General features: G+C 46.7%; 2 protein-coding genes across 10 annotated transcripts; one reads left to right on the forward strand and one right to left on the reverse strand.

Annotated features, from left to right (window-relative positions):
* Positions 1 to 9,132: 9,132 nt before the first annotated feature.
* LOC125545009 (calreticulin-like) lies at positions 9,133 to 12,681 on the reverse strand. Of its 2 annotated transcripts, none has more exons than XM_048708852.1 (4): positions 12,024 to 12,681; positions 11,846 to 11,939; positions 10,946 to 11,095; positions 9,133 to 9,420 (listed from the first exon to the last, which is right to left on the reverse strand). In XM_048708852.1, exons 2-4 carry the CDS (start codon positions 11,895 to 11,897, stop codon positions 9,308 to 9,310), a joined length of 315 nt encoding a protein of 104 aa, XP_048564809.1. In that variant the 5' UTR covers positions 11,898 to 11,939; positions 12,024 to 12,681; the 3' UTR covers positions 9,133 to 9,307. The 2 variants fall into 2 exon arrangements, with proteins under 2 accessions (XP_048564809.1, XP_048564801.1); XM_048708844.1 differs by having other exon boundaries at positions 11,846 to 11,936; positions 12,024 to 12,678.
* Positions 12,682 to 20,708: 8,027 nt separating this feature from the next.
* On the forward strand, positions 20,709 to 37,345 carry LOC125545023 (protein unc-13 homolog). 8 transcript variants are annotated; one of them, XM_048708864.1, is made up of 29 exons: positions 20,710 to 20,975; positions 21,231 to 21,743; positions 25,322 to 25,395; positions 25,488 to 25,663; positions 25,741 to 25,805; positions 26,130 to 26,463; positions 26,922 to 26,988; positions 27,089 to 27,242; positions 27,713 to 27,880; positions 27,965 to 28,075; positions 28,183 to 28,392; positions 28,482 to 28,583; positions 29,233 to 29,463; positions 29,642 to 29,695; positions 31,388 to 31,462; positions 31,933 to 32,004; positions 32,712 to 32,897; positions 32,974 to 33,132; positions 33,281 to 33,373; positions 33,586 to 33,657; positions 33,856 to 33,973; positions 34,260 to 34,438; positions 35,072 to 35,153; positions 35,278 to 35,388; positions 35,442 to 35,569; positions 35,787 to 35,864; positions 35,944 to 36,039; positions 36,317 to 36,412; positions 36,763 to 37,345. In XM_048708864.1, exons 2-29 carry the CDS (start codon positions 21,231 to 21,233, stop codon positions 36,931 to 36,933), a joined length of 3,975 nt encoding a protein of 1,324 aa, XP_048564821.1. In that variant the 5' UTR covers positions 20,710 to 20,975; the 3' UTR covers positions 36,934 to 37,345. The 8 variants fall into 8 exon arrangements, 7 of the variants coding, with proteins under 7 accessions (XP_048564845.1, XP_048564821.1, XP_048564830.1 ...); XM_048708873.1 differs by having other exon boundaries at positions 35,463 to 35,569; XM_048708902.1 differs by lacking the exon at positions 21,231 to 21,743 and adding an exon at positions 23,817 to 23,873 and having other exon boundaries at positions 20,711 to 20,975.
* The last annotated feature ends 34,434 nt before the right edge of the window (positions 37,346 to 71,779 follow it).

The raw sequence follows: 71,779 nt of genomic DNA on the forward strand, positions 1-71,779 counted from the left end.
TGTTGGGTTGGCGTATTTCGAGAATAGGATTTGTCACTCCGATTGTCGGAGAGGTATCTCTCGGCCCTCTCGGTAATGCACATCACATAAGCCTTGCAAGCATTGCAACTAATGAGTTAGTTGCGAGATGATGTATTACGGAACGAGTAAAGAGACTTTCCGGTAACGAGATTGAACTAGGTATTGGATACCGACGATCGAATCTCGGGCAAGTAACATACCGATGACAAAGGGAACAACGTATGTTGTTATGCGGTTTGACCGATAAAGATCTTCGTAGAATATGTAGGAGCCAATATGGGCATCCAGGTCCCGCTATTGGTTATTGACCGGAGATTTGTCTCAGTCATGTCTGCATTGTTCTCAAACCGTAGGGTCCGCACGCTTAACGTTACGATGACAGTTATTATGAGTTTATGCATTTTGATGTACCAAAGTTAGTTCGGAGTCCCGGATGTGATCATGGACATGACGAGGAGTCTCGAAATGGTCGAGACATAAAGATTGATATATTGGACGGCTATATTCCGACACCGGAAGTGTTCCGGGTGATTTCGGATAAAACCGGAGTGCCGGAGGGGTTACCGGAACCCCCCGGGGAAGTAATGGGCCTTATTGGGCCTGAGGGGAGAGAGAGGGAAGCAGCCCAAGAGGTGGCGCGCCCCCCCTCATGGGGAGTCTGAATTGGACTAGGAGGGGGGCGCGGCCCCCCTTTCCCTCTCCCTCTCCCTCTCTTTCCTTCCCCCTTAAGTTTCCTAATTGGACTAGGAAAGGGGAGTCCTACTCCCACTAGGAGGAGGACTCCCCCTCCCCTTGGCGCGCCCCATAGGGCCGGCCGGCCTCCCCCTTGCTCCTTTATATACGGGGGCAGGGGGCACCCTAGGACACACAAGTTGATCCACGTGATCGTTCCTTAGCCGTGTGCGGTGCCCCCTGCCACCATATTCCACCTCGATCATATCGTTGTAGTGCTTAGGCGAAGCCCTACGTCGGTAGAACATCATCATCGTCACCATGTCGTTGTGCTGACGGAACTCATCCCCGAAGCTTTGCTGGATCGGAGCCCAGGGAGCATCATCGAGCTGTACGTGTGCTAAGAACTCGGAGGTGCCGGAGTAACGGTGCTTGGATCGGTCGGATTGGGAAGACATACGACTACTTCCTCTACGTTGTGTCAACGCTTCCGTTGCGGTCTACGAGGGTACGTAGATAACACTCTCCCCTCTCGTTGCTATGCATCACCATGATCTTGCGTGTGCGTAGGAAAATTTTGAAATTACTACGTTCCCCAACATTAACCCCGTAGAAAAGAAGAGGGTGACTCAGAATCAGAGGGACACAAGGATAAGGAGTAAAATGAATCTTACATTCCCTTCCACAATCAATTCCCTTATATAACTAAAGCAGTTCTAGACTCAACATCGACCGGTTTGGCTTGGTAATCCTACAGGCAATCAGGCTCTGATACCAAAGCTATCGGGACCTCGATCCTATGTCACACCAATCTAGCATAAGACGCATCATATCACTTTGTGGCCTCACGCACGGTAACCCACGGATGCCGCCTTTACCTTGGCCGGGACTGTTTGCACCTTTTGGCTCACGTATATGATTATGATGCTAGCATCCATATGACAGAGAACCCGGGTTGACATGACTAGTCATAAACCAAGGTGGCACAAACTTACAGGGACAGGCATACGTGACCCAGCAATGCACGTGTCGGCCAGCACCGAGTGTAACCGAGTCGTAGCAAGGCTACAAAGGACTCCAGTAAACACCGTGTGACATTGCCCCATAGGGACAGACACAGGAGCAAAGAAGGACACATGTCGGTCAATCCATGTGTTCCGGATGGAAGCACTAGGAGGCATTTCCCCATAAGGAAGGCTACCAAGAATAAACAACTAGGTGTCGAATCCCACACATACCAAAGCATTTCAATAACATACACACAATATGGTCGATATGTGTAGACACAACATGACATCACAACATAACATAACTCTACGACTCAAAGTATTTCTTTAAGAAGCTCCGAGGAGCCATACATAGCATGATATTACAAACATGGGTCTCATGACCCTGCATGCAAAGTCATACAAGCAACGAGCAGAAGTATAAACATGTCTGAGTATAGACAGCTGAAAAGAAAGAAGGCTAGAAAGCATGTCTATCTACAAGACCCTCCATAGGAACCAGGCCTTTGTTTGGGACTCCCATGCTAATCGGTCAATGTCAAACTCATCGTAGAAACCACTAATGAGACTAATGTCTCCTCTGCAAAACATAAATTAAGCAAACGTGAGTACAAATGTACCCAACAAGACTTACATCAGAACTAACTACTTATGCATCAGTATCATCAAAGGGGGTGGTGGAGTATAACTATAGCAAGCCAGCTTTGACTCAATGGCTATCCTAGACTACGACTACCAGTACTTTCTTTGAGGTGGGAAAGCACACACGAGTCCACATAGTCACCATATCAATACAGTACAATGGATCCACTCCCGTCTCCCTACGAGAAGGTCATCCATAGCACTCACGCTTATCTTGTGCATTTTAGAGTATCCATTTCAACTTGTCTATGAACAATGTAAGCTTTGCAAGTAGTCCATATCCGAGGACGCGACTATCTAAATAGTTCATTACCCTGTAGGGGTGTACTTCTTCACACACGCTCTCACCACTTACCATCATGTACACGTCATGTATCTCGGCAACTTTCAAGCGGAGGCCTGGCGAGGGTGTCGACCACGACCTGACTAACCATACAAGACTCTAGTCCAGGTTTATCGCCTATTTGATACTGACCCGCAAGGAAGTCCGGCCGAGGTTTCCACTACGGCCTCAAACGATGTCTGCAGGGTTCCTAAACTGACTACGGTGGTTAGGAACTATTAAACGGCCATGTCAACACGACCGGCGGTTAAACACCAGTGACCAAACCCTCGGTGGAGGCATTGGGTTTCATCTACAGGGGACAATTTTGTGCGCGGAAGGGCTCTATGGAGAGCTGGGAGTGTGTCATGTCCAATGGTGCAAGCGGTGGCACGCGAGGGGGGAGAGTTGGCGACGGCGTTGAGCCAGGCGGCTGCCGGAGCTCGGGCATGATGGTGGCGAGGCTACGGTGAACCATTTACACCACTGGAGGATGATACGGACTCGTGCAATTGCAACTACCACGGATGCATGCTCATGCACAAGCTTGGCTAGCTCTGTCCACGGCGGCGACATGGCTGGCGGAGGCAAGCTCATGTGTGTGGCGGCGGCAAGCTCAGTGTGTGGCGGCAGCACGACTAGAGGAGGGTCTCGAGAGGGGAAACAAGGAGGAAATGATGGCAGGCTCACAGCGGGGTCGTTCGGCATCTCAGCGGGCTTGGGGTCATCCTGTAGGCGGTGAAGCGACAACAGCGCTCTCGGGTGCCCGGGGTTGAAGATGAAGGCGATGGCGATGGTGCGGGGTTCCCGAGGTAGCGTATGTTGGCGAGGAGAAGCACTGAGAGGAGGCGGATCTGGTGGACACTCTGGTGGAGTGAAAATGACGGCGGTGGCTGCGACTGCAACGAGCGGCGGTGACAACCATGCTCGGGTGTGCGTGAGTGAGAGAGCCAGGGGAGGATTAGGACGGGGCAGGGTGAGAGGGTGACTAGGGGTGTCATGGCGAAGTCTAGAGGGTCGGGGAGGCAGCCAGGCAAGCTGGAGGTGGCCGGCACGTGCCGGCGCGCGGCGACCACGCGTGTTTCGTCCTCCTGGCAAGGGGAGGAAGACGACCCTGCCCCTGGTGGGCTGGGCCAGGTAAGTACTCTCTCCCCTCTCTATCTTTTCTTATTTCTTTTTGTTTTTCAATTTTGTTCCTTGTTTTGGATTTAGTATAAATACGAGATGATTTCTAAAAATCCTGAAATAAATTGTGGGCACATTTTGAATTATTTCGAACAGCCCTCAACTATTTCCAGAATTATTAGAGCATCTAAAATATTCATAGCATTTAAATGCTTCAACTCAAATACATTATGATTTAATCTATAAATCCAAAAATGTCCCAAAAATGGGTGCATGGTTTTTGGCAGAGGGTTTCACCTTTAACAAAAATCATGGAATTTTCTGAAAGGCATTTTGGGTTCATCGAAAAAAATTCATTTGAACCTATTTGAATTTCATTTGGTGCTAGGATTTATCAGTCCCCATTTCAAATTAATTTGAATTTAAACATGATGCATGGATGATTATGCAATGACAAGCAAAGACTAATCTAGGGCTGTGATAGATTTTCTTTGCCAAAAAAAGCTCACATGACAACCTACATTTCGCATATCTTGCCTCTACTAATTTTGTCAAAATTCGGTGGCATGAATCCACTCCAACCATGAAAAAAACACATACAATCAGATAAAGATGTGAAAAGAAGAAGACAATGCTACCTTGCCACTGGATGAGAAAATCTCACCGGAGAAAGAGAGCGAAGAGGAGGGGAGGTGGGGCGCAGGAGTTACCTTTAATCACTTAGGATGTGTTTGGTTTGAGGGCTATCCTCCCAAGGACAGGGATAGTCCTATTTTCGGTGGCTGCCAGTGGGTGCAGAGCGGCGTCCCGCATAGGCCCGCCAAAGTGCTTAATTAGTACAACTTTGGCTAACAGCAACACAGCCTAATTAGAACTAGCTTTTTCTAATTTGTATACGGAGCGGGACGGGTTCGGGCGCCGTCTTGCATCTAAGGCGAGAAAAGATAAGGTCAGCCAGGTGCACCGAATATTCCTCAAAAATAGGAATGCGGTGACCCGTGAAAAACGAGCGGCATCCACCCACGCGCGTGAAACGTATTTTTGGCTATATTGGCTCCCACTAGAAGAATACTGAGTAGAGTGTTTGCTGTGTTGATTCAGTTACAGTTCAGATACATATACACAGATAGTCCCCTACATGTAGGGCACGATCAGCTAGAGATGCGAAGGACTAGGAACACGCCCTGAAGACTAGGACTGCTAAGTTGCAGACTGCCGTTACAATGTACAGAGACGTGACAGTACAATTCAACACCCCCCCCCCCCCGCGCAGTTGGAACGGCGGCTGGCAGAACATTCAAACTAGACCTGAACTCACTGAATACAATGGTTGGCAGCCCCTTGGTGAAAATGTCGGTGAACTGAGACGTCGTGGGAACATGCAACACCTTGGCCTCACCCAGAGCGACCCGATCACGAACGAAGTGGAGGTCGATCTCCACATGCTTCGTCCTCTAATGTTGAACTGGATTTGTAGAAAGATACATGGCACTCACATTGTCACAATAAACAATGGTGGCACGGCGAGGAGGTCGATGAAGCTCGGTGAGAAGTTGGCGTAGCTAGCAAGACTTGGCGATGCAGTTGGTGACGGTGCGATACTCGGCCTCCGCACTCGACCTCGAGATGGTGTGTTGACGCTTAGACGACCATGAGACCAGGTCCGCGCCCAAGAACACACAAAAGTCGGACGTAGAGCACCGTGTATCCTGGCATCCTACCCAATCGGGATCATTGTACGTGACCAGATCATGGGAAGAGGAGCGATCGATCTGCAGCCCATGATGAGTGGTGCCACGAAGATAGCGGAGGACCTGTTTCACAAGCTGGAAGTGGTTATCCATGGGGGCGTGCATGAAGAGGCAGATTTGTTGGACGACATATTGGATATCGGGGCGGGTGAGACAGAGGTATTGCAAGGCACCGGCGATGGATCGGTAATGAGAGGGGTCAGAGTAGGGGGAGCCGCCAGCACTCGAGGGTTTGGAGCGAGCGTCGGCTGGGGTGGAGATCGGATTGCATTGAAGCATATGGGCCCGGTCCAAGATCTCTAGGGCATATTGCTCTTGAGAAAGAAAAGGCCCATGGGCGTTTCTATGAACATTAATACCAAGGAAGTGGTGATGTCCCCAAGGTCACTCATCGAAAACTCACGTGAGAGGGAGGACACGAGAGACTGCAAGAGTGAGGTGGTGCTGGCAGTTAGTATGATGTCGTCAACATAGACAAGAAGGTAGGCCGTGGTGTCCCCATGGTGAAGAGTAAAGAGGCAGGTGTCACACTTGGATGAGACAAAGCCAAGAGTATGGAGGAAATTTGTGAAACGAAGGAACCATGTACGCGGGGCTTGCTTGAGACCGTAGAGGGATTTACGGAGACGACATACATGCTTGGGGTGAGAAGGATCGACAAAGCCAGAAGGTTGCTCGCAGTATACCGTTTCGGCGAGATCACCATGGAGAAAAGCATTTTTGACATCAAGTTGTTGAATGGGCCAATTGTTTGCCGTGGAGATGCTGAGGACGACACGGATGGTGGCTGTCTTGACGACGGGACTGAAGGTCTCATCATAGTCGACGCCATGTTGTTGAGTGAACCCACAAACCACCCAGCGAGCTTTGTACCGAGCAAGAGAGCCGTCCGGATGAAGTTTATGGCGGAAAATCCACTTCCCGGTCACCACGTTGACACCTGCAGGACAAGGCACCAAAGACCAAGTGTCATTCCGCATTAACGCAGTAAATTCATCATACATTGCAGCTCGCCATGGGGATCCTTGAGGGCGGCGCGATAGGAGGAAGGAAGTGGGGAGACATCTGCGGAAACGGCCAAGTTATAGTGTTGTTTAGGCATGAAAAAACCTGGTTTTAGAGCGTGTTAGCATTTTATGTGGATTGTTGGGTGGGTGCACCGGTACAGCTTTGGGCGGTAGAGGCGGAAAAGGCTGGTCCATCGTGGTGGGTGGCGTAGCATGATTGGGGGAGTGGCGCGTGGGGTGGAACACGAGGCTGATCCGGGCAGGAGTGGCGTGGTCAGGCTGGACTGATCCCGAGGAGGAGCCGGGTAGATTGGCATGGTGGGTGGGGTGTGAGCCCGAGAATGGTGCGATGCAGGCGTGGGAGGAGTGACTAGCGCGGGATCATAGGGCGTGGGACCTGGGCAGTGTGGGGAGGTAGGTGGGTTTGGGCGGAAGCCAGGTGGGTCGGCTGGTGGAGCGGGATTGGCGTGCGACGAATCTGGCACGGCGGCAGCGGGTACGAGGTAGGTGCGGGGGATCCCAGGAAGGGTGGATCAGGTGGCAGGCTGGGATCTGGTGTGACTGCCCGATCCATAGCGTGCATGTACGGGGAGGAGGACTCATCAAAAACAATGTGGCGAGAGATGATTACTTTTCAAGTGGATAAATCGAAGCACCTGTACCCCTTGTGTTCTCTAGGATAACCAAGGAAAATACAACGTGTGGAACGGGGGGAGAGCTTGTGTGACATGGTGGCGGAGAGGTTGGGATAGCAAAGGCACCCAAAGGTGCGGAGATGATCATACGTGGGATGTGTCCTGTAAAGAAGGAAATGCGGGGTAAAATGGTGGATGGCATGGGAGGGTCGTATGTTGAGGAGTGTAGTAGCAGTGTGGAGGGCTTCGACCCAAAAAGGGGGTGGAAGTTGCGCTTGGAGTAGGAGTGTACGAACAATTACGCTAGTGGTACGAAGGAGGCGCTCTGCTTTGCCATTTTGCGGAGAAGTGTGAGGATAGGAGAGACGAAATGACACACCGCGCAAGGAGAAGAAATCGCGGAGGGAGGAGGCGAGGAACTCGCCTCCATTGTCACACTGCAAACAACGGATTATCACCCCGAATTGCGTTAGTATGAAGGAAAAGAAGCGTCGGAGAGTTAGACTTGTGTCTGATTTAGCACGCAAAGGAAACGTCCAAGAGTAGTGAGAGTAATCATCCAATATAATAAGGTAATAGGTATAGCCAGAAAAACTAACAATTGGTGAAGTCCATAAATCGCAATGTACAAGTTGGAATGGAGCAGTGGTGCAGGAGGAGGAGGAGATACGGAATGGAAGGCGCGTGTGTTTTCCAAATTGGCAGGCAGTACAAAGTGCGGAATCATGGGCATCATTCTTATTACATGCATCTAAGAAATCAAGAGAGAAACGAGCTAATGCGAAGGGACTAGGGTGCCCTAGCCGGCGGTGCCACAGGTCGGACGTCTGGACAGTGAGAGCCGTCGTGGAGGAGCCACCATTATTGTTGGAAAAGGGGTAGAGGTCGCCGCCACTATTGCACCTCATGAGAAGGGCCCGGGTTGCCAGATCCTTCATAGAAAAACCGGCGAGGTCAAACTCTACAAATACAAGATTATCACGAGTAAATTGGCGTACAGATATAAGATTTTGGACAACATTAGGAGACATCAGTATTTTGGTGAGATGAAAGGGGCGAGGGGGAAGAAGAGCTGTACCAGTAGCAATAACAGGAAGACAGGCCCCATTGCCAATTATAATGTGATGAGAGTTAGGCAGTAATGGGGAATGAGACATGGAAAGGTTACCTGAGTTCCCGGTCACGTGAGAAGCAGCTCCAGAGTCCATGATCCACTCGGGAGTAGGTGGCAAGGCTGCGCCATAGCTCGGAGTGGCGTGCGGCATGGTGTTGGTGTCCCAGGCGTACGACGCCAGGAGGATACGGCGCAGGAGGTGCAGCGGCAGCCCAGAGAACATGGCTGAATACGCCTGCGGGAGCACACCCGGGCGCGGCCCAAGAACCCCAGCCGAGTTCGGGGGGATCCATGGTCACTACAAGAAATATATCAACTTGTGACCTTGACTAGTGGTCACTGAAAGGTCATTGTTTTTCATTTGGGACCTTTTTTGACCAAAAACAAAAGGTCAAAAGCTGGCGGTCGTAAATTGAAATTAACGACCTTCTCTGTGAGAATGTCGTGGACGTTTACAACCAAAATATGCCTATTGTTTCGTTTTGGTCACTAGCAACCTCCCCAGGCCACATAGGCATCCGACGTGGCAATTTGATATGGCACAAGAATTAGCCCGGTCCGATTCGGCGTTTTACATGAGCCGAGCCCAACAATTCGGCCTTTCTATATATTTTTTCCCTATTAATTTTAGTCAGCCACATGGACCAAGCCCAACATTTCGGCCTTTTTATCTTTTTTTCCAAATTATGTTTAACCAAATGAGTCCAGCCCAATATTTTTCAAGCTTTTTCTTTCTTGTCCAATCCACATTCATTTATTTTTGTTTCATTTTTTACCCAAAATATTTGTCCAATATAATTTGATCCTTGGCCTCTTTAAGGTCCAACTCCAGCCCATTTAACAAACATTTTCAAACCAGTTTGAATAACAATATGAATCACCACCAATTAGCTAAATATTACAGAAATATCTCAAAACTCACATTCTACAAATTTCCATCGCATCCGTATTTTATACAAATCCAAGCAACCTACAACATTACGTATTCAAGCATTCAGTTGCTGGAATACTCTATAACAGGAATGAATAAATAGAACTATCTAGTGCTTCACAACAAGAAAACATGTAGTCTGCTTCTTCAAGTACTGCTTCTTCCTTAGCAATGACAGGCTGATGCAAAACATCTGGGCATTCAAAAGAGAACAAAAAGTATGTCACTGATATAAGAAATATTACACGAATACTTTTAAAATAAAAACTAAAGGCACATGAGATGGAAACAAGTAATTTGAGATGGAAAGTTAGCCAACAGGATTTATATAAAAGATCTTTTTGCAGTACAATTATCTTATGTACATATGAATGACACCCAAGTAATTTGAGATGGAAACAAGTACATCTAGCAATCTAACATGTATAGTGGCACCAGCAAAAGAGCAAGACACGGAAGAATTTTAGCTTTACATAATGTTTACAAGAACAGGACCCTGATACAGGATTTAGCTTGTCCTCAACACTGTTAACAAGGTACTTTTAAAGTAGCTATGTGCATCAGCCTCACCAAGTCTTATCATGAATTGGTTGCTTTTAAAAACTATACTATATTTCTGGACAGCAAACTAAATAGACGGCTGCTCTCAAACCGTACATCCAAACAAAGCAAATAAGTACTCTACGGAAACCTTAGAACATGCTTTACAACTCATATGTAGAGGCCAACTTGAAATTATGAGCATAACGAACTCGTTTTTCAGTTAGAAGCTCGCTGCCCAAAACTGTCAGGTAGTGCAGTTTTTTAACTGAACCAAATTCAGTTTACACAGAGGTAAGTAAGGAACTACTTCAAAAACAGAGGTGCTAACTATGTTTACACAGAAAAACGAGTACGGTGTCTATTTGCCAAACTTGCAGCAGCTAAGAATTCATTCCCCATAGAGAAAATGAACTGACTGAGACTATGATATGATTGTCGGCGGCCTACGTTTACGGTATCCTATTAACACAGCATAAAGAAAAGAGAGCATGTCCCGTCGTCATTAGATTGAATTTCTACTAGTACACAGTGCTAGAATCAGTATAACCTATGGAGTGACAAGCACTATAACCATACAAATAAAGTACTTTATCCCATACCTATATGCATAACACCGACGGAATAACAGCAGTATAAACAGTAGTATAGAAACTTAAACACTAGCATCACCTACTTAGTAGTGACCAAGGAATTAATCCACAGTTGGTAGAGCAAAACAAAATCACAAGCACTACTAGCAGTAGCACGTGTAGCAGTAGATCACAGTCACTACATCCAGCATCACCAATCTTATTATATGCAAACAATCTTATTTTATTTGTTTATATTACTAAAACAAAGGTGTATGAGGTCAGATCAAGAACACTATTATTAAAACAGACATCTTCCTTTATGTGAAGAAGTCTGCTCACTTCATTAATTAGTAGTAATCATTACATGCTTATCAACCGTGTGTGTGTGCTTGATCATGGTCTGGAGATTACACGCATAGAGGAATAGAATCCTAAACACAATAGCATCAAACAGCGGTGGGTGCTCAACCCATTTACCATACACAAGCAACACTTAAACAATAGCATGTGCATATATAACTTGTGTCACATTAGGGGGTTCAGAATGTACTCAGTATATTCTAATAAATATAACATGACCGAATTTCTTCTGGTCAACATCACCTCCGAGCAACTTGATGTAACCACCACCGCAGACAAGCTTTTGCTCATGCTTCACCGTGAACTGCAGCACGAGTGTCTTCTCCTTGTTGCTGAACTCAGGGTACTCCGCCGAGATGGCATAGAACCTGTAGTCCTCTGAGGTTTGGATACCTACATCAAGATTCAAGAATCAAGGTTTCATTAGTAAATCATAAGAAAGAAAATCTCAAGTTAAGTTTTCCTGAATCAACTAAACTTCAATGTGTAGGTACTACCAAGTACCAACAACTTAAATGGCTAAGTTCCAGGCTTTGGTTCTACATGTCTACAGTTCTATATTTACCAACCCAATATGCCCAGTTTCCCACAGACCGATTCACAGTTTTTATAGCTTACAGGTTAAGCCTATGGAATCAAAGGAAATACACATTCTGGAATGCTAGGTACATGTTGGGTCAGCACTACAATGTTTCACACTTATTTTGCACACAAAAACATAGGACGTTTGTTGTACTCGATTAGGAAATAGTCACAATGGAGGGGTGAATAATTTCAACCTGCAGAAATAGTACTAACTATACTAGTCAGGGGCGAATTTGACAAGAGAAAGCATAGTAGTATCAAACTGAAACACCACACCACAAGAAGATGCATTACAACCAATTACTCCCATCCGTGGAACAAATTGCAAAAATAATTGACTCTGTTTGTGGCTATTTAACTAAGAAGTTGTTTGAACATGCTTGTTACAAGTAATCCAAAATTCAAGATTTTGTTATTGAATAAAGGGTAGACAGTTTACATAAATTTCAGCCAACCTATCCTCTACAACAGCAAAAGTAGGAGTTGTACTCCAAATCAAAGTGAAGCACATCAGGAGCTGCAAGACAGAGAAAGATAGTAGAAGAGGGGAGAGAGAACCTCCACGGCGTCGGCTGCAAGCAGTGCAGGGTTGCCTGAGCAGAACCTCCATGGCATGGCCTTGGTTGGTGCTTCCCCACCCGCTCCTCTACTGCTACAAAAGAAGATAATTCAAGACAGGAGATTAGAGAGGGAAGGGAGAGATAGGAGGAAGGAGGGGGGAGGGGGATGAACTCACCGAACATGGCGGATCCAGCCGAGTAGATGACGCAGCGGAACGAGGCAAGCTCGGCGCGGTGCTGCGCGGTGGCGGGAGACGCCGGGGCTCGACAGAATCAGGCGGCATACATGGAGCAGTCGCGAAGAACGAGGAGGTCGTGTGCACGCGAGAGTGGATGGTGGTCGGCGGCGTGGTACGAGGTGGTGGACGGGGGCGGCGAGAGTGGATGGCGGCAGCAGGTGGGTGGGGATGCGGATGGGGCGACGCGGATCTAGGTAGTGGAGGGCAGGAGCCACTTGAGGGCGGGGAGGTGTGGGGAGTCGATGCAGGGGGGCGGCCATGGTGCGAGGGGCGGCGGCGACAGCGTCTATGTTTTTGGCGAGCTGTGTGGGCGTTGGAGGGAGGCAGCAAAGGAGGTGGAGGAGGAGCGGTGGTGGAAGGGGGAGACACCGCCCGGGGAGGTGAAGACCGTGCTGCTCCCGCTGCGCTGCCGCCCGTAGACTGGGCTCCCCGCCCGCAGACGGTTCATGGCGGGCTCGCCGGAGCAGGGAGCGATATGGGTAGAGGACGGCGGCGGATTGGATTGGGCTACATGGGGGTAGGGATAGGGGCGGCGGCGGATTGAGATCTGAGGGAGGAAGAGGGTTAGGGTTGGAGAGAGGGTTAGGGTGAGAGGATGAGGCCGTGAGGGGTGCCGTCCGATCCGGAAATATCCGACGGTGTATGATGCGTGATCCGCGTGAGAAACCTATGGACCAATCAAAACGTAATAAAAGCTTTGATAATCTTATGACCATCTCAATTGGTCAAAAATACATTTTTCATTTCAGTTTTGTTGTAAAGAACCTACCAACTCTTTGTTGCAAAATTGATCCTACCAACTCAAAGTATCTATTTCATCACAGAAACATAAAAAATTTCGCAAGATTTCACACTTAGATAAGAACGTTCATATCGACAAATTTGACCACATTTATCAATAGCCTCTTATTTCGGGTAAACAATCGACATATTAGCCTCATGTTGTATGTTTAAATGACCCAATATTGTGTTCATATGTGTATCTTGGGACGACAAACAATGTTGATTTGAGGGGTTTTTATTTTCTTTACACAAAAAATCATTTTTCAATTTTTGGAGTGCCAATAATCGGGTTTTTTGTGAAGGCTCTATCATATATTTATTGCAAAATTGAACAAAATTATTTTTCTAAAATATTACGCCATATTTAATGAACAATTGACCAAATAGTTGGGTCTCAAAAGATTCGAGCCACCTCTCGTGAAAAAGACAAATTTTCGCTGATTCAGTAGGAAGCGGGTTGATTTTGAACTGCAGCCTCCTCATAGTTTGCTCTTTATTTTTTCCAAAAATAATTTCTAGGTACATAAGTATCTATTTTATCAAAGAAACATCAAAAATATCCAAGATTCAACCACTAGCTAGGAACGGTCATTCCCGCCGTTTTGACCGCATTTTGAAACGGGCATAAAAAATTCAAAACAAATCCAAAAATTGGGAAACCTTCGCATTCTGTCATTATACGTGGCCAAGTTCCCAGGAAAAATAAAAAACTTGTAATACGTCAATTATTTTAAAAAAGTGTTCTCAGAAACGAGTTATCACGTGTGGAGATCAATGGCTTTCAAGTCAAATGATCAATCTTATGGCCACATTCATGGCATAGTTTGTTTAAATGATCTCATATTGTGCACAAGGGTGCATATTGAAATGGCAAATAATGTTACCTAAGAAAGTTTTCATTTTCTTTGGACGAAAAAACCATTTTTCATTTTTCGAGTGCCCAAAAGGAGGTTTTTTGTGAAGGACCTCCCAAATAATTGTTGCAAAATTGGACCAAATCAATTTTCTAAAATACTAGGACATATTTAATTCACAACTGACAAAATGGTTGGGTGTAAAAAGTTTTGATCCATCTCTCATGAAAAAGACAAATTTCCGCCGATTCAGTTGGAAGCGGGTCAAACTTGAACTGTAGCTGCCTTGTAGTTTGCTCTTTATTTTTTCCAAAAATCATTTCTAGGTACATAAGTATCTATTTTATCAGAGAAACACCAAAAAAAGTTCAATATTCAACCACTAGCTAGGAACGGTCATTCCCGTCGTTTTGACCGCATTTTGAAACGGGCATAAAAAATTCAAAAAAATCAAAAAATTGGGAAACCTTCACATTATGTCATTATATGTGGCCAAGTTCCTAGGAAAAATAGCAAACTTGCAATACGGCAATTATTTTAAAAAAGTGTTCTCAGAAATGAGCCATCATGCGTGAAGATTCATGGCTTTCAAGCCAAATGATCAATCTTATGGCCACATTCTTGGCATAGTTTGTTCAAATGATCTCATATTGTGCACAAGGGTGCATATTGGAATTTCAAACAATGTTGCCTAAGGGAGTTTTCATTTTCTTTGCACGGAAAATACATTTTCCATTTTCCGAGTGTCCGAAATGAGTTTTTTTTTTGTGAAGGACCTGCCATATATTTGTTGCAAAAATGGACCAAATCAATTTTATAAAATACTAGGACATATTTAATGCACAATTGACAAAATGGTTGGGTGTCAAAAGTTTTGATCCACCTCTGGTGAAAAAGACAAATTCCCGCCGATTCAGTAGGAAGCGGGTCAAATTTGAACTGCAGCTGCCACTACACCACAGCATTTAATTGGGGGCAATTAACTGCCGGGAGAAGTATGTGAATAAGGGCAAATGATCAGCCGGGAAACTTGTTACTGCCGGTAGAAGTACTTCAGGGCAGAAAAACTGCCGATAGGACTTGGCGAATAAGGGCATAGAAACTGCCGGCAATGGTGTCCACATTGAAGGGCACACCATCTGCCGGGACAAGTAAACATGGACCATTTACTGTCGGGACAAGTAACCATGGCCCATGACGCGAGACCGAAATAAATGTGCACGGGGTGGCGAGAACGGCGCACCCCATGGGGCAAAATACCCAAGCCAGGGCTGCTGGCCGCGACCGCCGGAGGAGTCACCGCGACCGCCGCCGTTACGGCCACCACGGCAACCGCGCCCGCAACCACCATGACCACGATGCATGTTGAGCTGTCTGCCGCCGCGACCACCGCCGCCGTTGGGCGCACGGTCGCCGCCACGCTCCTAATGATCGCCACTGGCGATCACCACGGTCACCCCCGCGATCATCCCCACTCCCGCCAGCACCGCCTTGGATGTTGACGGCGAGCACCTGCGAGCCGGTGGCGTGGCGCGCTTGTCGAGCGCGAGTTCGGCAAGGTCCAGGCTGGAGCGCACCTGGACGAACGGCGGCAGGGGCTGGGTGGCCTGCAGGATGGTGGCCTGCATGGCAAACTTGTCGCCGAGGCCGTCGATCATTTGCAGTGTCAGGGTGCTGTCGTCAACGGCGTCGTCGATGTCGGCGAGCGCAGAGGCGAGGTGCTGAAGTTGGCGGCAGTAGTCGTGGATGGATTTGTCGCCACGGACGTAGGCGCGGAACTCCTGGCTCAGATGGAGTCGCCGCCCGACTTGATTATTGAAGAAGTATTCATGGAGCCGTGACCAGATCAAGTACGCCGAGGACTCCGGCGGTGCGACGATGTCGAGGAGCTCCCCCTCGACAGTGGCCAGAAACCAGAGCACGGCCGTGTTGTCCACGTCGCGCCAATCAGGATCAGCAAGCCGGGAGTCCGGCCCCTTCTAGACGTGGTCCTGGGCGTGATGGCGGGCGAGGAGGAAGCCGATGACCTTGCGCCAGCGGTTGAAGTTGGCGCCCAGATCGACCTTGAACTGGATGTAGTTGCTGATGTTGATGTCGTGGATCGAGGAGACGGTGGAGGAGGCGCCGGCAGTGGGGAGGGACGTGAGGGGCAGCGCACCGGCGTCAGTTGGAGCAACAAGAGGAAGAGAACCGACACGGGAGGGGTCTTCCGTGACCTGGGCGCGGGGACGAGTGGGAGACGCGACCGACGCGCCTCCACTGTTGGCAGCCAGCTCAGCGGCCCGTTCGGCGGCGAGGTCATTGCTGGTGACGGAGCCGACGGGAGAGGAAACGGGAGTGGCGCTAGAGGAAGCCATGGGAGAGGAGGGTGGGAGAACTCAGCTCTTTTTTGCTGCCTCCTTAGGGGATACAAGTAGTAGTATATGTTCAGACCCACAGACCACGCACACCACACGCACACACGCCGCACTCACACACCCTGCTGGGAGCCTAAACTAGACCTACAACCTATATCCAGAGCGCCCGGTACAGGATTTCTATGTCGTCATGAGGCTCACATGCACGGAGGGAGACTTCTTATTAGCGGAACACTGTTCCTATGAACAGTGCTCCGGTGAGACACCCGAAATTCGTCCCCACTTGGGATCGAACCCGGGCGGGCGGGCTGGCTGGCCACCGCCGAGCTCAGCCACCGAGCTACGGCTCAGTCCTCGGGAAAACTCAGCTCTGATTACCAAGAAGAATACTGAGTAAAGTGTTCGTTGTGTTGATTCAGTTACAGTTCACGTACATATACACAGAGAGTCCCCTACATGCACGACACGATCAACTAGAGATGCGAAGGACTAGGGACGCACCTTGAAGACTAGGACTGCTAAGAGCATCTCCAGCCATGCCCCCAATAGGCCCTTTCCAGGCGTTTTTTCCGCGCCGGCGCCCAAAAATCGGCCCAGCCGCGCCCCTAGAAGCCTGTTTTTCGCCTGTTTGGGCCGAAACTGGCGCCGACGGATCCAGGCCGAACCCGGCGCGCTGGGGGCGCCCGGGGGCGAGGCGAGCGGTTTTGGCACGAAAGAGCCGTGGGCCCGCCGAGTCAGCGACACGCGCCTCGTCTTCCCCCAGAACGCCTCGGTTTCCCGCGGGGAATCAATGGCAAGGTTGCCGCCGGTCAGCCTTGCCATTGATTCCTCATCACGGGCGGCGCGGCGACGCCTCCCCTCCCGCCACACGTACACATGGCACACGCGTACACACTGTGCGGCGGGGCTATAAAACCAGCGCCTCCCCCTCGCCGCTGGCCACACCAGTCCTAACCCAAACCAGCCGCCGAGCTCTGCCTTCCTCCCCGTCCGCCGGCGTTCCCCCCCTTCCCAGCGATGGCCGAACGCTTCCCTGGCGACGCGGCGGCGGCCAACGGCTTCAGCCGCCGCTCGCTCCACGAGTGGGAGGCGTACCTCTTGTTCGAGGCCAACATCCCGGCACCATCGGACATGCGTGCCGGGCCGACGGGGTGGAGGCTCAGCAACGGGGGCGTTCCCATTCCCCCGGTGCCCGACATCGACGCGCGCCCCGCTATCTTCGCCGCCGAGGTGGACTGCGTGCGGGCGTCCCTGATGGAGGAGCATCGTGCCCCCCCAGTATGCCACCGCAACCAGCGGCTGGTGTCCACCAACGGGGCGCCGATGGTGGGCGGCGTCAAGAATAGCGATGGGCGCCGCGTATGGTGGAGCGCCCCCGGCCGCTCGCTCCACGAGGTGCTCAAACACCTCGAGGGCGGCAACGACCCACCGCTGGCATACCCTGCCGCGGCGGCCGCCCCGGTCCCCCGCCGGAGCGCCAGGCAATGGATGCCCAGGAGGTTCGGCTCCTCCTCGTCTTCCTCCTCTCGGTCCTCCTCCCGCTCATCCTCCCATTCATCCTCCCATTCCTCTGGCTCGCCGGCGATGTTTGGCGTGAAGGCCGAGCCCGCCGCGGAGACGCCGCTCGGCCGGCGCACCCGCAGCGCCGGCATCGTCATCAACGAGGGCGACAGGCGCGCCTCCTCCTCGGCTCCTCCGCGCTACGTCAAGTCAAAGACGGAGCCGGGGCTCGCCGCTGTCAAGACGGAGCCGGGGCTTCCCGTCGTGAAGACGGAGCCCGGGCTCGTCGGCGGCGTCAAGGAGGAGGAGCTCGACGACGCGGCGGCCCTCAAATGGGCGCCTGAAGACTGGGCACGCACAGAGCTGGAGCGCCAGTGCCTCGCCTACGCGAGGTTCGAAGCTCGACGCCGTGGCCGGGACGAGGGAGGCGTCGTCGTCCTCGACGACAGCGACGACGACGCGCCGCCGCCAACGGTCCACCAGGGCGACGCCGGGCAGGGGTCCAGCAGGGGCGTCAAGAAGGAGAAGGCCGCCGCCGCCGACGAGGATGGCGGTGACGTCGGCGATTTCTCCCCGCTCATCGACTTCTTCGCCCCTTAGTTGTTTTTTTATAACTTATGTAGCGTAGAACATGTCGAATATATGTCAAGTTTGCCGAATTTTAGCCAAACGTTTTGTCCAATTTGCCGAACTTTTCCCAATTCCATTTTAAAAAAATTGCGTCTGGGGCGACCCTGGGGCGAGCGGGCCGCTCGCCCCACGCCGAGTTTAGCGCCGGCTCGCCCCCAGGCGGCGATTTTCCGTGCCCCCTGGGAGGCAACGGTTGGAGATGCTCAGAGCATTTCCAGCCGTTCGGCCCCCCAGGACGCATAAAAATCGTCCCCTGGGGGCGAGCCGGCGATACAATCGGCGCTGGGCGCGGTTTCGCGCCCAGTCGTCGCCGCCGAAATTGGCCCACTTTTCAGCCCCGTTTCGGCGAATAAAGGGCCCATATGGGCGACAATAGGCCCATATTCGGCGTGGTTCGCCGTTGTTCGGCGTTCAATTATGCACATAAATTTTTTATCACATATTTCATCACAGAAATATCAAATACTTCAACAAAATAGTACAACAAAAAATAGTTCAATACAAATTATATAGTTCAACAAATAAAAACTCATATGCCATCACACGTCGTGCCCCGTGTCGCCCTTGAGCCTCCATAGATGCTCTATCAGATCTTGCTGCAGTTGATGATGCACCTGTGGGTCTCGGATCTCCTGACGCATACTGAGATAGGCAGTCCAGGTTGCCGGTAGCTGGTGATCAACTTCGGCTAGAGGACCCTGCCTGTAGTATGGTTCAGTATCAAACACTGGGTCTTCTTGCTCGCTCTCGATGATCATGTTGTGCAAGATGACACAACAAGTCATAATCTCCCACATTTGATCTTTCGACCAGGTCTGAGCGGGGTACCGGACAACAGCAAATCGAGATTGGAGCACACCAAATGCCCGCTCGACATCCTTCCTGCAAGCCTCCTGAACCTTCGCAAACCAGGCGTTCTTGCCTCCTGGCACATGGTTTATGATTGTCTTCACAAATGTCGACTATTTCGGATAGATGCCATCAGCTAGATAGTACCCCTTGTTGTAGTGTCGCCCATTGATCTCGAAGTTCACCGGAAGAGAATGACCTTCAACAAGCTTGGCAAAGACAAGAGAGCACTGCAGCACGTTGATGTCATTGTGAGTTCCTGGCATACCAAAGTAGGAGTGCCAAATCCAGAGGTCCTGTGTGGCCACCACCTCAAGTACCACACTGCAACCGCCTTTGGTGCCTTTGTACATCCCCTGCCAAGCAAATGGGCAATTCTTCCATTTTCAATGCATGCAGTCGATGCTTCCAAGCATCCCAGGAAATCCTCTTGCTGCATTCTGTGCTAGGATCCGAGCAGTGTCTTTCACATTGGGTGTTCTCAAGTATTGCGGTCCAAACACTGCCACCACTGCCCGACAGAAATTGTAGAAACACTCTATGCTGGTGGACTCGGCCATGCGCCCATAGTCGTCGAGTGAATCACCAGGAGCTCCGTATGCAAGCATCCTCATCGCCGTCGTGCACTTCTGGATGGAGGTGAATCCAAGGGCGCCAGTGCAATCCATCTTGCACTTGAAGTAGTTGTCGAACTCCCAGATGGAATTCACAATCCTGAGGAAGAGCTTTCAGCTCATCCGATAACGGCGTCGAAATGTTTTCTCGCCGTGAAGTGGAACATCGGCTAAGTAGTCAGAGTAGAGCATGCAGTAGCCTTCGAGACGACGCTGGTTCTTTGCTTTCACCCGCCCCGGTGCCGAGCCACCTCGCCGCGGCTTCTCATTGCTCGCCAGCAGCTGGGCGAGGGCGGCGAGCACCATGAGATGCTCTTCTTCCTGGACGTCGGCCTCGGCTTCCTCCTCCAGCAGCGCGGCGAGCGCTTCCTCGTCATCCGAGTCCATCGCCGAGGCAGGCAAATCGCCGAACACCTTGCGCCCGATGGGCGTGTCCCCGCCGCTAAACTGCCCCTCCGCGGCCGGAAACACCCAACTGCTGTTGGAGGGGCTGCCGCGGCGAAGCTCTACTGTTTTTCCGGCGTGGAATGGCTATCTAGTGGTGAAAGGCGGCGGGCGGCGCCGGGATAAAGCTACTAGCAGCCGAGGGCGCGGGGGGTGGGAGGCAAGTCGGGGAAGAAAACCTTGACTTTTTCCCTGACGGCGTGGGCCAGCCGCGCTTTTCCCTTGCGCCGGAGCCCCCAACTGCCCCCCAGTACGCCGGGTTCGGCCTGTGACCGCCGGACGAAAAGAAGTCCCGAGCCGGCGTTTTTCGGCGTCCTGGGGGCACGACTAGACCGTTTTTTCGGCGCCGACGCGGCAAAAACGCCTAGGGAGGGTCTGTTGGGGGCGCGGCTGGAGATGCTCTAAGAGTGTGTTTGACAGCATGCATGAAGAGTGTATAGGCCCAAAAGTTCTCTATCCGACCCACTTTTCTTTGTTTGGTAGAGTGCATGGACCTCATAGTCGAACCGATGCAAAAACACGCCTGCCGGGTCGAGCGAGGCTGAGACCGCACAGGGAAAAAATTCTCCCCCCGACCCACTTTCCTCGAACGACCACCCCTCCCCCTTCCCTCGCGCGACCCCCTCCCCCCTCCCCTCGCCCGAGCCCTCCTGACCTAGCCGCCAGCGACCGCCCGCTAGCTACCCCGCCGCCAGTCCCCTTCCTTCTTCAACCTCTCCGCCGCCCTGCTGAAGGTGTCTACCTCGCCGCCGATCCGCCGCTGCGCCTGGCCGGGCCTACACTCGCCGCCGGCCCGCCCCTGCTCCTGGCCGGCCTCAACTCGCCGCCGCCGCCGGAGTAGACCCTGACACGGGAGAGGTAGCAGATCCGCCCCCTCCTTCCCTTCCTCCGCCCTCCTCTTCTCTTCCTTCCCCTACCCCTGTCCTTCCTGCCTCGGATCGGGATCTTGAACAGGGAACAGCCCTTGTTGTTGTACAGAGAAGATAGAGCAAAATATGCTTAATTGGAATATGATACTTTGATTTTATTTACTGTCTATCTTCTGTACAGAGAGAGCCTACTATGGTTAAGACAAAAATTTATGCATATGATACTTTGTTTGTATTGTCATAGATGGATGAATTGGCAAGAAAACGAAGGCAACTAATTGTGAGAGGAGCCGGTCTAGTGGCTGGATTGTATGCTTACATGATGGTCATGTTTAGAAGATCTAGGCAACAAACACCGAGGATAACCGTGGGCAGCATGGCCGATCGTGCCATATCTAGAGAGTCAAATTTGAGATACATTTATCACTCTAGTGACATAAATTGTTCAAATCAACTCAGAATGAGAAAAGCTCTGTTTTTCCGTTTGTGTGCTATATTTAGAGAGAGAAATTTGTTGTTGGATAGCATTCATACTTCTATTGAGGAACAAGTTGCCATGTTTCTTCTAATAGTTGGCCATAACCAAAGGTATAGGACACTACAACCTATCTTTAGAAGATCTATCGAAGTCATTAGTAGGTATTTTAAGGCAGTGCTTTATGCTGTTGGGGAGTTGAGAGATGAGATGATTCAGCCTCCCTCCAACCATTGCCATCGTAAAATACAAGAAAGCACCCGCTTCAATCCATATTTCAAGGTAATTTTTGAACCTCGTCACATATAATAATTCAACATTCCATAGATAAGTCAAGTGCATAGAACTCATAGTTCAACATTCTATAGAGCACTACTAGAACTTAACAGTTATACAACCCATAGTTACTGTCTTGGTTGTCAAAAGAGCTAATTCATACAACCCATAGTTACTGTTTTGGTTGCATATCTGGTGTAATGGAGGCTCGCACATGTTTACCATCAATAGCTCCAATATAATCCTATTTGGTGAAAACAAAAACCCAAAAATTAGGATCTAAACAAATTCATGCCTACAATGACAAAATGTAGTTGTCACATGGTCTCATACCTTAAAGTATAGATCCCACCGGTAGTTTCCTTCTGTTTTGGTTTGGGTCTCCAATGAAGGCTTCCTAATAAGGTCATCTCTAAGCTCGCCAATAGCATGGAATACCCTTTGGAAGTAACGGCTCACAACTTCACCGGATCTACCAAAACTGGCGCCAATTACCCTATTTCCAATGTTGTACCCAACGGTGTGCAAGAACATTGCTACTTGTTGCTCAATAGTCAAATGTATTGTGTCCTTTAGCAAGTTGCGATCCCTAAAGAGTTAACAAAACCTAAAGAAAGGTACTCTCCGAAGCCTAAGCATGTTCACGCAAGTTGTGTCATTCTTCCATATTTTGTTGTCAAAATACTCTCTTCTCATCCTATCTCTCTCATCAATTGGGGCATACGTAATTGCTTCTCTCCTTTTTCTTTTTCTGGATTGAACAACCAATGTTATCATGTTGATAAACCATTGTGCCGCAGCCGCATAAATTAACATCTTTGCCTTTCTGTCCATCTAAAATGCAGTATAGGATTCAGCTATAATATGCAGTACAGGGTTTAGAGCTAAAATATGCAGTATAGGATTTACAGCTAAAATATGTTATCTTTTGTCTCGCTGTCCATCTACGTGTGAACAAGAATTCAATAGCACACCGTATGTGTACAAATGGCCAACTACTTAGAACCAAAACCAACATTCTTTTTCCACTGCCAAACATTTTACTAAAGAACAGAATAGGATTTAGGGGAGAAATAACCTCAGATTGTAGTTGTGCTGCTGCTGCTAGATGTACTGACGGTGGCCTTCAACTTTCCTGTGCCAGAAAATTAAATCAATCAGCGAACTACACATGAGCAGAGACCACGCATCACCAGCCCCTGCACGCACGGAACACTAGCACACATCTAGCACACGCAGCCGTGCGCACGCGGGCGAGCCGTTCAGACCCATGCAGGCAGCCATGCGCACGCATCAGTCACCGGCCGCCCGCGCCTCCTCAAGCCCCCAGTCGCTGGTCTTGAGAACCAGCTGCGCCGCCGCCAGGCTTGAGATCCAGCCGCGTGCGCGCCTCCTGAGGCCCCCAGCTGCCGCCGGCCTTGAGATCCAGCCGCGCCGCCGCCTCAAACCCTTGCTCGCATCGCCCGGGGACACCCTCCGCAACGGCCGGCCGGCACACGCGAGACGAAGCAGAGGAGATAGGGAACGAGTAACCTTACCCCACGTGTCTCGCGTGTGCCGGCCGCAACCTTACCCCACGAAAGCCTCGCTTTCCCCCATTACTCGCGCTCTCTCTTCCGTGCGCGGCGGCGGCGGCGCATCTAGCAGATAGCAGAGAGGCCGGCGGGAGGTGAGCTCCTTCTCTACTCGTTCCCTATCTCCTCTGCTTCGTCTCGCGTGTGCCGGCCGGCCGTTGCGGAGGGTGTCCCCGGGCGATGCGAGCAAGGGTTTGAGGCGGCGGCGCGGCTGGATCTCAAGGCCGGCGGCAGCTGGGGGCCTCAGGAGGCGCGCACGCGGCTGGATCTCAAGCCTGGCGGCGGCGCAGCTGGTTCTCAAGACCGGCGACTGGGGGCTTGAGGAGGCGCGGGCGGCCGGTGACTGATGCGTGCGCACGGCTGCCTGCATGGGTCTGAACGGCTCGCCCGCGTGCGCACGGCTGCGTGTGCTAGATGTGTGCTAGTGTTCCGTGCGTGCAGGGGCTGGTGATGCGTGGTCTCTGCTCATGTGTAGTTCGCTGATTGATTTAATTTTCTGGCACAGGAAAGTTGAAGGCCACCGTCAGTACATCTAGCAGCAGCAGCACAACTACAATCTGAGGTTATTTCTCCCCTAAATCCTATTCTGTTCTTTAGTAAAATGTTTGGCAGTGGAAAAAGAATGTTGGTTTTGGTTCTAAGTAGTTGGCCATTTGTACACATACGGTGTGCTATTGAATTCTTGTTCACACGTAGATGGACAGCGAGACAAAAGATAACATATTTTAGCTGTAAATCCTATACTGCATATTTTAGCTCTAAACCCTGTACTGCATATTATAGCTGAATCCTATACTGCATTTTAGATGGACAGAAAGGCAAAGATGTTAATTTATGCGGCTGCGGCACAATGGTTTATCAACATGATAACATTGGTTGTTCAATCCAGAAAAAGAAAAAGGAGAGAAGCAATTACGTATGCCCCAATTGATGAGAGAGATAGGATGAGAAGAGAGTATTTTGACAACAAAATATGGAAGAATGACACAACTTGCGTGAACATGCTTAGGCTTCGGAGAGTACCTTTCTTTAGGTTTTGTTAACTCTTTAGGGATCGCAACTTGCTAAAGGACACAATACATTTGACTATTGAGCAACAAGTTAGCAATGAATGTTCTTGCACACCGTTGGGTACAACATTGGAAATAGGGTAATTGGCGCCAGTTTTGGTAGATCCGGTGAAGTTGTGAGCCGTTACTTCCAAAGGGTACTCCATGCTATTGGCGAGCTTAGAGATGACCTTATTAGGAAGCCTTCATTGGAGACCCAAACCAAAATAGAAGGAAACTACCGGTGGGATCCATACTTTAAGGTATGAGACCATGTGACAACTACATTTTGTCATTGTAGGCATGAATTTGTTTAGATCCTAATTTTTGGGTTTTTGTTTTCACCAAATAGGATTATATTGGAGCTATTGATGGTAAACATGTGCGAGCCTCCATTACACCAGATATGCAACCAAAACAGTAACTATGGGTTGTATGAATTAGCTCTTTTGACAACCAAGACAGTAACTATGGGTTGTATAACTGTTAAGTTCTAGTAGTGCTCTATAGAATGTTGAACTATGAGTTCTATGCACTTGACTTATCTATGGAATGTTGAATTATTATATGTGACGAAGTTCAAAAATTCTACTATTGTTTTGTTTTGGTTTGCTGTGAAAAAGTTAAGATTTTCGAAATTATGACTGCACATACTGTATTTTCCTTCTTTCCATTGAAAAAGTGCAAATTATGAGGGTAATCTCAGCACCTCAAATAAAAACGGTTACCACAACCCTTATCCTTCATTTGTCCCTCGAACCAAACACTTCAATGGCTATCCTCAGCCACTTTTCATCCTTTAAGTCAAACAAAACATGGGATAACCCCACCTTTCCGACCAAACAAAAAAAAGGGCTATCCCTAGCCACCTGGTTGGGGATACCCACAACCACCCTAGCATGTCTCTCAAACCAAGCACATCCTTAGTTTACAATGGATTTTTGTTTTGTTTTGTTTGCAGGTTCATTGCGCCAGTGGCAAGCAGTTGATAGTCCATCCTCAGATTTTTGTCTCCCTTGCACGCAATATGGATGAGTAATGATCGCTTCAGAACATGCATCCTTCCATTCATAGGCGACGTTAAGCTTGTGTTGTAAACTAAGTTCACCATGTTTCAACTTGACCAGAGAAAATCCTGTTGAGCTGCTACAACGTTATCGCCGTGATCGCCATGTGTTGCTCAATTACATCCTTTCTGGTAACTTGATCAAGAAAGTTGTAATGCCGCCTGGTGCTATCTCTCTGGATGACGTGGATATTGATCAAGTCAGTGTTGATTATGTCCTCAATTGCGCTAAGAAAGGTGAAGTAGTTGTAGCCTCATTCAAGTATCTCACTTTGTCTCCTTATAGTTGTACTGATGATCCTTTGATGTTGTAGGGGATCCACTTGACCTTGGAGATGCCATCCGGCTTTATCATGACAGCCTTGATTACCCATATGTCGTGAGTTTATACTTAAGGTTTCTTTATGTATTGTATTTTTTTTCTTCTAAAAATTACCATTTGACAAAGGAGAAACAATATGATTTAGGAATTTCAAACATTCATGATACTGCCGCCTGTCTTACTTTACTAATCATTCTGCTGAATGCCCATGGATACCAAACGGCTCCTCATATGTGCATTTTTATATAATCTTCCCAATTTCAGTGTTGAAATTTTCACATTGGGCTACATGCTTGGTTCATTTGTTTTGCAGACCATGATCAGAGTCATTAAAATTCATTGCCCATTGAGTTTTCATATGCCTGAACTTTGTTTTTTCAGGATAACACTGGAGATGTCGAAGGGTTCTATTTACTTACAAGACCTGAATATTCTGGATCAGCACCAACAAGAGAACCACCCCCTGTCCCTGCCGCTGCACCATTACCAGTTGTGGTACCACCACCAGTTGTTGAACAACCACAAATTGCTGTGCCATCATCAGTTGCAAACTTACCAAAATCATTATCATTGGACTCTCCCACCGAGGAATTAACCATAGATGACATTGAAGACTTTGAGGATGATGAAGGTGAATTCGATAGTCGAAGGGCTTCTAGGAGGCATCAAACTGATGCCAACGATATATCCTTGCGCTTACCATTATTTGAAACAGGTAATAGTTATTAATTGTCAACTATAAGTATTGCATGCCTCATAATAGATTAAACTAGACTAGCCATGCCTTATGTTCTGATACAATAATTATCATGCTATTGCTACTACAGACAATTTCGATGATCTTCTATCTGTCCCTTTTGCCTTTACATGCATTTTGTTGGTTGTCTCCTCATAACTTGCCAGTGATGCACTATTGCTTTCTTTAGTTTATTGAATCACGTGAAGGTGTTCACTTTCTTTATTGGAACAATAACTGGGTTGTCATTATTTGCTTCAGTTACTTCTTAAACATGTTAGTTTGTAATATTATACTATTTGGATAAAAAAAGTTAAAGGCGTTTGCTTTAGTTAGTGATATAACTAGGCCATCGTTGATCTCTTTGTTTGACTCTGAATTCTGAACTATCGGCTAAAGAAAATTATTGAAAAACAACATCTGTCTTACTCTTCCAGGTATCACAGATGATGATCTTCGTGAAACAGCATATGAAATCCTTGTTGCTGCTGCTGGCGCTTCAGGGTAGGCCTGTGCAGTTCACTGTGTCGAGCATAGTGTTTTAATTAGAAGATAGCAGTTTCCAAGATTATCATAGTACTTAACCTATTTCTACTGCTTATAGGGGCCTTATAGTTCCAAAGAAAGAAAAGAAGAAAGAGAAGAGACACAGATTAATGAGGAAACTTGGCCGTAGTAAGAGTGAAAGTGCTGAATCGCAAACTCACCGGCAACCAGGTTTAGTTGGCCTGCTTGAAATCTTGAGAGCCCAACTTGAGGTGACTTGTCTTACCTCTGTTCCTGGTTAATAAATTGAAAGACAAAATTGCGCCTTTGTGTTTTCTGTTGTTCTGCACTATATATTTATTTCCCTCACTTGAAGTTGTATTTGTACATTTCAACATTAGTAGCTTGCAAATCTCTTGTGCTGTTTGAAACTGCATATAGTACAGCTCGTTGAGTTTAAGGTTACTGTTCCTTTTTTATATTTTTGTGAACAACCAAATCTAATATTTTTGTGAACAACCAAATCTAATATTTTTGTGAACAACCAAATTATATTTGTACATTTCAACATTAGTAGCTTGCAAATCTCTTGTGCTGTTTGAAACTGCATATATAGTACAACTCGTTGAGTTTAAGGTTACTGTTCCTTTTTATATTTTTGTGAACAACCAAATTTAATAAAGATACTCAGAATGCTAATCTTACATCTGCTTACCTCCTTCACCCCTCTGCTTTTGAATAGATAACGGAGTCCATGGATATTAGGACTAGACAGGGACTACTTAATGCTATGGTGGGTAAAGTCGGAAAACGGATGGACAATCTCTTGATACCACTGGAACTACTGTGCTGTATATCTAGAGCTGAATTTTCTGACATGAAGGCATATCTTCGTTGGCAGAAAAGACAGGTTAGCCATCCATTTGTGCTTTAAGGATTTTGAACCATACCTGCATGACTTAACAATATAAGGTCTGTTTGTGTCTTTGCTTAGCTGAACATGCTGGAGGAGGGCCTAATAAACCATCCTGTTGTTGGATTTGGAGAGTTAGGTCGAAAAGTCAATGAGCTAAGAAATCTTTTCAGAAAGATTGAAGAATCTGAGGTTTTATGCTTTACCCCAGTTAGTTATTATGGTTGATTTATTTATTCAAATAAGCACTATATGAACTATAAACTAAATGGAGGTTACGATGTTGTATTGTTTGCTAGTCGCTATCCCCATCTGCTGCGGAGGTTCAACGTACAGAATGCCTACGTTCACTGAGAGAAGTTGCTACATCTTTCTCTGAAAGGCCTGCTCGTGGCGATCTTACCGGTGAGGTTTGTCATTGGGCTGATGGTTACCATCTGAATGCCGCCTTGTATGAAAAAATGCTTGGCAGTGTTTTTGACACCTTAGATGAGGGAAAACTCACAGAGGCCAGTACTTCAAATCCCTGTTTGCCATTTTCCGCTGTCCACCCCATTGGTTGCAATATTTGTCTCATACTTTTACTTTTATCAACCAGGAGGTGGAAGAAATCCTTGAGCTCCTAAAGTCCACTTGGCGTATACTAGGAATCACAGAGACAATTCATGATACGTGCTATGCATGGGTATTATTCCGACAGGTAAAGCACTAACCGAGAAGAGGCTATCCTTGGTATTTTTTTGACATGTATCCTTCTTGGAGTATTTCGTGCTTATGCTGCGGCTAGCCTTAGATATCTCTACGGCAGCAATCAGATGTGTTTCTGGATTCTGGCATCTTGTTTTATTTTTAAGAATTCTGAGTGAGCCAAAGCAAGGGAGGATCTTCTCATCCTTATCCAGTTTTTAGTGACAGCGCTTCTAGTCTTTTCTCTTCATAATGTCAGTCTGTCAGAGAGTTTTTTGGAAAAAAAAAACCTTAGTGCAAACTCCACTTTTGTCTTCACCATTTTATGGAAATGATGCCTTTTCCTTAGAGACAGTTATCTGAAAAAAAACCTTAGTGCAAACTCCCCTTTTGCCCGTACCATTTGTGGAAATGATGCCTTTTCATAATAACACAGTTCAAGTTAAGCCTGTCATAATGTAGGATTATTGTTAAAGTGGTGAATCATATCTAAAACCAGTAACCACTGGGTCTTTAGTTTTTCTTGAGATCAAAAGATGCTCTTGCATAAACCACACTGGACTAAATATGTAGTCCTGTTCAGTAGCATGCTACTAATTTATTAGCTCATGAACCAAGTTACCATCACCATAGTATGATAATTAATGTGTTCTGCAACACAGTTTGTTTTTACAGGTGAGCAAGGACTCCTGAAAGTTGTGATTGAGCATTTGAGGAAGATACCCTTGAAGGAACAGCGTGGTCCACAAGAACGCTTACACTTGAAAAGTCTACGTAGTTCTGTTGATGCCGATGATAGCTGCCAGGACTTTACGTTTTTCCAGTCTTTCCTGTCTCCAGTTCAGAAATGGGTGGACAAGAAATTGAATGATTATCATCTGCACTTCTCAGAGGTTTGTTTTTCTCAATCCTGGTTTGCTGATGTGCACCTAACATGCATGGCAAGTGAACCTCTTTGAAACTTATCCTTTCATTTCAACAAGGAATAGATCTGGGTTTGTTTGCTTTATACAGTAAATATTTACCATGTCAGTGAAGATGAGTAATACAATCATGTACCACTTCGTGCAGGCTATGTCTGATTTGTTATTCACCACCGAATGTTGCAACACATATGCGCATAAGGCAAACCATCATTATTGCTGGTTACTTATCATTTTTTGTTACTGAATGACTGCATGTGCCTTGCTATGATAAAAATTGCAAATTGTATATTCAAGTATCCCATGGAATAGTTCGCAGGCATAGTTTCTCTTGTCAAGCTTGTCATGTTCATCTCTTGTTCTTGTTAGGCTCACGTGTGTTTCATATTTGATCTAACCTGCACATAGATTTGAGCGCATAATTTTCTTCTAGTCCACCATTTTTTTCATTTGCGTTACACACATGCGCGGGTGGTTTTACAGTCCTTCAACCCAGGGCTTGACGGCGGTATGATGCTGTGTTCTGTGTCTCAGATGAATCTTCTTTGATCCGCCACAGTACTCGCGTGTGGGCATCCACTACAAGCCCTACAACTATTGTAGAGGTATAGGAGCCTCATGTTACATGAGTGCACACTTTTGCACCGAACACACATATGTATTTACTTTGATTAAATATCTGGCACACCATGTCGATCCTAGAGGTTGAACCCTGGTGGGTGGGAACTGTTTGAGAGAATTGTATTGTTGTTACTCTTTATAATATTCCTTTTGTCCTAGAATTCCTACTATCTCCTCTCATGTACATGTATGTATTAGACCTAGAGTCCATGGAATAGATTTAGTCATTATTCATATCATGGTATGAAGAGCTGGCTTCTAAGGTTCAATTTTTTCGTTTCACTTGTCTCCTTCAAGATCGATCTGGTTGATTCTCTCTGCTCTGTGTTCTTCTGCATGCCACGAGTGTGCGCAGCCATCATGCCATCTGTACAATGTCGGTTTCTTTTCTGATGGACGCTGCTTTTCACCACGCCATATCTGCCCTCTGTTTCTGCTGAGCTTCCATGCTCCTCTCCCGAGCTCTGCCGCCGCAACCTTCTTCCTCAGGTTGCTGAGCAGGCATTCTGCTCTATTTTCAGAGTGCTCTGTCTGTATGTAGATGCTCTTTAAAAAAATGCCATCTTCTAGTTCTTCATTGGGCAATGTCTCTGTTCCCCTCCGCCTGGTGATCTTTGATAGCATCAATTACCATGGCATGGCCATTCACGCGCACCTTCATATCCAATCAGTGACTGAGATTTTCTTACTGGTAAGGTGCAGTGCCTGCCTTCCTTTCCTTGTCACGCATGTACTCGCATGGTACTGCTGAAGAGAATGATGCTCAGAAAAAGAAGGCTTTTAAGGATGCTCACAAGCATGCACTTGGTCATCATAATGAGGTTATGGAGTCGTGCAATACCCAGTTTGCTGCCTACAAGCCATTGCTTGCTAAGTCCAACTAACCTTCTCCTGGTGAGGCATCATCTTTTCCTGATGCACCATCTTCTCTTCAGTATGCCCTTCACGCTCGTCCCGGTACGCCTATTGACCTCCTTGGTTTTTGCAGGCGTGGGCTCTTGCCGCGCTGACTTTGTTTCTGTGATGTTCTTCATCAGGAATGGCAGCATGCAATGGTAGAGGAGTTTGCTGCCCTTGAACTCACTATTCATAACAGGACCGAACACCCTCACTCCCACCGTGCATGTTGCTATTTCTGTTCTGTTCAGACTACCATTTGGGATCTGCTATCTCTAAGCTAGTGTAGATTCTAGTGGACCTGTTCATCTCTTATTTTTGTTTGTACTGACGATCTTACCTTTTCCCCACATTAAATTTGTCTTTACATCTGCAGGGTCCCAGTATGATGGTTGATATCGTAACAGTAGCAATGCTTACTAGGCGAATCCTTGGTGAAGAAAATGACAAGGTGCTGAAGCTTTACATTCAATCCTTCATTTCTCATCCAACATACCTTTTGTAATCTAAAAGTCGGACCGTCTGCCTGTGGCTAGTGTACGTATGAGCAGTGGCGGACCGTGAGTGAAATCCAAGGAGGGGCCAAAACAGGTAGACAGATTAGAGAGGCCGGGAGATTTTTTTTTTTTGGGGGGGGGGGGGGGGGACCCTCCTTGGTCCCGCCGATGCTCCGCCAGTGCATATAAGCACCACCGCTTCCAGGCATTTCTTGAGCAGAAGTCACTTGAGTACAAACAAATCTAGTAGTGTTCCTCACAAAATGGTCTCTAACCACCACACTTCTCGTCTTCTAACTTGTGGTAGTATACAGTAGCAACCTTTTGTTCTCAATAGGCGCTGCAGAATGTGGAAAACCAGAGCTTTAGCGTTTGCACATACATACAAATCTGATTTGGCACCGGTTTTGCTTTCCTGCATCAGGCAATGGAGTCACCTGATCGAGACCAGATTGACCGTTACATCACTTCTTCTGTCAAAAGTGCTTTCATGAAGGTGACCTTATTTGCAGCTGTAATTATTCTTTTGTAGTGTAGCTCTAATATTGCTGATTTTCATTCTTTCCTGATGTATTTTTCTCATTTTACCATGAGATGGATATAATAAGATCACTTATTCACCCATGCCTGCTTATGCAGACCTTGAATGTTGGTCCATTATAGTATACATGTATCTTGGATTTGTCGTGTTGTATTTGATCACCTTCACTTCTAGAAATCTATGTTATTGCCACCGTTGGCGAAATTCTTTGCAGTTAGAGGTGTTTGATCACTTTGTATATTTGAATGTGGCATGACCTCTGTTATATTTAGTAGGACTGTATTTTGGTTCTTTGCCCCAAATTTTGTGTATGCTTTTTGGCCTTTTGGTCTAGAGGGTTTGTTCTGGTCTTTTCCTGGTCACTGTATTCCTCAAAAGTCAAAAGTCAGTATGACATGAGGCCTTCTATGCAATATTCATGTTCTACGTGCGTATAAGAGTTTAAGCACGTGGTTTCATCTGCATATCAAAGGATATAAATGCTAGACTCTATATCTTCATATTTTTACTGTTAATTGTAACTTTTTTTCTGGTCAGGTCATTAGTTTTTTAGTGTACTGGAGTGGAAACCCATATAGTGCAATCTGTAGTTGTATAGGTCATGTACTTTTCTAGTTCCATCTATATGTCAACACTATGGATTATTTTTTGTTTTGTTTCAGATTGCACATTTCGTAGAGATTAAAGCAGACACATCACATGAGCATGTTTTAGCATCTCTAGCTGAGGAGACGAAGAAGCTTTTGAAGATAGAGACAAACATTTTTTCCCCAGTTTTGTCAAGATGGCATCCACAGGCAGCAGTTCTTTCCGCTTCCCTTCTCCATAAACTGTATGGAAACAAATTGGTAAGTTATAATAAATAACTATTAAATCCATCACAACCTTGTGAGGCTGCATGCTTACGTTAAGTTGTTGTGGCAGGGACCTTTTCTTGAGCATTCTGAGCATCTTACGGAGGACGTAGTTTCTGTATTTCCGGCAGCTGATTCTTTGGAGCAGTACATAATGTCAGTGATGGCTTCTGTTGTGGGTAACGATGGTTTGGACAGTCTATGTAGACAAAAGCTAGTTCCTTATGAGGTTAGATCTTTTCTTCCTCAACTACAAACAATCACAAAAACGCAAATTGCTTGGGTGTCACTTTGACAATTGACATGCTATGTTCATGCCCCCCCATGGGGCTTCTTGTTATGTTTATCCTGATTTGCTGCCTTTTTGTTTATCTCAGATTGAAAGTAAATCGGGCACGGTTGTTTTACGCTGGGTGAATGGGCAACTGGAGAGAGTTGAAACTTGGGTTAAAAGGGCTGCTGAACAAGAGGTTAGCACATTTCTTTTTGTATATGACTGTTTTTTAGTTTGTGTAAGCATCTTATTTGGTATGCTAGAGCATTTTGTTTTACTGCCACTTGTTACAATACATCCTTTTCCCCTGCCACCTGTCTTTGCTTCCTAACATTACTTTGGTACTCATCGAGTGTTCTTGTAAATTTTCCGCACCATTTTCTCTATGCTAAATTTTATGTTTGGCAGACTTGGGATCCTATATCCCCTCAACAACGCCATGGGGGTTCTATTGTTGAAGTCTATAGAATCATAGAAGAGGTGTTGCTTCTGTCCTCCATTACTTCTTTAATTTTTTGTTCATTAATTTCTCCTTACAGGTTAATATCTAATGTTGTTTCTCTTCTATGCCACAATATTTCAAAGTTATGTACATGTCTTAATTGTTTAAAATATATATTTTTGCTTGATAAATGACCTGTATTTGTGAAAGTAATGATCACTTGTGAACTATTGCAGACTGCAGATCAGTTTTTTGCATTCAAGGTTCCTATGCGAATTGGGGAATTAAATAGCTTCTGTCGTGGCATTGACAAGGCATTTCAAATTTATACACAACTTGTTACTCAACCCATAGGTTTGTATCATCACCATTTTCTTTCTCCTTAAGTACGTTTCTGTTTATCTTGCTGGACGTCTATATATTTTTTCTTTCTCCTAAAGTCACATATTATCTTGTTGTAGAGCACAAACCTATAAAATTGTGCTTTAGATAGATGGTCCCTGCTAAATAGTATAGTTGAGATAGTATCTAGTATGGAGAAAAGAAATATCTATCTCATTTGTTTTAACCCGCATGCTTTGGTTTAACCCTCTTTATTTTCTCTAGCTCTTAATTGATAATGGTTTTTGTGTGCTTGCAGTTGACAAAGAAGATTTAGTTCCACCTGTTCCTGTCCTTACTCGATATAAAAAGGAGCTTGGAATCAAAGCTTTCGTAAAAAAGGAAATCCAAGAAGTCAGACCTGTTGATGAGAGAAAATCGAGTGAAATAGTTCAACTTACAATGTCAAAGCTATGTGTGCGGCTTAACAGTCTATATGTGAGTTTGTTACTTACAACTGATGCTGCTATGTTACTTTTATTTAGAACGACTTACCAAGTTCCTGGGCAATTTTTGGTACACAAAGATGTAAATGAGAAGGAAAAAACACATAGCAATTTTCATAGAAGATTTATTTTGGAATGGTTGACACTCACGCTGGAGCAGTATTTCCTTAAATTTTTTAGACTTCAGATATGGAGTTGATAATTATGCTGCTAACCTGCTACAGCTTACAGTCACATTAAATATATCTTTTTTAACTGTCTGTATCTTTCACGGTTTCTGGTTTGATGCTGTTCCCTTTTGAATGTAGTTAATATTAAGTTGTTTCATTATTAGTAATATTGGTTATCAGTAATTTTACATGGAATCATTGCAGAAATTTTCTATTAATTGTGCTGATGGCTCTGGACTTGACACAATATTCTAGTATCGAGTCAATAGCTGGTACTGGCTGTTGCCATGATTTACATCAACAGGATCCATGTCATTCTTTCATAATTAACCATGATTTACATCAACAAGACTCATGCCATTCTTTTGATAATTGACGTTCTTGCTATTCGCTTGTTCATTTTGATTACTTTGAGAGTTTCTGAACTGGATGTTTTTTTATTAATATCCAAACAGTATGCTATAAGCCAGCTAGGCAAGTTGGAGGACAGCATAAGTGAGCGGTGGGCTAAAAGGCAAAGTGACAAAATTAACATCAGTAAGTGTGCATTTTAAAAAAAGTAATCAGTTTATCCACATAGATTGCCACTTAATCTGTTTGGTCTTGTCCACATAGATCAAACTAGTTCATTTATATATTCAAAATATTTGGACTGTGTTAGGACGATCAATGAACGGCAAGTCAAAGGGTGTAGTCTCCAATCAGAAGAATCAATTTGATGGCAGTAGAAAAGAAATCAATGCTGCTATTGATCGGGTATGTGAATTTACAGGTAAGAAAAATATGTATGCACACTTGGAAGCTGATAGCTTGTCAATGTTGAAGTTTGCATCTTTTCTTTCGTAGGGTTAAAGGTCATATTTTGGGACCTCCAACAGCCATTCATCGACAATATGTACAAAAACAATGTTTTACAAGCTCGATTGGACACTATTGTCGAAGTGCTTGATTTGGTACGTTCATAAGTTCGCATGCGAGGAAATGGACGGTTTTTATGTCGGAATTTCGGTTTTCGCCAAATGCTAAAGCATATGCTGATACCTCATACTTTGGACAAGCATATTTATTAGCATTTCTTTCTAAAGGTTTCCACTTGTAGTCTAGTTGGTAAGCTACTAAGCTTCTGCCGAACTAATTGGCATTTATTTGATGTCAATGCTCACTCTTTAGGTGCTTGCTCAACTCTGTGACGTCATTGTGGAGCAACTGCGAGATCGTGTGGTTACAGGGCTTCTGCAAGCATCCCTGGTGATAATTTTGGCTGTTGAGATCAGTGAGATGCTGTAAAAAGTTTTGATTATAATTTTGTCGTAATCTCTTTTGGTAGGATGGCTTAGTTCGGGTAATACTAGATGGAGGTCCTACACGCGTCTTCTCTCCGAATGATGCCCCTCTTTTGGAGGAAGATCTTGAAATTCTGAAGGTATATTGTTGTCTGAAGACATCTTGGCTGCTTTTGTATCTGGAACATCTTGCCTTGTCTTTATTATCCGACCAATAAATATATTGTTGCCTTAAGGTATATACAAGGGACATCTTGTGTGTGGCTGTATCATTCTATATTGAACATGCTTATCATGTGTCTGGAACATATATTTAATCTTGCCTTGTTTTTATTGTCCGACCGATAAAATGTTGTCTTAACCCATGCTGACTACTTGTTTGCTTACCTAAAAAAGTTACCCCTTTTTTTGCCGTAGGAATTCTTCATATCTGGCGGAGATGGGCTGCCTCGTGGAACTGTTGAGAATTTGGTCTCGCGTGTTCGTCCTGTAATAAATCTGATCAAGCAAGAGGTAATTTTGGATTAAATTTCTCATGAACCTTTTGGGGGAATTGGTCAATGCTGATAGAACAAGTGCACCGTTGTTTTTCGAGAAGCACCATCTATAATGAGCTTGCCATATCTCCAGTTATACGCACAATGCTTTAAATGCCTACTAGAGTGAACTTAGTAAAATTTTTTTTGTTCAAACTAGCTACAATTTAATTCTAGAAAATATTCCATAATTGAATCAAAGACTGCTCAGCAGTGTGCCATCGAGTTGTTAAGACTTGGGACTGGGGATGCTGTAGTATAAGAAATTGAGTATCCTTTTGCTGTAAATCATATTTGTAAATGACTAGATGTCATTTCTTATCCCAGACCCGTGTGCTTATTGATGATCTGCGCGAAGTTACTCAAGGGGGCAAAAGCAAATTCGGAAGCGACTCCAAAACCCTGCTGAGGGTCCTGTGCCACAGAAATGATTCAGAGGCATCACACTATGTGAAGAAGCATTTCAAGATACCCAGTTCAGCTCCCCCGAGCACCTGATTTATGGGGAAAATCTGGAAACACCTCAAAGGTACATATAATGGATGGAACGGTGCTCGGCCTTGCAACCTAGGAAGCTTATTTTGTAATAATTGTGCATTATTAGCAGTCGGAGCTAGGGAACCATAGGCTAGTTTTGATTCATGGGCATTGTCTTGATTGATTGCTTCTCCCCAGGAAAGATTTAGATGTCTTACCTTTGTTTCTTTGGGGAGTTTTTAGCTGGATTTTGATGGCGTTTCTGTCTGATGGGAATGTTGGTCTGTTTGCGTGGTTTCAGGAGTGATGCTTACAATTCTATAGGTGGTTGTTTTATTGTTATGACCAATGTGATTTTTTGCAGTCATTTGTTGTGGTGTGTAATGTTAGTGTGAAGTTTATAAAAATTGGAGAAGGTCCACTTTTGATTTCATGAACTCAACTTGAATCTCCCTCTGATTTGAAGCTCAGCTCTAGGAAATTTGAGTTCATTTTCGTGTAATAACCAAGTTCATCTCGTTTTTCACAAGAATGTAACTTTGACGCAGCGATGGTTACAGAAACCCAAGGATTCCTGAAACAAATATATACTAGTAGTAACGTTGTCATATGTAGTAAATTAGTAACCTCATGAAAAACACAAGAAATAATTTGTGAAAAAACGCACACTAAAGAAAATTTTGCATTATCACATATATATACTGTACATCGTAGTACAAACTGTTTTGCGGTCGAGCAGCCGGTGGCCGTGCAGGTTGTTGGCGTACTAGGCGTAGCCCTTGTGCTTCCCCGTGGCGGCGGCAAGGTTGAAGGAGAGGACAGGGCCGATGAGCTTGCAGGCGTCTCCTCGGCTTTGAAGGAGATGTTGCCGACGTAGACGACGCGGCTGCAGCGGGAGTTGGCGGCGGCGGCGGCCATGCTGTCCATGATTTGGCAGCTTGAGTCGATTGAGGCGATCGAGATGTGCTGGATCAAGGCTTTGGCGAAATCTATAGAGTCGAATCATCATCGTTCAAGACTCGGATTCCACGTCCTTCTCTTTTCGAATCGCGTCTCATGTCGTAAGTCGGTTCAAGGGCGCCTAGTTTAGGGACGCGTCGTAATAAGTCAGTGTCCTTGAGACACTAATTTTGCAAGCACCCCAATGTCTGATGTCCATGGGAGGGACCCATCAAACAATCCTAAGTACTTCCTCCGTATCGAAATACTTGTAGTTGGGGAAACTTGTACTAATTCTCCCCAACTACAAATATTTCGATATGGAGGTAGTAATAAGGAAAACGCTTGCGTTTGGCCCATGCCGAATGCTTCAGCCGGTCGTCTTCACACACACACGTATTCATCTCTCTCTTCTTCTTTATTTCAGAAAAAAACATCGCAACCTCATTCATGGCGACTGTAGCCTTCGTCCACCCCCTTGCCGAGCGCCTCCAGCCAGATCTGTGCTGTTCCTCCAAGCTGGCGTGCCTCCCCTGTCGGATCTTGTCCGCCGGCTGTCATGGAGTCGCCGGCCACCCCTTCCCGTCAACATGGGGGCGATCCCCTTCCCGTTCCTCACATGTTTCTCCTCCGGCGAGCGGCTGCCGCCTCCCACGCCACCTTCTTAACAAACCTCCGGTCCGCTGCATCCTATGCCACCGGTGTTGGAGACGACAAAAGCTATGACCAAAGACAACGATGTTGCAACCGGCGACGAGAAAAGCTACGATCAGAAACGAAGATGTTGCAACCGGCAACGAGAAAAGCTACTACCAGAGACGACGATGTTGCAACCGGCAACGAGAAAAGCTACGACCGGCGACGAGAAAAGCTACGACCAGAGACGACGATGTTGCAACCGGCGGCGAGAAAAGCCACGACCAGCGACGAGAAAGTTGGGTCAGCCGCTGCGCAACACTAAAAGCTGCAATCGACGATCGATAATGTTACCACCAGCATTGTCGAAAGCTTCAACCAGAGACGACGGGGATCGAGGGCCGACCACCAAGCAACCTCGGAAGCTGCAACCAATGATGAAGAAAAAAACTTCAACCGGCTAAAAAAAGCTTCGACCGGTGATATAAAAGGCTTCAACCGGTGACAGCGAAACGAAAAAAAGTTGCAATCGTTGACACAGAAGTTTCAACCATATATGTGAAAAGCTTTAACTAGTGACCGGCGAGAAAAAAGCTGCAGTGGCGAGCCGTTGATGCACACGACGTTTTCTATGCATCAATCGTGCTGTGGCGGATGCTGGAACCGGCACCCTCGCCACTGCTGCATAGGGAGGGGTGGACCAGTGGCACCAATGTTGCAACCGGTGAGCGGCGACGACGAGCGGCCCGGTGTTGCAACCGGCAAGCAGCGACAGCAAGCGGCGGCGGTGAATCCTAGGAGTGCTTCAAGCTCTCCATCGCTCACATTTTGACAGGGGGTGCGGCGGCACTCGTTGCGGCCTTTCGTTTCTCCTATGCGGAAGGCGGACGAAGTGAGGTGGAGCGATCTGACGGCTCCCGTGTGACCGGCCCAAATTTGGGCCGGCACACCACTGCCTATCAGCGCACACGTTGGCACGAAGTACTATGGCCCTAACGTTATTTACAACTAAAGTTGCCATCCGAAAAGAAAAAAATACCCCCCCCCCCCCCAATCGAAACTTGTCGTCTAAAAAGGAAGTTGTTATGACAACTAAAAGTTACCGTCCTCAGGTTACTAAACTTGTCATAAAAAACGTTTGAAGTTGTCATGTGTTCGTGCCACATGTGTGTCACTTATCAGGGTCCCAAACAATTCGTTCACGGGGGTAATGGGAAGTTTTGCATTTTTGTTTTGTTTTGAGAAACCTCTTCACGCTTTATTCAACCGAAATGTTCAGAGGAATGGTTACAATGTCAGGTGGTGAAACTAACACTACTAGGAAAATGCCTACTAGTGGCGCATCAGTTTTGCCTACTAATGGCGCACCACTAGTACCACGCCACTAGTATTTTTTACTAATGGCACACCACTGGTGCGCCATTAGTATCTGGTATACTAATGGCGCACTACGCCATGCGCCATTAGTATGCCTCCCAGGGGATCATATTTACCCACTATGGCGCACTGTGGGGTGATGCGTCATTAGTATCCTTTGGTATACTAATGGCGCACTGTGTAGTGATGCGCCATTAGTATCCTTTGGCATACTAATGGCGCACTTTGAGGTGATGCGCCATTAGTATGAATATTAGTTTTTTTTCACTTTTCTGATTTTTGCACAGGTTACAAAATATATTATTGGACAGAATATAGACAGCAGCACACAACAACAACATATTCATCGAATACAATAGAAGATTAGTCTTCGAATACAATTCATCATATTAGTCTCCGAATTCAAAAGACCGAACAAAGATAAAACATTACAAGTCTCGAGACCGCGAGTAGCGAGTTTGTCTTTACATTACAAGTCGATATCGATCATCTAAACTACCATCACATAGAAGAGAGCTGCGGTCATCACGATGAGCATCATCGCGATGAAACTGGTCTTCATCCGGTTCCTCCAATGCTTCCTTCTCTCTCCCGCTAGATAGCGGGTGTATCTAGATTCCGCCTCCGTCCTAGTGGTGTATCCTTTGTAACTGTTACCGCTGAAACGGTGAACCTGTCTCCGACACTCCTCCCAGTCGTCGTAGACTCCGGGAACCTTACCCTTGTACACGACATACGACGGCATCTCTATGCACAAGCCAAACAACAGACAATACATAAGCAATATATAAGTATGCAACAAAAGGATCGGAAGAGAAAAGCAAGATATTAATAGCACGATTCATGGTCCTACTAATAAATAGCATCGATTACATCTAAGTTGAACGACTGTCCAAACCAAAGAGACATACAATTCATTAAAGTTTAATTACAACATGAGCCAATCAATGTTTCAGAACTACACATAGCATCACCACTTTCGACTCGACTCATGGGACCGGAGCGTGGATGAAGCCGCCGTCTGTCGTGATGGTTATGAAATCGCGGGCGTTGTCAGCCTGCATTTGTAGCGTTGTGTCTATCTCACTGTTGGACGGTTGATATCTGAGGTAGAACTGCCCCGAGGTATGAAGGACATCTTGATGGATGATTTCCGCTAACTCCGACTGGATGCGAAAGAATTCTTGTCTGATGTCCGCGTCCTGGATTGCCGACAAGCTCGCGGCCCAATCTTTGAGATTATCTGGTAGCAGAAGGTGATGATGGTCCTGTACGATCGCCCGCATGTCATGGAGGGCGTAGTAGGCATCCTTCTGACCGCCAGGCGGCTGCTTGACGCAGCAGAACTTAGTATTGTGGGCGAACACGTGCCTGCCGTACCTACGAACTGGCCTGGTGAAGGTGCCTCCAGATTTGGCGTAGCCGGGGAGAACATCATCAAGAACTTTCTTGATATTTGTGTAGTCTATCTTGGAATCACGGTTCGGGTCGAAATACGTGGCCATGGAATATTTCGGGCTTAAGAGGATGAGTGTGCAATGTGTGTCACTGCACAGAACACAGAATGTTAGAAAAAAGAAAGAACGATCGAAATCTAAGAAATCATTTGTTTCGGGGCGGTTAAGGGATGACTTACTCGGGAAAGTAAGACACGAGGAAGTTATCCTTATCTGGGTTTGCCAGAATGACGCCTTTGAGGTGTGAACTCGCGACTTGGCGGTCCCCAGCGCTGCCCAAGAAGTTGGCACACATGTAGAAGGGGTCGACTATCATGATGTCTGGGGGCCTGTCTCTAATGATCCGCATCTCCATACTCAGCGAAAACAGCCGAACGAAGGTGTAGTGCAGCGGATGAAGGTTAAACATAGCAAAGATGTCATCAAACCGCAGGACGATCGTACCCCCGATGGCGCCATCGACAAAGCCCTTGCCCTCTGGCACCTTGGCCACGAAAACTGGGCATGCCACATCATTCTCTCTGAGACGCCGCTTCTCCAAAGAAAGAACACTGTCATGCAGACTCCGCATAACACCGGTTGTAGCATTGAGCATATTTGTCGGTAGCATCACCCTACCCACCACATGCACCCTCCTCGAGATATCCTTAGGTGAAGGTGGCCCGTCCTGAGCATGGATCATACTCGGTGCCGGCTGGCTCGCACCGGCGCCCTTTTTAGCCTTTCGTTTCCGTCCCTTCTTCTTGATCTGCTGTAATGGGACCGAGTTCTGCTCACAGACCGCCTTCTTGAGCGTGTTGGGGCTGATAATATTTGGCACCTCATCTATCTGAGGCTCGGTGAAGGCGGCAGCTGGAGGCGTCTCCTGAGAACTGAACGCCAGACGACGCCTGTTGCAACTGGGTTTCTCCGCCGTACCAGCTAGATCGCGGTCGTCTTGGTTGGGTTCTTGAGAAGGAGGCCCGCAGAACTCGTCACCGTACCCATGTTCGGCAAAGTACTTATCGACGTTGGTAAATGTACCGTCGTCGTTGTCGTCGTCGTCCGGATCCTGTGCCATATGCATGTCCGGATTCTGTGCCATAGGGATGTCCGGCATGTCCGGTAGCGTTGCGACGTTCTTGCCATGGCTTGGCGCCGGCACGACTGACGGTCTTGTCTGTGGGGTGGTGTCCCCCGCCCCAAACGAATCTGGCTCTTTGGCCAAAGCAGGGGACAGCTTACGCAGGCGCTGAGGGTCATCTCTTCTTCTTCATTGGCCCCAGCGGGTCGAATCGGAGGTAACAGCTCGTCGCAGCCTGGCAGCACCCGAACCACTTAAACCCTATACACTGTGGGTGGCATCGGATTACCGTGGAACATGGGGTTGCCCGGTTGAACGATTCTGCCCTTGGCGACATCGACCAACTCGCTGCCCACGAACTGCAGGAGAGTGCAAGGAACGTCGGCGGCGCCCTAAGAAAACATGTAGGGCGTCATGGATGCCCAGTCAAAGGCAAGGAGATCAAGTCATCGGCCGAGAGGCTTAGTTACCATGATGCCGTCGAGCTCGGCTAATGTCGAGGCACCGCCAACGGCGGGCGTGCAACTGACGGAGGGGCCGCTTGCTGGCGAGGTGCCGGCCGGCGTACACCCGGGTGCATTAAGCTCCAATGCCCGTGCCGGTGCCGGAGACACGAATACCGCCTCCGCCGGAGACACCAATGGCGCCGCCTGCGCGTTGTGCGAGTTGCTGGCCGTGAAGCTAGGAACCGGGGGAGGCCCCTATTGGCCGCCCGCAATCCACGTCGTCAGCCCATGAATCAACGTAGGCACCATGGCGTTGAGCTTCGTTCCCAGTTGTTGTTCCACTTGCTCTTGGACAAGCTCCGGAATCCGCGCCACTTGTGCCTTGAGTGCTTCAACCTCGCGCGACTGGCTTTCCGAGCTGGTCTTTTTCTCCTTTCACCCACCAGCGGTATAGTATGACGACCATTTTGTGGACAAGCCTTTGCCGGCCACACGACCAGTTGACGTCGGCTTACTGAGCTTATCCTTATTTTTCATTACGTTCAACGCCCTATTCAAAGGGGTGTCGAAAGGGGAGCTCTGAGACGACCCCGCGCTACTGCTTTCATTGTCCTGCGGAAGGAATGCAAACCATTTAGAAATATTGGGGATTAATTAGAATGCAACCATATGGAGCTAATTACGCGGGGGTGTATTCCTTCCCAGAACAAGCTCAAGCGCCTTGGTCTTCGGATCCGTGGTAAGCTCCTTTGTTACCGGGTCCTCCTTGTACCGGGCCCTGAGAAAGTTCCTGGTCTGCTTGTCACGGTATTTCTCGAAGCGGGGCGGTAGGCCTTGCTCGGCACGCTCCGCGTCCTCCTTGTCCCATATAGGCTCCGCCACTCTATAACCGCCGGGACCGAGTTGGTGGACCCCTAAGTTCAACTACCGCATTTCTTTCCCCCACTGACTTGATTCGGAGGTTGCGGGGCTCTCGCACTTGATCTTGAACTCCTTGTAGTCATCTTCGCTCATCAAAGGATATTTTGCCTTGATCTTCTCATAACTATCACCTTTTTCAATCATTGCCTTCACCGTGCTTTTCCAAGTAGACGGGCCATGCTCATCCTCGTGAGGGCGGCACCGTTCACTTTATTCCCCGAGAGGCGTGTGTTTGCAAACTCAGCGGGGAACTTGTATCGTTCGTGCAGCTTTGTGAAGAGGAGGCTGCGCAAATTCCCTCGGTCCTTATGCCTTGGGTTCTCGGTGTTGATCGAGATGGTGCTCCGGAGAATGCACCCGAGCTGAACCGAGTACCCCTTGACTACGTGTTTGGGCGCTGTCGGATGCCCGCCGGAGTTCACTTCAGTAAATTCCCCCCTGATGGTGCCGAGCACGCTCGGGCGCCGGTCCTTCCGTTGCCTCTTCGGTTGGCTGCCATCTGTGCGTGCGCCCCCATCATCAGTGGTGGCATCCGCGGCGCCATCATCAGTGGTGTCATCCCCGATGCCACTAGGGGTTGTGTAGTCAGGATCGGTGTCTTCCGCGGCGTCCTCATAGCGGTGAGGTTCATCCTCCAACTCCTGGGACAACTCCCAGAATTGCTTGCCGCCCAAACCGCCGGCCTCATAGTTGTGGGCCATGTTTCGCTCTAAATAGAAAAAAAGTTTGGTCAAAAAGTTGGTTATTGTCCAGGAACAAGATCATGGTCTCATCATTTAGCGTTTTTCGACACTGAGGCATCCTAAAAGCTAAGCTTTTATCATTTAGGGTTTGTCGACGCCGAGGCACCCTAAAAGCCTAAGCGTACATCATTTAGGTTCTCATTGACACCGAGGCACCCTATAGAAGCCAAGTTAAGTTTTCATCATTTAGGGTTTATCGATGCCGAGGCACCCTACGTTGGGCCTAATCACTTGGCTCTATTGCCACCTATGTTGGGTTTATCATCTAGGGTTTATCGATGCTAAGGAGAATTCTAAGTTGGGCCTAATCACTTAGCTCTATTGCCACCTATGGTTTAATGCAGCAAGAATGGCGGGGCAGTTGATCCTACTTAACTAAGTACTAAGATACCCCGGCCCATGCATTAGTCGCAAGTACCCCATATGTCCTATTTTTAGCAAAGTCATGCTAAAATTCACGGAAAATTTCAGCATAACCTTTGCTGAAAATAGGACATATGGAGTACCCGAATTTGCCGAAACGGAAGTTAATCGACATTCCGGCAAACTCAAGGGCCTCTCGGGATACAGCAGCAGCATCACAAGTTGACAAAATTACACCATGATGATACCAAATTCTTGTAGCAGTACAATGAGTTCACAGGATAAAAAATCATCCACATTCACCAACCCAAACTGGTGGAGATACAGCAAACCAGAACATAGCCTCTTAAATTATTTGTTATAAGGTTGTGATTCCATGATGTTATAAGGTACCTGTTTTGATCAGAAGCAACAATTGCCACAAAATAATTTCACACACATATTCCAACAAGCACTTCAAAACAGTAGAATATTTACTAGCATGTGTTTGCCAAACTGCAACTATGTGATAGTGAACAACACAAGAGGTGCTGCTGCTCAGGGCTTCAATTTGAAATACTACTGGAAGATAACTAACTAAAAATATGTGGAAGTGGAGCATTACTACTCTACAGAAAGATAACGCAATGTAACAAAAGTGTAACTCTATCTATCTACAATGAGTGGAAATGGCCAAGCCTAAACAACTTACTACTTAACCAATTCTTAGGCAGGCCATACACAACACGGTGGCTCATAACGCACCAACAAGTCAGATAACAAGAGCAGTTTAGCACCACTGATACAGTGCTCCAGCTACCAAACCAAACAAGTAAATCAATGATAGAGCAGAACCATACAGTCAGTCCCGTGACCCTCACCATACATGTCACTATGATAGAGCATTTGAAGGGAAAATCACATGTTAGGCACGCATAGTGATATGGGGCACATTCAGATTCATACTAGTACAGCATGCACATAGAAATGGTGCTCTTTTTTACTATCTGATTCTGTCAAAATGCAAGCATGTGTTGCAAACAAGTAGGTGGCTCTGCTCGCACACGCCGTCTGTAAAGAAAGAAGAGTGGATTACTAGATCACAAAATTTCCTAGAGAGCTCCAACCGGCGCAAGCACAGCAACATCAATGTGGGGGAGGCAAGGTGCAGTCGTCGCTAAAATGATGGGCAATTGAACCAACCTACAACAATTTCAGACTACAGTTGCCGATAATTACCAACTCCTAACAGTTTCAGACTACAACAGTTTCAGTTAACTGTTTTTTAAACTACAACAATTTCAGTGAACTTTTCCTCGGACTATAACATGTGATGCATAGACATTGAACTTTTGTAGGAAAAAAATAATTACTGAATGTGGCTGGTCCCAGCCACCAACAAATGTGGCCACTGCCATATCATTCAAGATATGATCCATACATCCTATGGAATGTTACATGTCTGTCTTGGATAGGATGCTGGTGTACATGGACCAGAAATAAATCTAGTACTAAGAAATTTACAGAAGATGTGCAGTGCAATGCAAGAACCCCAAGTCTGCGACTTACCTGGCCGATGCACGAAATTCGGTTGTAGCTGAGGTTGAGCACGCGAAGCTTCGTCAGTTCCCGAAGCCCCTCGACGTTGCCGATCTTGTTCCGTGACAGATCCAGCGAGTGCAGGCCCTTCGGCAGCGATCCAGGGGAGATATGAACTGCATGATGAACAGAACAACCCAAATTCAGCGGAGCACGGGAGCACGCGAGCGCGCGAGCACGCGGGAACGGCGGCCGCACCTAACCCTAGGTCGCCGCCCCGTGGGGGCATGGGGATGAGCGGGGGAGAGAGGGAGGGAGAGACTAACCAGGACGCGCGGGGAGGCTCACGCCGCCGTCGAGGAGCGCGTCCGACGAGGCTAGCCGCCGTCGAGGGGCAGCTCCGATGAGAGAGATTTGGTGGTGGCCGGAGCGGAGACGACGGAGGGCGGAGACGGCGAGCTTGGGGGAGGCGGGGATAGATGGCGGGGAGGTCGCGGGCTTCTAGGGTTTCGAGGGAGGCGAGGGAGGCGGCGCTCGGGGGGAGGCAGCGCTCGAGGGGGAGGAAGGGGAGAGGGAGGCGGCGGGGGCGCGTGGGCGGTTGCGGCGCAGTGGGTCGGGGCAGTGGCGGCGACGGTGCGGTGGAGGGAGGGACGAGGGAGGGAGCGGCGCGGTGGAGGGAGAGGGAAGTGTTTGGCGAGAGGGAGGGACGAGGGAGGGACGAAGTGTATAGATGTGGAAGATTGCTAATGGCGCACCCCCAGGCGGTGCGCCATTAGAATGTTTTTTTCATAGCAATGGCGCACCAGTGGGACAGTGCGCCATAAGTATACTTTTTTAGATAGCAATGGCGCAACAGCCACCCGTGCGCCATAAGTAAGAATTTTCTTTACTTTTTAAAAATGAATATGAATATGAATATGAAACAGTAATATTTTTTTTATAAAAACAGTAATAATTGTTGTTTAACAATAATTGTAGTCTACACTTTATTATTATTATTTTTTTAAAAATGAATATGAAACAGTAATATTTTTTTATAAAAACAGTAATAATTGTTGTTTAACAACAATTGTAGTCTACACTTTATTATTATTATTTTTTAAAAAATGAACATGAATATGAAACAGTAATATTTTTTATAAAAACAGTAATGATTTTTTAAATAATATCATCAAATTTGTTATTTGAAAATATCATTGGAGCGGGGGAGGGTGCGGTGGGTCGTCGGCGGCGGTGGAGCTAGCGGGGGAGGGTGCGGGTGGGATCGAGATCGAGATGGAGGGGGATAGCGATCGAGATGGAGGGGGAATCGAGATCGAGATGGAGGGGGATCGAGATCAAGTGTCCTCATGAATTCAAAAAGTGCCCATGAAATTTAAAAATATTCATGATATCAAAAAGTGCCCATGAAATACAATCGAGAAATGAAGACTACGATTTAAATACAATCGATCTTAGCTAGCTATCTGTTCACAATCTTCTTGCCCTTCTTTTTTGCAAATGGAGTTCTTCTGTGGAACGGACATCCTTTAGGTAGGGTGGTCCTGCTTCTTCTTGTGGTGTATGCTGCTACTTCATCGTCGTCGTCATGTTCGATCTTCGGGTCGCCGTACTTGTCGAAGTCTTGCTCATTGGCTACTCCATCCATTCCGATGATCTTCCTTTTGCATCTCCTCACGACAACATGACTGGGCTTTGACGGGTCGGTAATGAAGAAGCATTGGTCCACTTGGGAAGCCAGTACCCATGGCTCATTTTTCGCGGTGACGTTTGTGCCCGCGGTCTTGGATTTGGCTTCGGGTATAACCATGGTGGTGAAATACCGGTCTTCTTTTAGGACGCTCTTGGCCTATCTGACACGGAACATCGGGACCTTCTCTCCAGCGTAGCTCAGCTCCCAGATCTCCTCGATCTTTCCGTAGTATCTGTCCTTGTCGTTACCGGTGTAGGATTCCATCGTTACCCCGGAGTTCTGATAACCATCGCTCTTCATCTCCTTGTCCTCGGTGTAGAATATGTAGCTGTTGATATCGTACGCCTCATAGGTCATCAGGTTGTGCTCGGCGCCCTGTGACAAGGCGAATATGAGTTGTTCTTCCGCGGAAGAATTCTCATGTAAAGGGTACGACAGAAGCTTCTGCTTGAACCAACGCGTGAAACATGAGTTGTGCTCTTTGATTATATCTCCGTCCGTCCTCTGTTGGCCTCGGTCATTGTACGTCTTCTCAATAAAGGTTGTGTGCTCTACCACCCAAGTATCGACCACGTCTATGTGTTGTAGCGCGACTAGGTTTGCTCTTTCAAAGTCGGCGAGTCGACCCTCGAAGTCGACATGCATTTCGCGGCGACCCTCACGGTGAACCCACAGCGAGCCTGCCGAGGTGCCTGTTGACGGGCAGACCAACGGGGTTCTCGATGCCTAGATAATTCGTGCAGTAGGAGATGCACTCTTCGGTCAGAAAGCCCCTGGCTATGCTTCCCCCTGGACGTGACATGTTGCGAATGTATCCTTTGATGACACCATTTATCCTTTTAAACAACATTATGCTGTGCAGGAACGTCGACCCGAGTTGGATGATATCCTCCACCATATTGACCAGCAGATGCACCATAACGTCGAAGAATGCGGGCGGGAAGTATATCTCAAGCTCGCATAGTATCACCACGATCTCTTCCTGTAGCCTTCTGAGTTGCCTCACGCCAACCGACTTCCGAGAGATGATGTCGAAAAAGTTGCATAGGCCAACTAGCGTTTCACGGACGTGCGCGTCCATGATCCCACGGATTGCAACTGGAAGTATCTCCATCATCAGCACGTGACAGTCGTGAAACTTCATCCCGCTGAACTTCTGCTTCGATGGGTCTAGGTATCTGCTTATCTTCCCCGCGTAACCGTAAGGAAGTTTTACTCCTACGAGGCAGGTGAAAAACTGCTCGATCTCCTCCTGACTTAGAGTGAAGCACGCGGGAGGGTAGTCATTTCCGGTCTTCTTGGCCTTTTTGCCTTTGCGACGACTTTCTGTGTCCTGCTCCGCCCCATCATCATCATCATCATCATCATCATCATCATCATCATCATCATCATCAACATCATTAGCGTGAAGCTCTTGTCTGATGCCCATTGATTTCAAGTCTTCCCTTGCTTTCGGCCCATCTTTGGTCCTCTCTGGCATGTCGAGCAGGGTACCAAGCAGACTCTCGCACACGTTCTTCGTGATATGCATGGCATCAAGGCTGTGAGGCACACGGTGGATCTTCCAGTACGGCAAGTCCCAGAAAACAGACCTCATTTTCCATACCTTCAGCAGCGGCTCTGGCGCCTTTCGCTTCTTTCCCGGCTCTGGCGCCTTTGCTTCTTTCTCGGCAGTGGGCAATCTTTCCAATTTTTCAACAGCTCGTCTATTTCCTCGCCGCTCCTCGTACGCGGGCGTCTTCGGGGTTCGGTTTCACCATCGAACAGATCCTTGCGTTTCCTCCATGGGTCATCGTCGCTAAGCCACCTTCGATGTCCTATGAACACGGTTTTCGAAGACTCGGGATCTCTATTTAGCTGGTGATACGTTGTGTCATCCATGCACCTGACGCATCCAGAAAATCCGTGCACCACCTGCCCCGCGAGATATCCGTAACCGAGATAGTCGTGCACCGTCGTGAGAAGTGCGGCTCTCATAGAGAAATATTCTTTCTCTACGGCGTCCCACGTATTGGCTGGCGTTTTCCACAGCGTGTCTAGCTCCTCTTTCAGCAGCCCCAGATACAGATTGATGTCGTTCCCTTGTTGTGTCGGCCCTTCAATTAGCATATTCATGTGAATGTACTTCCTCTTCATGCACAACCAGGGGGGGAAGGTTGTACATCCACACAAACACAGGCCAGGTGCTATGTGTGCTTCCCTGGCTGCCAAACGGATTGACTCCATCGGTGCTCGCGCCTAGCACGATGTTCCTTGGATCCTTCCCAAATTCTGGGTGTTCGAAGTTCAATGCTTGCCACTGGCTCCCATCCTTAGGGTGACTCAGCATCTTGTCTTTTTTATTTATCTCCGGATCATTTGCGTCATCTTCTCGCTTCTTCTCCTCCCTATCCGCGTGCCAACACAGGAGCTTTTCTACCTTAGGGTCCGCGAAATACCGCTGCAGACGAGGAGTGATCGGAAAGTACCACACCACTTTTCGAGGAGCTTTCTTCCTCTTCTTGTATCAAGTGATGCCGCACACCAGACATATGGTAGACTCCGCGTGCTCGTCCCGATAAATGATGCAATTGTTCATGCACACATGGTATTTCACATGCGGTAAATCCAGAGGACACACGATTTTCTTTGCCTCCTCGAAACTGGTAGGGCACTTGTTCCCCTTGGGAAGACGTTCGTACCAGAATGACATGTTCTCGTCGAAGCATGCGTCGGTCATTTTGTGTTTTACCTTCATCTCCAGAGCCATGAGCGTTACTTTCAGGCGGGTATCCTCGGGCCTGCATCCTTCATACAATGGAGTAACCGCGTCTATCTCTAGTTGATCCAGCTTAGCTTTCTCTCGGGCGGCAGCTCTTGCGTTATCCGTCTGCTTGAGAAGCAGCTCTTGAATATGAGGGTCCTGCACCCAGCCCATCGATGGTACATCGTCGTCTGCTCCGCCGGCATCTTCATCTTCATAATCATGCCCTTCATATGCTCCGGCATCTTCCTCATCATCATGTCCGGCTTCTTCTACATGATGACTGTGTACAACATCACCGTCGTGATCATGTCCTGGAGATTCTTCGTCTTCTCGCCCGCTCGAGCCGCGGTGGTTGTCTTGTTGCCCTTCCTCATTTCTTGCCCGGCCCCCATGGACGACTTCATAGTTATCTTCATCACCTTGCCACCAATAGCCATCCATGAAACCACGCAAGAGCAGGTGGTCCCGCACCTGCCCGGAATCCGGGTCCGCAATAAGGCTCTTCAGCTTGCATCTTTGACACGGACATCTTATCTCCATCTCGTTCTTTTGAAGCATCCCGGCCTTCGCGGAGCTCAAAAACCTATTCACGATGCCTTCGGTCATCGTGCGGACCATGGTCGCCTGCGGGGTAGAGCAAAACGATATTTTAGAACCAAGAAAAAAATTGGCATGACTTTCCCTAAAAATAGGACAAAAAAAATGCATAGTGCCAAAATTCTTGCCAAAACGGAAATGAATCAACATTCCGGCAAAATATTGGCAACTATCGCATTTCAAATACCGGTACCCAAGGTTGGAAAAAGCGGTAGGCGTAAGCGAGGCGGTTGTCCTTCGCCTAGTGCCTAGGCGGTGCTTCAGCGCCCTAGGCGTAGCCTAGGCGATTATATAATTTTTACTATTAGGGTGTATATGTGGTTATTAGATGTGTATTCTATTAATTTAGGGTATATAAGTACGTTAACGGTCAGCTACTACGATTGGAATATGGCCCTTTTGGCATATCAGTGCAATATGGCATGATTTCTTGCTTGGGTAGACAATTTCTTACTTGCTCTGCCTAGACTTCTGCTTATGCCCTAGGCGAGGCGTTGGGCCATTGCCTAGCGCCTAGGCGTGCCTAAGCGCCTCCTAGGCAATGCCTTTTCCAACAGAGCCGGTACCTGCAAACACAAACATATGCAACACCACAAATATACATAGACCTAGCTAGGCCACAAAAAGTGCATGTGCATGTTGTTGGAGCGAGCTAGGGGAAAAAAGTAGATCTACAACATGAAGATAGCTTTCCCCTTACTTACCTATCAAAAAAAGGTAATTTCACCACTTAATTTTGATGAATCTATGATGCAAATGAGGTGAGGAGGAGGAGGCAGCCGACAAGCTTGGAGGAGGTGGAGGGAATGAAGTGGGGAAAGTGAGTGTGTAGGTGTGGCTGTCCAAAATATCTAGCTGGTCCCAGATTACTAATGGCGCACCACCTAGCCATGCACCATTAGTAATCCAACATACTAATGGCGCACCTGCTGGCCGTGCGCCATTAGTAGTTTTGCAAAAAAAAGAGTAAAAAAAATACAGTAGTGGCGCACTCTATGGCTGGTGCGCCATTAGTAGTTAGAACTAGTAATGTCGCACTTTGCCCGAATGCGTCATTAGTATGTTTGGAAAAATGAAAAAAAAATTGTTAATAGTGACGCACCTTGTGTCTGGTGCGCCATTAGTGTGGCATTAGTGTCTTCCACAATAATGGCGCATCGGCACATGATGCGCCATTAGTATATAGTAGTAGCACACCACTTCTCTGGTGCACCATTAGTGTTAATTTCATCTATAGCCCTTTTCCTAGTAGTGTAACCATACGTGTCTAACAAAATTTAGGGAAAACAAAAACTTTGCTAAACTATCTGCCTCGAAATTTCTACGTCTGGATTCATAGGTAAAGGAGCAAACAGAAAACTCCATCTTTCCTCGCAGTGACTTCCTGGATCACCGCAGCATTAACACCACCTGAGTTGGTCTTTATATTCTTGATGACTGTCAGAGTCCGAAGCAACAAGTATCTGATCCCGAAGTTGTACAATTCATGCATAGCTCAGAGTCATACTTTGGATCAATCGCTAGGTGGCAGGCCGGGAGGACCCCCGATTGACCCAAAAAGGCCTAGTTAGTTGTTTTATATACATATATATATATATATATATATATATATAGAAAAATGCCATGAACCACCCAAAAAACATTTCCTTATAAAAAGCACATAGAAAATCTAAAAATTAAAAATTGTCATGCTCTGATTTTTTTTAAATGTCGTCCTCTAATATCAGGAATTAACCACGAATGTTAAAAAGTACATTTAAACTTGTCATGGACCTACAATTTGAGTTGCCATGTGAACAGAAAAGAAGAAGAAGAAGAAGAAGAAGAAGAAGAAGAAGAAAACCTTGATAAAAAATGACATCTCTTAATAAACAAAAAATGCCATCTAAAAATAACAAACTGCCATCTATTAATAATAAAACCACCATCTCTTAATATAAAAATGCCATCTCTTGATAATAAAATATGTCATCTCTTAATATAAAAATGCCATCTCTTGATAATAAAAAATGCCATCTCTTAATAAAAAATGTCATCTCTTATACCAAATAAAAAATGCCATGTGACATCATTTGAAAATTTATAAACTGCCATGTTGGTTTTTCCTAGAGAAAATGCCATCCGGTGAAAAAAAAGGGGGTAGAGTGGGATCCAAACCCAGGTGTACCAAATGGAGGGTCACCCTCCTAGCCAATGCGCTAGCTCTAGTGTTTTGAAAATTAGTTCACTGACTTCTTTTTCTTATAGCGAATTGGTCTGGAAATTCAACGTGGCTTGGATCCCGCTCAGGATTCCTGCAAACGAATCAGACAGGAGATAGGGCATTCGCGAGAACAATCAACCTGATTGACATTCGCCAAATAAGATTTCCGTTTTGCAAAGTGTCAAGAAGAGAAGACTTGTGTCGTGCCTTTAAAAAAAGTTCTCTAAAAAGCATTTTTTAGCACCAAAAATGTTTTTCACACAAGAAAAATATTTTCTTTCTCCATGAAAATTTACGTGAGGACATATGGCACACGTCCTTTTCAGAATTTTTGAACATGAGAAACATCACTTGAAAACAAGGATGACATTTTTGCCCATGGGTATGGGTATCAATGGGCACACAACCCGGAAATAGCGGGAATGGATGAGACATTTTACCCATCAGCAATGGGCATTCACACCCACAAAACGTATGGGCATGGCATGGGTATAAAATTATGCTGATACTTAGCAATAATTAATAAATAAAAATAACTCCTTTAACACATGGGTGGAGAAATTTACAATTTATACATATTGCAAACCCATTGTGCTTAAAATTGAAAAAATGATGCCAAACATGGCCAAAATATTTACGGGGTGAACCCGTCATAATAAACTTTCAATGTGCACACTCAAATTTATAGCGTTACCCTATATGTCCTAGCCGACCGTATAGGCTTGTGTGTGTCACAATGATACATGTAGAGAGTTTTAATCATTTGTTGTTGTTGTTAAAAAGCCAATATAATATAAGAAAATGGCATAGGATACTCAAGTAAAAGAATCCAAAACAATAGACTGGAAAATTATGTCTCCTCGGTCTGTGTCTGTAATTCCCGTGGGTTTGGCTGCCCCAATATCTTCCCGATCTGCACTCTCCTTGGTACCTCATGTTCTGATAACATAACATGTTGAGATACTCTTGTATTCTAGAGTATGTTTTTGGTGTTCTACTTACTGGAAAGGTATTTCATTGTGGACAATCCATCTAGCCTTTCTAGTTCTAAGGGTGTGTTTGGTTCAGCTTCAGCTGCCAACTTTTCAGTCTAAAAGCTAAAATTTGGACCAAAGGAGATTTCCAGCAAACCAATTTTGTGCAGCCAGCCTACCCCAACCTTTTGAGCTTCTCCATCAACCACTTTGTTCTGTTGCCTAGAAGTTGAAGGGTATTTACCCACCTTGCCACTGATAAGTAAAAAAATCGACCTATCCTTGAGCGAGCAAACAAACAAAGAGAGTGCCTCCCTCCCGAGCAAACGACCAAAGTCACTTGACCTCCTTCCCGAGCGCGGCAATTAGGGTTCCTAGCCACCACTCCAATGCTGTCAGCCTTCTATCACGGCGCTCCCAGTCGTCAAAGCCTCCGCTAACTCAACGTTGGTACAAGAGCCCAACAGCCGCTCCCGCTAAGCAGCGCCACCACCTGAGCCACGCTGGCGACCATTCCATAGGCAGGTAGCCACCACAGCTTAGTGTGGCTTTTTGCACCCTACCCACCCCCGCCATATCCAACCTGGTATGAGACGTTTTGTATTTCATACGTTTATACGATGAAAGGCAATAGCTGAAAGGTTCACGCAAAGGTTTAGTATGTTAGAGCAAAGGTACAAAGGTTCAGTAGCCCGCGATAATTTATTTATACTATGTATTACACAAAGCCACAAAAAAGGGAGTAACATCTATGCATAGTTTCTATACTAAGAGCATCTCCACTCGCGCCCCCAACATGCCCCCAGGGCTCTTTTTTTAGCGCCGGCGCCGAAAAATCGGCACAGTCGCGCCCCCAGGGCCTTGTTTATCGCCAGTTTGGGCCGAAATAACAGCCAGCGAACCCGAGCTGAACCCAAGCCCCCGGGGGTCACCGGCCAAAGCGAAAAGGCACGTGGGTCCGCTCTGTCGGCGAGAGACGACCCTTTTTCCCGCCGACCCCCCGCTTCCCGCTTCCTCCCCATTTCCCTCCATTCTTCCTTCTCCCACCATTCTCCTTCCTCTCCCCTCCATCCGACCGCCATGCCACCGAAGAAGTACACGGCCCCTCGCGCCGCTGCCGGTGCAGACGCCACCCAGCCGAAGCATAGGAAGCCGAGGGCGCCGCCGACAAAACCACCGGGCATGTCGAACGCCGACTGGAAGGCAGAGGTTCAACGTCGGGAGGCTGTCACCACCGATCGGTGGAACAGACTCAACGCCAAGAGGGCCCAGGACACGGCCGCGTCGGCGGTGGCTGCGGCGGAGCAGGTCGAGGCGGCTCGCGCGGCGGAGCAGGCAGATGCGTCTCACGCGGGGATGATGAATCCACCCGACGGCCACGGACCGCACGCTGCCTAGAGCCAGCAGAGCGTCGGGTCGCCGGCCGGCTTCTCGCCGTCGCCACAACCCTGGGGGTGCACGCCCTCGCCTGGCTACGCTGATGGCGACACGCACGGCGGGTTCAACCCCAACATCACCTTTCCACATGGCCACCCTACCAGCGCACGCCCTCACCCGTGATCGCCGGCGTCCAGTACCCCCTGTACACCTACTCGCCGCCGGCTTACGCCGCCTCCCCGACGCCGCCTCTGTGCCGTGGCGCCCTGCACTTCTCGCAATCCTCGTCATCGCATTTCGGCAACCCCGACGCGACGGAAGCCGACATGGACGACATCATCACGAGCGGCTCGGCCGCCGCCGCCTTCCTCGGGTTCCATGCGCAAGAGGATACAATGGACCTCATCGGCGACATGGACTACGAGCTCGGCTACGGCGAGGAGGAGGAGAAGGAGGAGGACGAGGAGGAGGAGGAGCCGACGCCTGCTCCGGCGAGGAAAGGGAAAAAGAAGAAGTGGGCGGCCAGGACCGGCGAGCCGCGCGTCAAGTGGGCATCCAAAGAAGACGAGTGCCTCGCCGAAGCATGGAAGACCGTCTGCCTCGACCCGATCACCGTCACGAACCAGAACGCCAACACGTACGGGGAGCGCATCAAGTCAGAGTTCGATGAGCACAAGTTGGTTGACTCCTACTTCGCCGGCATCCACATGTAGCGCGGCTCGAAGGCCATGGTGAACCATTGGGCACTCATCCAAACGGCCTGCAACAAATGGCATGGGATCGTCGAGGAGATTGCGGCTCACCCGGAAAGCGGCGCCAACATTGAGGGTCAGGTATGCACAGACGCGGTTCTCGCTCCTTTTCGCTGTGTGCGTCGCCGACTCTTGTTCTTCGGCGCAGATGGTTCGGATGTTCGCCATGTACCGTCAGAACAACAACATCGACCAAGACTTCAAGTATCTCCATGTGCTCTCTCGGATCGAGAAGTGGGCGGATGTCCGGCGCACCCTCGCCAAGGCCAAGGAGACATACAAACCGGACGCGCCGACGCCGGGCGCGGTTGATGGGCGCCTAGACGGCGACAAATGAGCCAAGACGGTGAAGGACGCCGCGTGGCTGCACACGTCCATCGAGCAGTGCATCGCCGACGCCAAGAACCACGCCGCCCAGCGGGAAGAGAAATCCGAGGCGCGATGGTCGGCGTTGATGAAGAACAGCGCCGTCAAGCTCGACCTACTCCGGACAAACGTCGCCACGAAGAAGAGGAACACCGACCTGGCGTTCTTGATGGGGGCGGACGTGTCGACGATGGACAAGCAGATCAAGGCGTGGTACCCGGTGGAGCGCGGCCTCATCTTGAACCAGATACCGTCGATGACCGCGCCAACTCCCACGCTGACCCCAACGCCGCCGCCAAGCCCGAGCGATGATGCCTCCACGACGCCCAGCACAGAAGCCGCGCCGACGCCGCCCAGCCCTCGCACGCCGACTCCAGCTAGTCCGACGCCGGAGGACAACGCCGCCGTTTGATGCATTGCCTACGCGTCCTTCCTTTTGAACGCCGAACTTTTGAGTGATTGATCGCCGAACTGCGGCATGGTGATCGCCGTACTATGTGGCAGCTGCTGATCGCCGGACTTGTGGCGTTATTTTGGGTAGCGGGAAATGTTAAGTTTGAATTTATAACGTCTTGGGGCCGACACCTGGGGGCGTGGCTGGGAACTAGATCGCCTTCAGGGCCGAAAAAGCACCGGCCGAAGGGCCAAAATAGCGCCGACCGGTGCGCTGGGGGGCTGAACGAGTGGAGATGCTCTAAGTATAGGCAGAGGGTATAAGAACATATGTTACACATAATTTTTATTGCCTAACATTTTTGTTGTTGCACATGTCACATGTTACAGATTGGGAGTCTTCCCCTTCGATCAGTGATGGTACACACACATATGATAAACCAAAAAGTAACTAATAGGCACACAAGCCTTTGTTTTCTCCCAAACAGATTGACCTAGAGCATGTAAATGTGTGCTCTACTTCCGATGATAGCATGCAGGTCTTTATGTGTTTGCTGATGGTGTAACTTGCACAAGTAACTCCACACTTAGTCCGACAGAATCATGACGGGTTCCATGTATCAATGGAGCTGCCAAATCTAAGAAGCACAAAGAATGAGAACATGAGTAAACTGGAGATGTCATGAACATAAATTTGTCAAAAGTGCAGGGATCAATGCACGGTATTTATCAACATAATTTGCATCATCAACATAAATCATCGGTTTATCTTCTAAAAGAGCCAGGACAGTCAAGCTAGCTGATTCTATAGCATTTTCCTTTGTTCCAGCATAATCCCCATGAAATACATCTTGTGTACACGACCATGTGATTCTTCAGCTCTATTAGTTTCCAAGACCTGCAACAATAGCAAAACTTCAATTTCAATTCGGCATGTTCGTTTTCTCAACAACAACAACAACAAAAAACAGCCTTCAAATGGTATTTAAACTAAATATGAGCTGGAGCGGCAGAATCTATATAGTACCTCATTAGTGATTCTAGGAAAGGGAAGGAGTGATCAATCTGAGACCCCTGTTGAGTTGGTGCTAGCCCGGATAACTCATCTCATTGCAAAGAAGAGGCGACGGTTTGCCATGATTTTGAAAAAAAAATGTGGGGAAATGGGACAGACATGATGGAGTTGGTCAGTCTATTTACCACATACACACCATTTCAAGAGAAAGCCGAATAATATGTGTTTGTAGTGTTGCCACTACGTACGGTAACAAACTCATAGCCGAAATCCGAGCTGTAGCTCTTGGTGGATCGTTCATTGTCCAGCGGAGTCCTCAGCATAACATCAAGTGACGAAGCCACATTTACACACGTACACGTGCATATAGTAGCAGGGCCATGGCACTAACAAGGAGCTGAAGCACCATGTAAGAGACACAACACAGAATTTTGGCATAATCTTGTTCACCCTTCAACTAAGTTCCTCTAGACAATTTAATTCACAAGTGCCATTGAGTCTATTAAAATTAAGAACATGCGGTTGAGCAATTCAAACATCACTTCTACTACAATTTTCTCAACCCCCAAGTCTTAAAGACTTCCTTTTGTTCAAAGCTATTCTCGGTTAATATCATTTTATTTAAAAATAGTCCCACAGTAAGTCTTGGTTGCCTAAACTAAACAGAACAAATGCTACAAAATTATTTCAGCTACTAGAACAAAACATTTGTCTTAACTATCAAGACTTACTCCCATCTGCACATATCACTCATACTACTCCTACTCTACTTTAAGCATTTCAAGTGCAAAGACAGGGGGGGGGGGGGGTGTAGGACATACCTTCGCGGTTGTGAAATTACAAACTCCTCTTCCTTACTCTTGCATTCCTCGTTGTCTGGCATCAATCAACTCCTCTGAAAACAAAATGCAAACAAACTCCAAAGAGTAAGATAAAGAACAAGAGCAAAGAGAAGCTTATTCTATTTTTTTTGGGTTTTTGAAAACTAACTTGCAACTGAAAAAATGCAAAGGCAAGAAAAACAATAACAAAAGCAAAGTGTTGGAACAAACCAACACGAGTGTTTTGAAGCTCCTCAACCTTAAGTACAACCTCATTACAATTTATTCAAATACCGCCACATCTTGATGTAGAAGTGGTGATAACCTCCCCCAAGCTTAGGGTTTTGCAAGCCCAAACCAGCGGGATCATTGCAGCGGTTGGTCGGGAGCCCACTCCTGGCTCCAATTGGAGAAGTTCATGTTCATGTAGGCGGATGTGCCTCGAAGTGATACGACGAGGTTGCTCGTATCATCAATGGAGTCCTAGAGGCTGTCGAGGTCTGCATAGGTGGTGTAGTGTCCTTGTTGTGGCTGCTCTTGGGGCTGCTCCTCCTCTTCGTCGATGGTGAGTTCTTCTTCATCTACTTGTTCTGGTTCTGGGTCTTCCTGGTCAAAAGCTGCATCTCCTTCCTGTGCAACACAATGCAATTGTTCATGCTCGATGGAGAAATGGTTAGGCATAGGAGTAGGCAACAAGTGTGCCACTCCAGGAATTCTAATGCAACGATGGCCATTACGAACTACTACCATTCCAGCGCTAGTAAGAACACAAATATTAACAAGGGTGTTACCGACAATGGGACAAAGGTGATTGTAGTTGATACCAAGGGAGTTGGCCACATATGGTGATCACTCCTCCACATACGATATCTCCTTGTGCATGATTTGCTTGATGCGCGAGGTGTAGTGCTACCTCTTGAGCACTGCGTTGGATTTCCCCGAAGAGGAAGGGATGATGCAGCAGAGTAGCGTAAGTATTTCCCTCAGTTTTTGAGAACCAAGGTATCAATCCAGTAGGAGGCTACGCTCGAGTCCCTCGTACCTACACAAAACAATAGCTCAATGCAACCAACGCGCTTAGGGGTTGTCAATCCCTTCACGGTCACTTACGAAAGTGAGATCTGATAGAGATGATAAATAATATTTTTGGTATTTTTGGTATAGAGATGCAAAGTAAATAAAGTAAAAGCAAAGCAATAATAAAGTAATGGAGATTGATATGATGAGAAAGAGACCCGGGGCATAGGTTTCACTAGTGGCTTCTCTCAAGAGCATAAGTATTCTACGGTGGGTGAACAAATTATTGTTGAGCAATTGACAGAATTGAGCATAGTTATGAGAATATCTAGGTATGATCATGTATATAGGCATCACGTCCGAGACAAGTAGACCGAAACGATTCTGCATCTACTACTATTACTCCACTCATCGACCGCTATCCAGCATGCATCTAGAGTATTAAGTTAAAAACATAGTAACGCCTTAAGCAAGATGACATGATGTAGAGGGATAATTTCATGCAATATGATAAAAACCCCATCTTGTTATCCTCGATGGCAATGATACAATACGTGCCTTGCTGCCCCTTCTGTCACTGGGAAAGGACACCACAAGATGGAACCCAAAGCTAAGCACTTCTCCCATGGCAAGAACAACCAATCTAGTAGGCCAAACCAAACTGATAATTCGAAGAGACTTGCAAAGATAACCAATCATACATAAAAGAATTCAGAGAAGATTCAAATATTATTCATAGATAGACTTGATCATAAACCCACAATTCATCGGTCTCAACAAACACACCGCAAAAAGAAGATTACATCGAATAGATCTCCACGAGAGAGGGGGAGAACTTTGTATTGAGATCCAAAAAGAGAGAAGAAGCCATCTAGCTACTAACTATGGACCCGTAGGTCTGAAATAAACTACTCACACTTCATCGGAGGGGCTTGGATGATGATGTAGAAGCCCTCCGTGATCGATGCCCCCTCCGGCGGAGCTCCGAAATAGGCCCCAAGATGGGATCTCGTGGATACAGAAAGTTGTTGCGATGGAATTAGGTTTTTGGCTCCGTCCCCGATCGTTTGGGGGTACGTGGATATATATAGGAGGAAGAAGTACGTCGGTGGAGCTTCGAGGGTCCCACGAGACAGGGGGCGCGCCCTAGGAGGGGGGGGCCTACCCTCGTGATCACCTCGTGGCTTTCTTGACGGAGGGTCCAAGTCTCCTGGATCTTATCTGATGAGAAAATCACGTTTCCGAAGGTTTCATTCCGTTTGGACTCCGTTTGATATTCCTTTTCTTCGAAACCCTAAAACAGGCAAAAAATAGCAATTCTGGGCTGGGCCTCCGGTTAATAGGTTAGTCCCAAAAAGAATATAAAAGTGGAAAATAAAGCCCAATAATGTCTAAAACAGTAGATAATATAGCATGGAGCAATCAAAAAATATAGATACATTGGAGACGTATCAAGCATTCCCAAGCTTAATTCCTGCTCGTCCTCGATTAGGTAAATGATAAAAACAGAATTTTTGATGCGGAGTGCTACTTGACATAATTTTAATATAATTCTTCTTAATTGTAGTATGAATATTCAGATCCGAAAGATTCAAGACAAAAGTTCATATTGACACAAAAATGATAATACTTCAAGCATACTAACTAAGCAATTATGTCTTCTCAAAATAACATGGCCAAAGAAATTTCATCCCTACAAAATCATATAGTTTAGTCATGTTTCATTTTCGTCACACAAGAATGCTATCATCATGCACAACCCCGATGACAAGCCAAGCAATTGTTTCATACTTTAGTAATCTCAAACCTATAAACTTTCACGCAATATAAGAGCGCGAGCCATGGACATAGCACTATGGGTGGAATATAATATAATGAGGGGGTTATGTGGAGAAGACAAAAAAGGAGAAAGTCTCACATCAACGAGGCTAATCAATGGGCTATGGAGATGCCCACCGATTGATGTTAATGCAAGGAGTAGGGATTGCCATGCAACGGATGCACTAGAGCTATAAATGTATGAAAGCTCAACAAAAGAAACTAGTGGGTGTGCATCCAACTTACTTGCTCACAAAGACCTAGGGCACTTGAGGAGGCCCATTGTTGGAATATACAAGCCAAGTTCTATAATGAAAAATTCCCACTAGTATATGAAAGTGATAACATGAGAGACTCTCTTCTATGAAGATCATGGTGCTACTTTGAAGCACAAGTGTGGTAAAAGGATAGTAACATTGTCCCTTCTCTCTTTTTCTCTCATTTTTTTGGGCCTTCTCTTTTTTTATGGCCTTTCTCTTTTTTTGGGCCTTCTATTTTTATGGCCTTTCTCTTTTTTTATTCCTCACTTGGGACAATGCTCTAATAATGATGATCATCACACTTCTATTTATTTACAACTCAATGATTACAACTCGATACTAGAACAAACATGACTCTATGTGAATGCCTCCGGCTGTGTACCGGGATATGCAATGAACCAAGAGTGACATGTATGAAAGAATTATGAATAGTGGCTTTGCCACAAATACTATGTCAACTACATGATCATGCTAAGCAATATGACAATGATGAATGTGTCATGATGAACGGAATGATGGAAAGTTGCATGGCAATATATCTCGGAATGGCTATGGAAATGCCATAATAGGTAGGTATGGTGGCTATTTTGAGGAAGATATAAGGAGGTTTATGTGTGAAAGAGCGTATCATATCACGGGGTTTGGATGCACCGGCGAAGCTTGCGCCAACTCTCAATGTGAGAAAGGGCAATGCACGGTACCGAAGAGGCTAGCAAGGATGGAAGGGTGAGAGTGCGTATAATCCATGGACTCAACATTAGTCATAAAGAACTCACATACTTATTGCAAAAATCTATAAGTCATCAAAAACCTCGGCACTACGCGCATGCTCCTAGGGGGATAGATTGGTAGGAAAAGACCATCGCTCGTCCCCGACCGCCACTCATAAGGAAGACAATCAAATAACACCTCATGTTTCAAATTTGTTGCATAACGTTTACCATACGTGCATGCTACAGGACTTGCAAACCTCAACACAAGTATTTCTCAATTTCAAAACTACTCAACTAGCATGACTTTGATATTATTACCTCCATATCTCAAAAAAATCATCAAGCATCAAACTTTTCTTAGTATTCAACACACTCATAAGAAAGTTTTATTATTAATCTTGCATACCAAGCATATTAGGATTTTAAGCAAATTACCATGCTATTAAGACTCTCAAAATAATCTAAGTGAAGCATGAGAGATCAATAGTTTCTATAAAACAAATCCACCACCGTGCTCTAAAAGATATAAGTGAAGCACAAGAGCAAAACTATAAAGCTAAAAAGATATAAGTGAAGCACATAGAGTATTCTATCAAATTCCAAATCATGTATGGCTCTCTCAAAAGGTGTTTAAAGCAAGGATGATTGTGGTAGACTAACAAGCAAAGACTCAAATAATAAAAGACGCTCCAAGCAAAACACATATCATGTGGTTAATAAAAATATAGCTCCAAGTAAAGTTACCGATAGAAGTAGACGAAAGAGGGGATGCCTTCCGGGGCATCCCCAAGCTTTGGCTTTTAGGTGTCCTTAGATTATCTTGGGGGTGACATGGGAATCCCCAAGCTTAGGTTCTTGCCACTTCTTGTTCCATAATCCATCAAATCTTTACCCAAAACTTGAAAACTTCACAACACAAAACTTAAAGTAGAAAATCTCGTGAGCTCCGTTAGCGAAAGAAAACAAAAGACCACTTCAAGGTACTGCAATGAACTCATTATTTATTTATATTGGTGTTATACCTACTGTATCCCAACTTCTCTATGGATTATAAACTATTTTACTAGCCATAGATTCATCAAAATAAGCAAACAACACACAAAAACAGAACCTGTCAAAACAGAACAGTCTGTAGTAATCTGTAGCTAGCGCAAGATCTGGAACCCCAAAAATTCTAAAATAAATTTCTGGACATGAGGAATTTATATATTAATCATATGCAAAAATAATTAACTAAATAGAACTTTTAAAAAAAATGACAGAAGTTCTCGTGAGCGCTAAAGTTTCTGTTTTTTATAGCAAGTTCAATCAAGACTTTCCCAAGTCTTCCCAACGGTTCTACTTGGCACAAACACTAATTAGACACAAAAAAAACACAAACAGAACAGAGGCTAAATAATTTATTTATTACTAAACAGGAGCAAAAAGCAAGGAATAGAAATAAAATTGGGTTGCCTCCCAACAAGCGCTATCGTTTAACGCCCCTAGCTAGGCATAACAAGCAAGAATAGATCTAGGTATTGCCATCTTTGGTAGGAAATCCATAAGTGGCTCTCATGATAGATTCATATGGTAATTTTATTTCTAGGAAAGTGTTCCATGCCCTTTTTGAATGGAAATTGAAATCTAATATTCCCTTCCTTCATATCAATAATTGCACCAACCGTTCTAAGGAAAGGTCTACCAAGAATAATAAGGCAAAAAGGATTGCAATCTATATCAAGAACGATAAAATCTACGGGCACATAATTCCTATTTTCAACAATAAGGATATCATTAATTCTTCCCATAGGTTTCTTAATAGTGGAATCCGCAAGATGCAAGTTTAGAGAGCAATCATCAAAATCACGGAAATCTAGTAAATCACACAAAGTTTTGGGAATAGTAGAGACACTAGCACCCAAATCACACAAAGCATAAAACTCATAATTTTCAATTTTAATCTTAATAGTTGGTTCCCACTCATCATAAAGTTTTCTAGGGATAGAAACTTCCAATTCAAGTTTTTCTTCATAAGATTGCATCAAGGCATCAACGATATGTTTAGTAAACGCTTTATTTTGACTATAAGCGTGAGGAGATTTTAGCACGGATTGCAACAAGGAAATACAATCAATCAAAGAGCAATTTTCATAGTTAAATTCCTTGAAATCCATAATAGTGGGTTTAGCAACATCTAGGGTTTTAATTTCTTTGATCCCACTTTCATCAAATTTAGCATCAAGATCAACAAATTCCGAATTCTTAGAACGCCTTCTAGGTAAAGGTGGATCATATTCAGTCCCATCATTATCAAGATTCATATTGCAAAACAAAGATTTAATAGGGGACACATCAATAACTTTTAGATCTTCATCATTATTTTCATAGGAACTAGAAGAACACGCTTTTATAAAGGCATCTTTCTTAGCATGCATCCTAGCGGTTCTTTCTTTGCACTCGTCAATGGAAATTCTCATGGCTTTGAGAGACTCATTGATATCATGCTTAGGTGGAATATATCTAAGTTTTAAAGAATCAACATCAAGAGCAATTCTATCAACGTTCCTAGCCAAATCATCAATCTTAAGCAATTTTTCTTCAATCATAGCATTAAAATTCTTTTGCGAAGAAATAAATTCTTTAATATTAGATTCAAAATCAGAGGGCATCTCATTATAATTTCCATAAGAATTGTTGTAGGAATTACCATAATTATTAGAGGGATTACTAGGATAAGGCCTAGGATTGAAATTTCCTCTATACGCGTTGTTACCAAAATTGTTCCTACCAACAAAATTCACATCCATAGATTCATTATTATTCTCAATCAAAGTAGAAAAGGGCACATCATTAGGATCAGAAGAAACACTCTTATTAGCAAATAATTTTAGAAGTTCATCCATCTTTCCACTCAAAACATTAATTTCTTCTATTACATGCACCTTTTTAGTAGATCTTTCAGTATGCCATTGAGAATAATTAACCATAATGTTATCTAGGAGTTTAGTAGCTTCTCCTAAAGTGATTTCCATAAAAGTGCCTCCCGTGGACGAATCTAAAAGATTTCTAGAAGCAAAATTCAATCCGGCATAAAAATTCTGAACAATCATCCACAAATTTAAACCATGAGTAGGACAATTACGTATCATTAATTTCATTCTCTTCCAAGCTTGTGAAACATGTTCATGACCAAGTTGTTTAAAATTCATAATATCATTTCTAAGAGAGATGATCTTAGCGGGAGGAAAATATTTAGAGATAAAAGCATCTTTGCACTTGTTCCATGAATCAATACTATTTTTAGAAGACGAAAACCAAGCTTTAGCACGATCTCTAAGCGAAAAAGGAAATAGCTTCAATTTAAAAATATCATTATCGACATCTTTCTTCTTTTGCATGTCACACAAATCAATGAAGCTATTAAGATGGGTAGCGGCATCTTCACTAGGAAGGTCGGAGAACGGATCTTTCATGACAAGATTCAACAAAGCAGTATTAATTTCACAAGATTCAACATAGGTAAGAGGAGCAATCGGAGTGCTAAGGAAATCATTATTATTGTTATTGGTGAAGTCACACAATTTAGTATTATCTTGAGCCATCGCGACAAACAAGCAAACTAACACACGAGCAAACAAAAAGCAAACGGGCAAAAAGGCAAACGGAGAAAGAGAGGGAGGATAGATAGAGAGAGAGAGAGGGCGAATAAAACGGCAAGGGTGAATTGGGGGGAGAGGAAAACGAGAGGCAAATGGCAAATAATGTAATGCGGGAGATAGGGATTGTGATGGGTACTTGGTATGTTGACTTTTGTGCAGACTCCCCGGCAACGGCGCCAGAAATTCTTCTTGCTACCTCTTGACCACTGCGTTGGATTTCCCCGAACAGGAAGGGATGATGCAACAAAGTAGCATAAGTATTTCCCTCAGTTTTTGAGAACCAATGTATCAATCCAGTAGGAGGCTACGCTCGAGTCCCTCATACCTACCCAAAAACAATAGCTCAACGCAACCAACACGCTTAGGGGTTGTCAATCCCTTCACGGTCACTTACGAAAGTGAGATATGATAGAGATGATAAATAATATTTTTTTGGTATTTTTGGTATAGAGATGCAAAGTAAATAAAGTAAAAGCAAAGCAATAATAAAGTAATGGAGATTGATATGATGAGAAAGAGACCCGAGGGCCATAGGTTTCACTAGTGGCTTCTATCAAGAGCATAAGTATTCTACGATGGGTGAACAAATTACTGTTGAGAAATTGACAGAATTGAGCATAGTTATGAGAATACCTAGGTATGATCATGTATATAGGCATCACGTCCGAGACAAGTAGACCGAAACGATTCTGCATCTACTACTATTACTCCACTCATCGACCGCTATCCAGCATGCATCTAGAGTATTAAGTTAAAAACAGAGTAACGCCTTAAGCAACACTACAAAAAAAAGACACATCCGTGACATTTTGGGCTGAACAATTTTTTTTGTCATACATATGACACTTCTATGATGATAATTGTGACAAAACCTGGTATCATCATAGATGTGGTGGGCTCCTACTTCTATGACAAAAAATCATGACAGAAAATGGGCTTTTCGTCCTGGGCGGGCTGGAGACGCAGCTGCATGACATTCTTTAGGTCGTCCATGACGGAAAAAACCGTGGTAGAAGCGAGGGCGAAGAAAATTTCGGGGAGTTCCCGGTTACGGTGGGAGGTCGGGGGCCGAGCGATGCGCGCTTCTCTTGTACACATACGCGCGTGTGTGCGAGGCGTTGGCTCTAACTGAACCCGAGCGAGGTGTTGGGCTCTAACTGAACCCGAGTGATTGCACTGCAAGCTACGCGTTACTGAACCCGAGCGATCAATCGATGGCTATTAACTGAACCCGATCGAGTGATTCCTTCGCTACTGCTGCTAACTGAAGCCGATCGATGCTGCCTCTGGATGAACAGGACCCCGTTCGATCGAGCCGGTTGGGGCTGGATGAACAGGACCCCGTGGAGGACTGGATGAACAGGACCACCCCGTGGAGGGCAGGATGAATAGTAGATGATGGAGGGCAGGATGAACAGTAGCCCGTGGAGGGGTGGTTGAACAGGAGCCCGTGGAGAGGGCTGGTTGAACAGTAGCCGGTGGAGTAGCGCGCGGTGGAGGCTAGATGAACAGGAGCCCGTGGATGAACAGTCGCAGGTGGAGGCTGGAGGAGGTCGACGGTGGATGAACAATAGCTCGTGGAGGCTGGAGGGGGTCGACGGTGGAGATGAACAGTATCCCGTGGAGTCCCGTTTTGCGGTATGCCACACCCCTTCCGATGAACAGGACCCCTGTTTCGACCGTAGCGCTCCAACACAAGTCCGTTTCCTTCGTTTTGCGGTACGCCACACCCCCTCCCGATGAACAGGACCCCCGTTTCGACCGTAGGAGGTCTGTTTCCTCTGTTTTGCGGTACGCCAGACCCCTCCCGATCAACAGGACCCCGTTCCGAACGTAGGAGATCCGTTTCCTCCGTTGTGCGGTACGCTAGGCCTCGTTTCCATCGCCTGTTCCGTCCAAGCCCTCCCGATGAACACGACCACGCATTCCGATCCGACCCAGCCGGTTGGCTCCCACACATTCCGTTGCCTTCCGATGAACACGACGCATTCCGTTGCCTCCCCATGAACACGACGCATTCTGTTGCCTCGCCATGAACACGACGCATTCCGTTGCCTCCCCATGAACACGACGACGACGCTGTTTCTCCGTTCTGACCCAGCCATGTACACGAGCCCTGGCCGTACGTATGCGCGAGTAGGCGTTCGAGACCCCGCCCGTATGTACACATACGTGGCCGTATTTTCTTTTTTGCACCCTGGCCGATGTACGTACGTGTACATGCTACGTGCACGCCTCTACTATGACACGTGCGCGCCTCTACTACGACACGTGCGCGCCTCTACATCGACCAATATGTACGTACACGTTCGCGACCAGAATGACAACGCTACGTACGCTTTGACCAGGTGGGTCCTGACTGTCAGGCACTTCCTTGCCTGCGAAGATGTAGCTGGTGGGTCCCAGCAGTCAGGGGGCGAATCATTTTTTTTGCCCGGACACACTTCCTTGCGTGCGAAGATGTAGCTGGTGGGTCCTAGCAGTCAGGGGGAAACGTTTTTTTCGCAAAATACAGTGGCCCGTCCGGGGGGTCCCAGCTGTCAGGTGGAGGAATCATTATTTTCCGCGTAATAAGGAGGCACTTCCTTGCTGCGGCCGTGGACCTAGCTGTCAGCCTCTCCACGTACAGTCCACGTCCGATGGAAGTCGTTCCTTGACCACGTTGACCACGCCGCGCCGAGAGCACCAGGGCGGTGGACGACGGCGAGGCCTAGGAAGGGGACGACACAGAGGCAGGGAAGACTCGGCAGTTGTTTCCCACATGGAGGGGAGTACGACTATATGAGGGTTTACTGGCTCGTCTGCCGTCGCCGGAGAATAACAGCAGGTGTGGGTGAGTAGAGGGATGGCTAGGCCAGCGATGGGAGTACGGTCGGGCGGTGAGGCTTGCGCGGCAGCACAACCGGCCGCGAGGAGGAGGTAGCAGGCAGTCCCGCCGGTGCTTGTTTGAGCGGCTGGAGTAGGAAGAGCAGAGATTGAAGAAGCACGAAGGCCGTTGGATGGACATCCAATAGTCAGTGCTTGTGCGTCAACCTTTTTTTAGGAAAGCCTCAAATCTATGGAAAACAGCATACAACCCATCTGCCATTATTTCTAATAATTTACAGCCCATTTGCTAATTCTTAAGGTTTTTTTGGAGCCCATATTCTTTTTGTTAGCATTACAACCCATATTGTGGCAACGGTTAAAAAATTATACGAAATTGCATATGTCGGTGCGGTCCGAAATGTTTTTAATCCCGAAATTTCAACTCACATTCAAACTGATTTAAGAAATAAATGTATATCAATATAAAATCCAACGAATTCTCCACGCATAAAAATTAATGTAATTTAAAATCTTGAAATGGAAAAAAAGATATTTGTAACTAATTGCCGGTTTGATGTGTTTTAAAAATGCACAACCCATTTCTCATTACTGATGGGCCATTTTCTCGGCCAGCCGAATGAAAGCTCTCCTCGTCTTAAAAGATTTGCAGCCCAACAGGCCTGACAAAACGACTTACTTGGCAAATCACAAAAAAACTAGGCTGTGGCCGTGGACCCAGCTGTCAGCCTCTCCACGTACAATACTGTAACGCCCCGGACACACCCGCCGGTGGTCGTTACTCCTGGCGGGATCTAGACTGGCCCCACAGATCAATACTAGTCTTTTCTGCGCACTTTGTTCTCACTCATGCGCACCCGGGAGCAACTTCCCGGTCGGTCACCCATCCTGACACTACTCCAAGCTGAGCACGCTTAACTTTGGAGTTCTATTCGAATGGGCTACCGGAAAAGAAGAAATTCCTTATTGATATGAGTAGTCTATCATCCCTAATAAGCCAGGCCATCACATACACCCCCACTCAGAGGAACCGACGTCCTCGTCGGGCCACAGGAACGTTCCCTCTTGGCACATACGTCTGTGCTTCCAGTCCAGTACATGTGCCATGCCGTGTGCCACGACGGGTCACAACCGTCATGAACAACATGACCACGCACCTACTAGTCTTTTCTGCGCACTTTGTCCTCACTCATGCTCACTCGGGAGCAACTTCCCGGTCGGTCACCCATCCTGACACTACTCCAAGCTGAGCACGCTTAACTTTGGAGTTCTGTCTGAATGGGCTACCGGAAAAGAAGGAATTCCTTATTGATATGAGTAGTCTATCATCCCTAATAAGCCAGGCCATCACAAGTACTCTTTCGATGGAAGTCGTTCCTTGACCACGTCGACCACGCCGCGCGGAGAGCACCACGGTGGTGCACGACGGCGAGGCCTAGGAAGGGGACGACGCGGTAGTGGAAGCCCGCGCGGAGAGGACTACGAGGGTTCACTGGTTCGGCTGCGGTGTGAGGCTGCCGTCGCCGCAGGGCCTGGCCAGCGGTGGGAATAGTAGGGGGCCGTGAGGCCTCTGCGGCAGCACAGCCGGCCACGGGAGGCAGGAGCATGCGGCACGACCGGCGCTGCTTTGGGCGGCTGGAGCAAGAAGACCAGAGGTTGAAGAAGCACTACGGCCGTTGGATGGACATCGTACGGTCACTAGAGCTAGAATTGTTCATATTGACTAAGTTGACAAAGCCCTTCGTCCCCGTCAACTTAGTAGGCCCACAAGTCAGCCTCCCAGGAAGGTGGGTCCCAGCTAGCCGGGGGAGTATTCATTTTTTGTGCGTAATAAGGAGGTACTTCCGGTGGGTCCGAGCTGACAGCGGGGGGACGTTTTTTTGGGGAAAGACGGTGGCCCATCCGATGGGTCCCAGCAGTCAGGGGGAAACGATTTTTTTCGCAAAATACTGGTGGCCCGTCCGGTGGGTCCCCGCTGTCAGGTGGAGGAATAATTATTTTGCACGTAATAAGGAGGCACTTCCTTGCTGCGGCCGTGGACCCAGATGTCAGCCTCTCCACGTACAGTCCACGTCCGATGGAAGCCGTCCCTTGACCATGTTGACCACACCGTGCCGAGAGCACCAGGGCGGTGGACGACGACGAGGCCTAGGAAGGGGACGACACGGAGTCGGGGAGGACGTCGCAGTGGA

The sequence above is a fragment of the Triticum urartu genome, chromosome 1 (assembly GCF_003073215.2).
Source record: "Triticum urartu cultivar G1812 chromosome 1, Tu2.1, whole genome shotgun sequence".
NCBI lineage: Eukaryota > Viridiplantae > Streptophyta > Magnoliopsida > Poales > Poaceae > Triticum > Triticum urartu.

Coding starts and splice junctions, on each gene's coding strand:
- LOC125545009 (XM_048708852.1), bottom strand. CDS start 11,897: ATGGAGGTTCTGCTCAGGCAACCCTGCACTGCTTGCAGCCGACGCCGT. Junction 11,096..11,845: donor TTGCAGCCGACGCCGTGGAG/GTTCTCTCTCCC, acceptor ATCTTGATGTAG/GTATCCAAACCTCAGAGGAC. Junction 9,421..10,945: donor TTACATCAAGTTGCTCGGAG/GTGATGTTGACC, acceptor TTGAATGCCCAG/ATGTTTTGCATCAGCCTGTC.
- LOC125545023 (XM_048708864.1), top strand. CDS start 21,231: ATGGATGAATTGGCAAGAAAACGAAGGCAACTAATTGTGAGAGGAGCC. Junction 32,005..32,711: donor TCAAAAGTGCTTTCATGAAG/GTGACCTTATTT, acceptor GTTTTGTTTCAG/ATTGCACATTTCGTAGAGAT. Junction 34,439..35,071: donor TGCGGCTTAACAGTCTATAT/GTGAGTTTGTTA, acceptor ATATCCAAACAG/TATGCTATAAGCCAGCTAGG.